Source organism: Hibiscus syriacus, unplaced genomic scaffold, assembly GCF_006381635.1.
Source record: "Hibiscus syriacus cultivar Baekdansim isolate YM2019G1 unplaced genomic scaffold, ASM638163v2 tig00110429_pilon, whole genome shotgun sequence".
Taxonomy (NCBI): domain Eukaryota; kingdom Viridiplantae; phylum Streptophyta; class Magnoliopsida; order Malvales; family Malvaceae; genus Hibiscus; species Hibiscus syriacus.
The window spans coordinates 9044056-9116144 of NW_024062733.1; the positions used below are offsets into that span (position 1 = coordinate 9044056).

At 35.3% G+C, this 72089-nt stretch overlaps 2 protein-coding genes and 1 pseudogene across 3 annotated transcripts in view; 1 reads left to right on the forward strand and 2 right to left on the reverse strand.

The window, feature by feature from the left end:
* LOC120124956 (probable beta-1,3-galactosyltransferase 2) overlaps positions 1-4091 on the reverse strand; it is a 4096-nt gene extending 5 nt beyond the window's left edge. The window contains exons 1-11 of one of the 2 annotated variants that reach the window (XM_039143498.1): positions 3503-4091; positions 2541-2637; positions 2396-2460; positions 2103-2314; positions 1905-1968; positions 1647-1719; positions 1385-1508; positions 1033-1120; positions 826-951; positions 596-705; positions 1-472 (exon numbers count right to left, since the gene is read on the reverse strand). The exon at positions 1-472 is cut by the window's left edge and continues 5 nt beyond it. In XM_039143498.1, the coding sequence (XP_038999429.1) occupies positions 324-472; positions 596-705; positions 826-951; positions 1033-1120; positions 1385-1508; positions 1647-1719; positions 1905-1968; positions 2103-2314; positions 2396-2460; positions 2541-2637; positions 3503-3612 (1218 nt within the window). In that variant the 5' untranslated portion in view covers positions 3613-4091 and the 3' untranslated portion in view covers positions 1-323. The remainder of the gene's footprint in view (positions 473-595; positions 706-825; positions 952-1032; positions 1121-1384; positions 1509-1646; positions 1720-1904; positions 1969-2102; positions 2315-2395; positions 2461-2540; positions 2638-3502) is intronic. The other variant, XM_039143499.1, reaches the window with a different exon arrangement.
* Positions 4092-18898: 14807 nt separating this feature from the next.
* LOC120125030 (probable serine/threonine-protein kinase clkA) lies at positions 18899-20979 on the forward strand. The gene is made up of 4 exons (XM_039143545.1): positions 18899-19009; positions 19353-19698; positions 19746-20622; positions 20706-20979. Exons 1-4 carry the CDS (start codon positions 18899-18901, stop codon positions 20977-20979), a joined length of 1608 nt encoding a protein of 535 aa, XP_038999476.1.
* A 3095-nt stretch (positions 20980-24074) lies between these two features.
* On the reverse strand, positions 24075-29472 carry LOC120124864 (annotated as a pseudogene).
* Between the last annotated feature and the right edge of the window lie 42617 nt (positions 29473-72089).

Genomic DNA, 72089 nt, shown 5'->3' on the forward strand with positions numbered 1-72089 from the left:
AAGGAACCAAAAATATTTTGTATTTATGACGGGATTTATGGAACTGTAACTTACAAATTGGCCTTCAAGCCTTAAAGATTGGGTGGATGGGTGGTGGCACCCGGCAGCCGTTCCTTGTAGGGCTGCTATAGTGGCACTTTATTGTAAAGGTTACCCCCATTATCAAAGGTGTTTCACTATCTCTAGTCTCATATAATGTTTTATATACTTATTAGACTACAGGAAAAAAAGGATTTAGTATTTCAGATTGATCACCATGTATGCTCATCATCATTGCTTTACCATCCTCCTGAGTTAGAAAGAAAGCAGGATGTTCGCATGCATTAGAAACTAGCACTCCACAAAGCATTCTCCCCTTCTCCACACCGCCGATGAACCTCTTTCATCCGATCGGCGGACTTGCAAATTCCGCTGCAGCTCCAATCAAAGGAAGCAACACATGCATTGCCAGCTTGAGCCTTCCACTCGCAATCTGCATTCAGGGTCCATTTGTTAGACCGACAAGTAACTATGGTTTCGTGTTTCATTTTCCATCGTCTTCTCCTATGAAAAAAATCGAAATTCGAAAAGATTTAGGAGAATATAAGATATTTACCAGGTGGCGTGCCACAACATAATCTCCGATCATCAATATGCTTAACATCAAGTCCAATAAACCATGAACCGAGTGAAACATCCTCATTAGCATACTTGTGTAAAACATGCCTGGCGTAATCATGCATGTAATATAATCATCATTAGCACAATAAACAATGGAAATACTCGAGAGGCAGGCCTGCATATTCATACAGAAGCTTCATTTTAAACAAGGATCCTAGATCTTACTGATTTATAGATATATACGAGGCCAAATCATTCGAAATCGCATACAATTGTCCAGTAGCATGCCGGAAATATTTATTTCCCGACTCACCAAATTTCCAGTGTTCAGGTTCATGGTATCTCACTCCCCTGTTCCATAACATAACAATTAAGAAACCAGTATGCTTTCTCAAGAAAAAAAACAACACCACATCGATAAATTCGGCTCACTTTTGAGAGAGGACGGGGCCAGATTTCATGCACCCTATGTATACACGTCGTTTCTTTCGATGTCTAACTAGTGTTTCACCGAGTGTCGCTGCATAAATTTAACAGGAAATGAGGACTTAAAGAGCAAAGAAGTAATAAAATTTAAGCAAACACTTGATTACTGTTAACTGCAATAAGTATCATCATTCATACTGAAAACATATAAGCATTGATCTTCAAGCACAAAGGTTTTATGTAACTAATCCTTGTAACGACAACTAATCCTTTATGTAAACGATTATTATAACGACAACTAATCCTTTTGCTGTCTGATTGCAAACGTCACTTTTAGTAGACAAATCTCAAAACTTACCTATATTTACATGGACATCATCATCAACTTTGACATAAAAATCAGCATCCCATAGAGCGGCAGCAGTGGCAAAGTACATCTTAGTTTTTGCAGACAACTCGAGATACCCTTCGACATGGTCCTTCTGACATGTAAATCATGTTATTTGGTTTCCTTATTTAATCTTTCCACAAAGTAAATTGTTATAGAGTGTTCTTAAAGAGCACAGTTAAGAGCAGATTAGCCTATATACAACAGAACATTAATGACCAAAACAGCCTACCAGTCTCAAGAAGTCTCCATGCTTCTGATTCTCAGCTTCGATTGCTCGGTCCAAAATACCACCCGTCGTGGCACTGGAAAATAAGAAAAAATGATTATCTAAAAGCATACAAGAATCTATACAAGTAAAATTTTTATGCTTATAGCAGAATTCTTTAGGATCTGTGGAAGTGAAATCCACCTACTATATGGTTTCGATACATATACGGAGAAATACATGTCAAAGTTCAGCAACAAAGAAAGTGAATTAAACCCTCACCTATGACCAATAACAAAGCGAACAATAATGCCCTTTTCATCCTCCAATTTCTTCTGCTTTTCACCTATTTTCCATTAGTTTTAGGAACAAAAACCACAACAGATTTAACTTGGCAATTCCAATGGCATAACTAGGGAAAGGAACTAATGAGTGTTAAGGGAATAAAGGAAGAGAAGGGTACAAAAAGGCCAATCCAACCTTGTGGTATCCATGTAGCACGAATCGAGTCTCTTCTTTTCCGGCTGCTAAAAGCGGTATTAATTCCTATAACCATCAGATACCTTCTTTTCCTAGATGATTCGGCTCTATTAACATCCATGGATAACGGTGAACCACCAAGTAAGGACTCTTGTGATGCCCTTGCAGCTGCTAATTCCATCTCTAAGCTCGAAATAGTCTTATCCAATGTGCTACGTCAGAAACATGATGAGTTTGTTGATCAGCTACTTTAGAATCAAATCAAATCAACCCAAGGCAGAAGCAATACTTACTGTATAGCATGGTGAGTCTTAAAAACCTCCCCAATGATGTCCTTGGATACATGCTTTTCTTCTTGCTGATACAAAAGAAACCAATCAACCACAAGCCGCACAATTTTGGATGCAAGGTTCAACATGATGCAATTACGGTACTCACCGCTTTTAGGGTACAACCCTCTGAAATTAGTTTAAGGTTTTCAGCTTCCACTGCAGTTGCCCTCATGATACCTTTAGATTGAGGAACAGTCCCCACCCTGTTACAGATTGTACACATTAACAAGCCATCATTTAAGCCTCAATAGGATCAACAATCATGCCACCTTTATAACCAAAATGAACCCATATTTTTAACTATAACACAAATATTGAACTGTCAAACAAAATCTATAGATGTGCCAAGAGAGGGTCAAATTTTTTAATGAAGTCAAAGGTCCCATGTTGGAATTGTTTAGTTCTTCATATCAATGATCTTCAAAGTTGTAACTTCCATTGTTTTTGAGGGTGGGGGTGGGGGAACATAAATGCCAAACAATTAGGTATAAGCATTAAAAACACTTGAGGGTGTTTATATGCCTTAAAAATCTCATTCAAAGAGTTCAAATTACAACTGCTAGACATTATTAAAGCAATGTTAAAATTATTCACAGCACGTGTCAGAGTTCTTGCCAGGGATATGGTTAAAAATGACATGAATGGTATAATTATGGAAGCAGATTACATTAGTCATTGAATAATAAGACAGCAAGTTTTTCCCCCTTCAAAATTTATATAAAAATGGCAACCCTAAAAGGATGAACTTTTGCATCAGCATAATATTGGATTGCAATTGAAACCCCTTCACCAAAAACAAGAAAAAATTGAATACAAACACAAGCTTGAATACAACTGATAACAACAACAATCAAAATAACCCATCTTTAGAAAATAAGCAAACTCTATTATCAAAACAAATTTCACCGTTGAAATAAAGAAAATTTTAACTAAGCAAAGATTTTAAGGAAAGGTTAAAAAGAATCAAAAATTTTTGTATTGAAGAAATGAAAAGCCAAAAGCTTTGAACTTCGAGAATTCAATGAAAAAGGAAACACCAAACAAGAAGGATAATGGCAAAATGGATACCTATTGGTGAAGAGCATTCCAGCACAGAAGCAACCCAAGCAAAGAAGAAAACTCCATTTCTTGGATATAAAACTTGCAGAAGACTGATCTCCTTTGCTTTTAAAAGGCATATTTTGAAAACCTTCAATCTAAATCCCCGCGTACTTTTCAAAAGAGAGAACAAAGCTCCCAGTAGTAGAAAATGACTCCCAAGAGCCTCAAATTTGAGAGGACAAAGCTCAGTTTTTCAACTTGAAAGTTTGTTCCTTTCTTCCTTTACTTCTTTCTGTATATATATTTTTTATTGGTTTGCTTGGGGGGGTTCTCTCTATAGATTCTCTAAAATTCACAACTCTGCAGGTAAGGGGCGTTGAATGAATACAAGTGAGAACTTGGATACACGTGAGAAGACGGAGACGTGGCAGACAGCAAATGGATGAAGAGTTTCACTAGATCTTATGTGTTGTGTAGTAATCATGCGAGGAACGCCATTTTAGGTCACGTGGATGCTGCAAAGGAAAGACATATCCCACCTCACGAGGAAGCCTGAACAAAGGAGAAAGGGAACATATACCTTCCAGTAGAACGGAGAGTCCGTCAAAGATGTGAGAAAAAGTGGATTCTCCAAAGGCAGTCTCGTCATAAAATCCACCGTTTTAGTATTGAGAGTCTATTTTAGAACGTTCACGGTAGATTGATTAACGATTTTCAACGAAATAATCTTTTTATCTTAAAAAATATTAAAGAAAATAAAATTCAAAGAAATTATTTAATGAAATATTAAAATATTTTCTTTATCATTATATCAAATTAAAGTGTAAAAAGTATTTTCTATTTATTCATTAATTAAGAATGCAGTTATCTATATTAATTAAGTAGTTAGGACAATTAATATTTATCCATATGATCAAATACATGTGCGTTCCTAATTATTGGGACGTTGGGCTCTTTCAGATTGAGATAGCTTTGTTGCTATATTGCTATGTACTTTGTCGAAAACGATGGATTTCGAATCTCCCTAATCATGGAAATAAATAAATAAATTTTCAGTAAATAAAATAAAAATATTTGTTGGCCGCTAATCGATAAATTTTAGGCTAAAATATATAAATATCACTTAATAATGTTTAAATGATCCTTTATGCCATCAGAATTTCAAAAATTATAAAATTATCATTAAAATTATTATTAATATACTAAATTGAGGATCAAATTTTAATGAAGATTATTTTATAACTGTTTAAAAAATTTAATAATTATTTTATTTTAATTTCATAATTTTAATCTTTCTTAAATATATATAGTATATTTCATAATTATTAAGTACATTTCTTTGCAGCCCACACAATCCTAACACAGCACACCGAACTTTCTTAGAGAAAGAACATCCAAAAAAAGATATAGTTTCGGGATTCAGTCCCCCTTCCACAGAGCACACAGCCAGGATCCACCTACAACCCAAAACCAATTATCCTATCCTTGGAAGAGAGCCTGATTAAAATGGTCATCTAAGCAATCAGTGAATGTCTGGGAATGTGGAAGGTGTGTCAAACCAGTCTCTGCCAGTGCATCGACCGGATAGCATCCCAAACTTCTCTCGAAGTTAACCTAGGATCCATAATCCAATTTACGAAAAACAGTGGATCTCAACTTGAGCAACTTCCTCCATAAGTGACTATAGATGGAACGAACTTGTATCTTCCTAAAATCCATTCCCTACAACACATGCCTAATCTCAAGCAACCCAGGTGGATCCCTCCACCTACAAAACATCTTTGATGAGTAAGGTTAACGTTATTCCAGGTCCTCAAATCCTTTAGGCCCAGCCTCCTTCAAACTTAGGACGGCAAATGACCTTCCATCCAACACGAGCTCTCGTTGCTGTAATATCACCATTCTTCCAAAAGAACCTGAAGCATAATTGCTCAATGCGAAGAAGAACAGTTTTGGTATGACCATTGACCAACTGCCTGCTTCAATAATTTTGGATACTAAAAATGACAGATTGGATAAGTTGAACCTTTCCAAAGATTCCTAGCAGTCCAATTCTGAAGCTTAGCCTCCACCCTGTCCAACAATGGCTTGCAATCAGCAACCGTTAGCTTCCTAGTAACCAGGAAAATCAAGAGAGATTTGGTCACAACACAAAGAGAAAAAAATAAATAAAAGAGATAAAAGAAGACAACATCAAAATTAGTTTGTAACATTTTTCAAATGACGACTTTAATCCTTTTTAGAACATTTTAATTCAAATGTTTTAATTTTTGATCAAAATGGACCATATTGGATGGAAACTATTAATTGACTAATGATTTTCATCCAACATGAAATATTTTGATCAAAAATTAAAATATTAAAAATATATTCTAAAATGTAAAGATTAAAGTGATTATTTAGATACTATTAGGAACTCATTTTGATATAACGACATAAAAGAAAGAATAATTGATATATAGTAGTACTAGTCGTCGTCAATAGTGGTAAGAGAACAAAATAAAATTAAAGAGTAAGATATTACTCTAAATCCATCAGCTGGTGAAAAAAAACCCGAAACCCATGATATGATAGCACTGTAGATATAAAAATGGACCATACTAGTCTCAACCATACCCAATATTTGTATAATCTCTTACAAGTTCATAATGGACCCTTTTAAAGCAACTTAGCGGTTCACAATTAAGATCAAAGGGTACGGTGTGAAGTTGAAAGTGATTTAATTGAATTAAAATACATATACTAAGATCAAAACCTTATATATATATATATATATATTATTGAAAAAACAATAGAAACAATCATCTTCTTCTCCATGCAGAATGATGAAGCTTTCAATCTAGATTCAAAATTTTCATTGAAAATGTTAAGGTAGACCCATGGGAAAAACCATTATGTAAGATGATGGTTCCACATAGTGGATCTCCATGAACAGCAATGCATTGGCATTGCCCATCCCGTTTATGATTAGGATTAGGATCATGAATTTTTAGAAAAGTATGAACAATGATTTTTGAAAAATCATTTCAATTCTCAGACTGTGCAGCTGCTATAATTCTGAAAATTTGTTTAAAACAAATTGATAAAAGAATTTTTAGAAAAGTATAAAAAATGATTTTTGAAAAATCATGCCACAATATTTTCAAATATTTTTCTAAAATTATTGAGACTCTAATGCCATTCTGAAATATTACTACCTTTCTGTAATGATAGTTTAGTACTTAATATATAGCCGTGAGTCTGATTTGGATGTCTGCTATCGTTTTGACACCTTAGTTGGCTATTTCGGGTATAAGGTCTGAACTCTTGCAATTAAGTCAAATAGCGATCATTATTCACTGTTAGGAGGAGTCAACATATGTTTGAACTTAAACGGTTGAGTCAACTCCTAAAGTAGAAAAAGTAGATATATATGTTCTTGATGTACTTTTAATACTCTCTCGTCCTCCTCGGCTAAACTGCATTACTAATTCTGAATTTATTCTCAATTTTCTCCTGAAATTAAGATGTACTAATATATGATTTTCAGCATTATGTTCAATTTTAAATGGGAAACTCTGACCGAAATCTCTGGACTCTTTATAAAATCTTTCCCGAGAAGTAACTTGTAGGAATTTTATATACCTTATAAGTAAATGTTCTTCCAAGTTCATATCGATTGTGAGGTTTGATAAAATTACAGTTCTGTGCGATAATATAAAAATATAAATGGATTCATGTAATAACGTTAACCTGTTCGAGTTCTTATTATGTCACATCGTGGTTTCCCATAAAAAAAGATTTTTGACCAAAATTATATTGAAAACGCATGAGCTATCAAAGATTTGTGTAAAGTTTTGCATTTCATAATGGAATATTATTTTGGTATGAATTATTTTGAATTCTTTCAAATTCTCTGTAGATTAATTTCAGTATCTACTAATAACTTCCTCCTTCGGTTAATAAATATAATATTTGTATCGTTCTAATTCAATTTGACTTGGGAAAAGTGTTTCAACACTATCATTCTTCTTCTCTGTGAATTATTAACTCTGTATTTGATATTCATTATTATGAAACATGAGTATAAGTTTTGAAGTATTTTGAATGGGATCGAATATAAGACTTCCCTCTGTATTGTCTATATTCTGAAAATCGAAAGGATTTAACATCTATATTACTTTGATTCAGGCTGCCTCGAGGGGAGATAGTCAATTTCGGGTATTACTCTGAAAGTATGAAAGCTAGAACTCTATTTTTGTCTAGTTTATTTCAACCCATACAGACTTCATAATGGATTTGTGAGTGAGTAATTGTAAACTTTTTCAGTAGATTGCCTTTGACTCTATCAAAGTAAGATTTAGTATGTGTTTTATTGATCATCTAGACAAGTTTGTTTAATTTATTCTGATTCGTGCTTGTTACATTCTTGATAACTAACTAGGTTGCTTACTTATGAGATTGTTTACTTTGGGGAGTTTCCCTTATTTATAAAGATTGACTGAGATATGGGATTTATGTCACGATTCTATAAAAAAAAAAAAATCTTCTTGAGGCTCTGTTACACGATTAAAACTTCGGATTCTGAAATATAAGTTAAAATGTCCTATTATATATGAGATGATTGGAATGATCATTTACTGTTGATTGATGTCTACTCCTTGACGGGTTCTGTGATGAGTAGGACTAATTGCATAATATCAAGTTCTGAGAATCATATTAATATCAATGGTTAAAGTATTGTGGGGTAATCATAGTTTTTAAGGTCTTTCAGCGACTCAAGTTTCCGTGAGGATGTTGTTTCCTCATCTTTTTCTGTAAGGGAAAATTTCGAAGTCGAAATTTTCTTAAGGAGAGAGAGTTGTCATATCCCAAATTGGGACTAAATTGAAAAGTTTGTGAGTTTTTGGAAGTTTAGGGACTTAGGAAATAATTTACCCAAAAGTTTAAGTTGGTTTAAAAACCAACACCTTTCTTCTCCACTCTTTTCCCCGTTCGTGAAAACCAGAAACGCTTTTCTCTCTATCTATTAATTTTAGTTTTTCTTCGATTCACCGGTACCATTGTGTTCATCTCGTCGACCCTGTTCGTCCGGTATTCTTGGATTTCTGTTCACCATCGTAGTTTGTTACCGGTGAAAATTCAATAGTCAGTTTTTGTAAAAAAAAAACGTTTTTCCATCAATCTTTTCGGGAAACCCCAAATCATTTATTATTAGAGACATATACAAAATTTTATATCGAATAAAAAAATTAAGGAAGGATTGGCCTGATCGTCCCTCTCGATCCGTCCCTATTCACTTGTCCCTTTCTTTCGCAACTTCGGAATGGAACCATCAACATAGATGGTGTTACATTGATGGCAGCTTTTCAAGGTTCCAGGCTTTTCACATGTGAAAGCCATGTTAGGTGTAAAAGGGGACCAAGGTGCCACGCTTAGTATAATATCTACATCAACATGCTCTTCATTTACACAATGTCTCACGCATTTCGTTTTCCATGTGTCAAGTACCAAGGCATTATTACGGCCCTAAAATAAGCAAATTGAAGATTCTTCTATAAGATCGCATGTGATGCTTCTATAAGATGTAACTGTTAAAGCAAACGGACTTGTCATCTTAAAGTAACTAAATGTGAGTAGGTTAAAACTACCTGGTCTATATAGATTCTTTATAGTTACACATTTAACCAATGTTAATGTAATTAATTGCAAAAAAATTCTACGATTCAGCTATAAAATAAATTGTTCCCCACCATAGGCATAGACCTGGTAACTTTGGATATTTCTCTACAGGTTAACCACCCACCAAAATGAACCAAATGCAGCTCTTTCTCCACGGATGGACCGATAGGGCGGGTGCCCTCTGAAAATTTAAAATTATCATATATTTTTTTTTAAATTATGTATTTCATATTGAAAATCTGTTTTGTCCACTAGAATTTTAGTTCATCTCCTTAAGTTTAAGTTCTTCCCCAAACATAAAATCTTGCATTTATCCTGTCTCTCTCCCAATTTAGCTATTGATTTGTAGTACACCCACAAATTTATCGAAAAAATATTTGTCATCTTAACTTTAGATTTATTACCATTTTAGTCCCAAAGTAGTGCACTAGTTTTGGCAAGATATGTCAGTGGATTGGACCCGAACCTCGACCACTTCATTTTTATTTTGCCCCAGCCCAAACATGCTCGAATTATATAGACATAATACTAAAAATACCCCTTACATTCACTATGAGCCTTACTTTTGAGAATATTTTAACCTTCAATTTTCATTTTGGGATAAAATATCTCTGATTGAATGAAAATAGTTAATTGACTAACGATCGATGCTTATCACTAACATGGCAAGTCCTATGTATTCAAAGAAATGACGTAACTAATGCCGCATTTCATAGTTATGTTGTGACATTACCACTTATATATTCAAGGTGGTAATATGAAACATGACATATCATCATTTTAGACAGATAAAATCTATCATCTTAGGGACAAGCATGGACTATTAATTAACTAACAATTACTGTCCAACCGGGATATTTTGTCCCAAAATGAAACGTTGAGGTTAAAGTATTCAAAAAAGTAAAAGAATAAAGATCAAATTGACCATTAAATGTGAATTTTAATATTGGTAAATTACACAAATGGTTACTAATATTTGAGTAAGTTTTCGTTTTCCCTATTAAAGTTTCAAAAGTAACAAATTGATCAATAAAGTTATCGATTTGTAACAAAATGTTCCCTAACATTATCGATTTATAAAAAATGGTCACTCCGTTGCCATCCCATTAAATTGATGAAATGCGTTATCTTAGTCAATCTATCCACATTTACCCAAATCAATACCTTTTTACTTGGTGTCAGTGGTAATCCTGATACAAAAACCATTATATTTTTTCACACTTTCAACGAGGAAAGGAAATCAATTGTAACAATCCTAAAGGCACCTGATGTTTTGCTTTCACCTAGTGGCAAGTTAAACACTTAAAAACAAATTTAGTTATAATTCTTTTCATGCCAATCTACCAATATCATATATTTAAGTCTTGATACATTTGATTTCCTCCTGGATGCATAGTCAAAGGACTACAATGTGCTTTGTATGAAGCTCTCGCTTCAATTCATCGTCATCTAGTATACAACTCCCTTTTGACAAAATAAGCATATGTCAATCTTAACTTTAAAGCCTTTAGTTTTCTTTTTCTCAACTTGTTTTACTCTTGACAAACACATTTCAACTTTTGACTGAAGATATTTGATTCGATATAACAAGGTAGGTTTTAATTTAATTCGACAACCAATGCACCATCCTTTCTCTTAGACAATTGTGTAATCAATGCTCTTAAAGGAGATAGTGTCTTTCGACTTAGTGCATCAACTCGAACATTAGCTTTCCTTGAATGGTAATCGGTAATAACATCATAATCTTTAAGAAGTTCTACACATTTTCTTTGCGTCACGTTAAGCTTCTTTTGAGTTAACAAATATTTTTAAACTTTTATGATTAGTATAAATATAGCATCATTTATAAATACTAACACCATATTTTTAAAGCAAATACAACTGTAGCCAATTCGAGATCATGAGTAGAATAATTTCTCTCATGAGTTTTGAGTTGCCTTGAAACATACACCATAATTTTTTCCTTCTTGCATTAATATATATCTCAAACCATTATGGGACACATCACTATAGATTGTATAATCTTTTCCCAATTCGGGTTGTACTAGCATAAGATCTTCTATCAACATCTTCTTTAATCTTTCGAATCTTTTTTGATATTTTTTCGTCTAAATAAATGGTACATCATTCTTTTACATAAATAATATTGGGGTTGCGCAAGATTATAAACTTGGTCATATGAAATCTCGATCTAACAATTTTTATAATTGTGTTTTTAACTCCCTGAGTTCATTAGGATCCATTCTATACAAAACCATAGATATTGATGCATTACCTGATAAAACTTTGATTCCAAAATTTTATTTCTCTATTTTTTTACTAAACTAAGCTGTTCATATAGAAACATGTCTGAATACTCATAAACAGTTGGGATACTTTTACACTTTACCCTTTGAGGCCTAAATATCCACTACACAAGCTAGATAAGTTTACCATCCTTGTATCAATAATTTCTTAGTAGTTACTACCGAGATCACACTAAATAAAAGATTTGATCTCTCACCAACTATTATAATCTTTGAACCTCCCGGTTCTTTCAAAGTTAGTCGCTTTAAGTGACAAACCATAATAGAATGGTAAGTAAATAATCATACTTAAAATCACTTCAAACATTTCAAAAGGTAATCACATTAAGCTTACTAGAAAATTGATCCATTGGATCTTTAATAGGAACTATCTACAAACCTGATTTTCTCTCATACTCAAATCTAATACAAATAAAACCAATTTAAAATAGTACGTAGGAACATCTAATCATACAAGCACCGTATCAGTAATCATGACATCCTAGTGGCATGTATACATTTACTGCCTCAAAACTAACTTATTTTCGACCAAGAACTGGCTAAACCTATAGGTTTGATACCAATAAATGTACCCCTTCTTATATCCATCACCAAACATGATTCAGATATGTCACGTGAAACTTATGAAACTTTCATTATTGAAAATTGGTAAAAAAAAATTGTTTCTTTAAAACTATTATTGCTAAACGATAAACCATAATTCATTTAATCGCATAAAACAAATTTCTAAGTAAATTATACCAAGTACTACTATATACATTACTGATACTATAGGCATGCTTCTCGATAGATAAGATGCCCAACAATCCTTACTCTAATCTTTACTCTTTACCTATGCGTGAAAATCATTACACGCTAAGTATATACTTAGTGAGGCATAATCAATGATATAAAGTAAAAAATATCGATGATATAAAATAAATCATATAATGAAACTACAAACCATATCATATGATACTATATAACATAATATGAACTTATGCCAAAGTCATTTCCAATTCAAAGATACATGAAATCATTAAGTCATATATAAAGCATTTTATGTTAAGTCGCTTCTAATTAATGAAAATTTTAACTTTCTCACTTATCTGTCATAATATGTACTTTTCAAATTTTCTTTATATCATAGCCCAAGGTATATAAATGAGAATGAAATGTATGCGAGTCATTGAGAATGTACCAGTGTCAGTCACTTGTACATATACCATTAACATTGTATCGATGTACCAATAATCAGGAATATCATAGTCCCATTATCACTCTACTATGTCTTGTATTCCTAAAAGTATTGTAGTACCATAAGCACTCTACTATGTACTCAATGCAATTGTTAATTCTCCATCTTTATAGCATGCCAACTATACCAAGGACTCTCAATATACATACAATGGGCATTTCCATTAATTATCACATGTTCTTCAATTATCAAAGATAACAATATATTGAACATTTCATATAATAGCAAATGGGCAGTTCATACCCTAAATATTTTATTTTCACATAACAAAAATATTTCATGAAAATATCTTTGATCACTTACCTTATTGACACAACTAACATGTCCATCATATGATAAATATCATAATTATTATGCCAATATAATATAGTTGGCTACTTTTAAGCCTTTACAATGACATATAACATAAAGGTAACATAAAATGCATGATTCACCACCCATTTTTCTATTGTGGCAGCTTGTGCTATCCTTAAAGATTTATTTTTCTGTATTAATCTAAAAACAAATATTCTATGTTTTGTTTATTCCAATAAAAACATATGGAGCCACCTGAATGCTCGACTGAAAATTGTTGTTGTAGGTAAATTCCACTAACAGTAAATGGTCATCCCAACTACCCTCTAGATCTATAATGGTACAGTTGAGCATGTCCTCGAGAATTTGGATGACTCGCTCTGACTGGCCATCTGTCTGAGTATGGAAAGTTGTGATGAAGTGTAGTTTGGTGCCTATTGACTCTTGAAGGGTTTTCCAAAAGCGATGAGTGAATTGAGGGTCTGTCTGATATGATAGAGGGGTGCGCAAACTACCCGACCCGCCAACCCGAACCTAAAAAACACGGGTAATTTTCTAAAAAAAATTACTTGGTCGGGTCGGGTACCCGGCCTGCCATTTCCCGGGTCGGGTCTGGGTCACAAAATCTAGTTTTTCTGGGTACCCAGTTACCCAAGTACCCAATTAGTTTTTATTTTATTTATTTATTTATATATATATATATATAATGAATTATTTATATTATGGATTATTAGATTTTGTATTTCGAACTTTTAAATTTTATGTTCGGATATTAGAGTATGTAATTCGAAGTTTCGAACATTTAAATTTGTGTATATGTTTTTTTAAATTACTAATTTGAAAATGAAAAAAAATTGGGTACCCGGTAATATCTGGGTTGGGACACGGGCTGAGAAATTACCGACCCGGAAGTTCCGGCTACCTGGATTTGCACACCCCTAGATAGAAGTTGGTACATCGTGTAACCTCACTACTTCGCAAATGTACAACTGAGCTAACCTCTCTAGAGTATAATCCATCCTAACTGGAATAAAGTGACCTAATTTGGTTAAACGTTCTACTATGACCTAAGCTGCGTTGTGTCTCTGTCTGGTCATCGGTAAATTGGCACAAAGTTCATGGTTACCCTGTCCCATTTCCACTGAGGAATCTAAGTGGGTTGAAACAAACTTGAGGGAACCTGGTGTTTTACTTTCACTTGTTGGCACACTAAACAGCTAGTGATAAACTCTTATACTTCTCTTTTCATACCAGGACAATAAAACAATCTGCGAAGCTCCTGATACATCTTATTACTACCCATGTACACTGAGAGTGGATTGCAATATGCCTTGTAGAGAATCTTACTACACAACTAAGTGCATGTGGGTACGCACAACTGACCCCTAAAGTACAATACATCTCTATCTCGAAGTACGAAGGGTCTCACCATGATAAATCTGCTTAACCCAAGTTCTCAATCGACCATTTGAACTCTACAGACTCTTGACTTTGCTTTCCATATATGGCTCGACTTGCAACTCAGCTAACAACTCAAATATGCTATGAAGGCTTGTAACTCTATCATCGACTATCAGCTCAAGGTGTGTGTAACATCCTCAATACTGGGTTAGTGACCAAATTGTAAAGTTTCAAAAATTGGTGATTAAAGTAGGATAATTGAATAGTTCAATGATTTATTGGAAATATGATGAAGGTTATTTAGTAATAATTGAATGAATTAAAGGGTAAAAGGGTAAATTAACATGTAAGATTTTTATATTTCTTTTATAAGAAAATGAACCACGTGAGAAAAGAGAGAATTATCCAGAGTTTTCTTTCTTATTCTTCTTCCTCCTCCCGTATCTCAAAGCTCAAAGGTGAGTTTCTTTGTTTATGGATTAATTGTTGATTTTAAGGTTGGGTTTTGATTATTAGATGATAACTAAGCTTAAGGAAAGCTTAAGTTATCTTAAAATCAAAGTATGATGGAGTTAGGAGGGATTGAAGATTTGAGGTTCTTGGGTGAAATCTTAAAATAGAGTTCATAACTAGATTTGGAAGTTAAATTTGACTTGTCAATATTCTAATTAAGAAGTTAGAAGCCATAGAATTGAATTAAAACATATTGCAAAGTTGGTTTAATTCTTGAGTTACATATGAGGAATAGAATTTTGAAGTTAAAGATGGTTTATATGGATATAAATTGGTTTAAGCATGTGTATATGAGTTGAGAACATGAAAGGGGTTGAAAGATGAAGCATTTGAGTTGATTTGAGTAGATTTTCAGGCTTAAAAATGAATTTTGGGCTATGTGCATCGGTGCACATTCAATGTGCACCGATGCATCAAGGGTAAATTTCCAGAAATTGTTCAGTGTGTATCGATGCACAGGAAGTGCATCGATGCACCCATTAAAAATGGAAACATCGAATGCAATTAGTGCATCGATGCACCCCCTTAAAATGAAAACATCAAAGGTGATTGGTGTATCGATGCATGGGTAGTGCATCGATGCACTTCAAGCGAAATAGAATTATACCTCTCTTTTGGTCTAAGAAATGATAGATTAGTGTATATCAATTGGATACTAATATGTATCAATGTATGATTATATAGATATCGAGCACGAACAAGTCCCGAAACGATTATCAAGTTATGATTCGATCGCAAGAGAGGAAATTATAAAAATGGATTGGAACTTAGTGAGGCCAAGGTGAGTGCGCATTATTTTATATATGATGTTTAATGGGAAATAAGACTTGCGACAAGTCTATTTTCTATAGTATTGTGCATGAAGCATGAACATGAACATGTGTTTATTATGAGTGTCTGAGTTATATGTTATGGTATGTGTTGACATGTTATTGTATATGTATTTCATGGTTGATGTGAATATATGATATGTTATGATGATATAAACTATATGATATGATAAGAAATTATATGAATATAAAAGAGAAGTTATGTGATAAGATCTTTGAGATATATAGAAATGGAATATAAGATTACGCGAATACATGATATAGGATAAATTAGGTAATAATATGGGAATATGGTAAAAAGCGAGTTTAGAAGAAATGATAGGAATGAAGTAATCAAGTGTAAAGGTTATATAAACAATAAGAATGTGAGTTGGGTAAGTGAATAGTGGTATGAACATTTATGTGAAATAGTAAAATAAAATTATATCATTGAATGAGAATTGAAACAAGATAGATAATATTGACCTATATGATGATATGAGACATGAACATAAGTGATAATAGGAACATATAAAATGAGTTAGATGGGAAAGATACATATGCTTAAATAAAATTATGATATATGGGTTGTATGATGGAAATCTACGTAGTCATATTAGAAAGTTATAGAATGAATTGAATTAGGCAAATAGATTAGATTAGTATATAAATTAAATAATAGAAGTGACATATGTTTATGAGTATGACAGAGGTGATATAATCTAGGTGAATATCATAGAATGAGGTATAAGCTATATGATATGAGATAAGTTATTTTATACATATATGATATAAGCTATTAATCAGGACATGTGAGATTATGAGAAGGAGAATATAAATAATGTGAATACAAGTATAGGAAAAAAGATATATATAAATATATATATATATATATATATATATATATATATATATATATATATATATATATATATGAAGATGAATTATATGAATGCACATTTAGATGATGAAATGATGGATTATATGAACATGTGAATATATATATATATATATATATATATATATAGGATAAGACATAAAAATAAGATATAAGCAATATGACAAGAAATGTGAAATAGTATGAAAAGTGGATATGAGCTACAAGATATGTGAAAGTGATTTAAGTGTTTATACATATATGTGATTCAACTTATGTGACATAATCTACGTGCTATGTGAAAGTGAACTATGTGTTTATGTGAAAATGTGAAATGACATAAATGATGATGCCCATGTTATGTGTCATGAGAGCTAGGGTATAGTTGGCATGCCAAGAGTCGAGGGTCTACGCGGTCCTTCGGAACATATATGTATTCTTTAAAACATGTGTGAGGTCTTTTGAGATAAATACTTGATCCTTGGTATATGTATATGATTCTTAAGGAATTTTCTATGTGGTCCTTCGAGACAACCTTATATGGCACTTCGGTGTATTTATACGAGCTGTGGTGACAGCATTAGTGCACAACCACTATAGACTCACATATCTATAGTTCTCACATGTGTACATGGGCTAATAAGGAAAAACAACAAATATATTACATGTGATTTGTATGTTTTTGTGCTATGAATGGTATTATATGATTTATATGATGATATGTGTGAGGCAAATGTTGGTTAAAATGCTAGGTATAAGAGGATATGTATTAAGTGATATAAACGATAATAATATTGATAATGAAATAAGGCTAATGATGGAAATGATGAGTGATGAATATATGTGTGTATATGTTCTTATATGTAATGATATATTGCATATGTGTTATAGGGATTTGTTACATGAATAAGGGTATGAGTGATAGTAGTAATTGTTCATGCATGATTACAAGCTATAGTTTATATTTTATGTTTATTGCCTCACTAAGTCATAGACTTAGCGTGTGATTGTTTCACACGTAGGTTACCAAAGTGAGAAGAGTAAAGAGGAATGTGGAGCAAGACATGTCAGTTCTCCTTACCAAAGGTCAGATCAGAAGAAAGGTGAATAATATGTATTTTAATACATAAAGTTCTAGTTGGCATGTATTCAAAATAATATATTGTATAACCTCTGAATAGTTCAATAAAGGTTTTGAATAAGTTATATGTAATAATAAATTTTAAATTACTCACTATTTTATACAAGTAAAGGTTTTGAAAAGTCAATGTGACACTTCGGACTTGGATCCGGGTCGGATACGGGTTGGGGGTGTTATAGTGTGTGCCACTACATTTGCCTTCCCTGGGTGGTAGTCTATCACACAGTCATAATCTCTAAGTAACTCAACCCATATGTGATATCTGAGGTTCAATGAAGCATCACTGAAAACTGTAAAGTCCTTACCCGACTCTAGTTGGGTTAACACTGGGGCTTGGATCAAAATGACCTTCAAAAGTATAAGCTCTCTTGTCGTTTCTCATTCCAGACAAAGGAGACTACTTTCTGAAGCATTTTGGTCAACGGGGAGACTATCATCGAGAACCTTGAATGAAACGACAATAGTACATAGTTAATCCAAGGAAACTACGCACCTCAGACGCATTCTTAGGTGGCTCCACTCAACTATGGCTTAAATTGTTTTGGGGTTAACTCTGATGCCATATGTTGACATGACGTATCCCAAAAAGGATACCTTTGATAGCCAAAACTCACATTTTTTGAATTTGGCATACAATTGTCTTTCTTTGAGGGTTTAAAGAATAATACAGAGATTCTGATCATACTCATCCTCTGATCGGGAGTATTTCAGAATGTCATCTATAAACACCACCACAAACTAGTCTAAGTGTGGATGAAAAATTCGGTTCATTAGGTCCATGAACGTCGTTGGAGCGTTGGTAAGTCCAAATGACATTACTAAGAACTCATAATGGCCATACCTAGTCTTGAAAGTTGTCTTTGCCATATTTTGGTAAAATCACTATTTTGGTCCCTAAACATTTCCCAAATTTATAGTTTGGTTACCAAACTATCAATTTATTCATTTTGATCACTAACAAATTTTTTTGGTATTACATTATCCCTTTTAATTTTATAATTTCAATTTGTTAAAGGTCTAACAATAGTTAATCCTTAGTGACTACATATTAAACTAAAAACAAGAGAAAAACCTTTAATTTAAATTCACTCGTACTTATCAAAAGAGAGAAGATCCCATATGTAAAAGAAGAAGCTTGAGGAAGATCAAAAAATATAAGTAACTAGGTCGATATACTAGCGAAAATGGCTTGGAATCTTCCGTTTGGTCAGCATACCTATCGAACAACACCAGAAAATGTCAAAGATGCTTTATTGGGCAATGCTCGTCACCTTTCTGCGGTAGCTGATGTCAGTGTGAGCTAATATTTCTCTAATGGTTGTCTATCTCTTTTATTCAAAAAAATATGATTAGCTTACGTTATCGATTCATTTGGATTTAGTCTCTCAATCGTTAATCCATTTATAAAATATGAGTTGACAATTCTAATTTTTTTTTAAAAATCTACGTATCATTCTTCTTCTTTTTCTTCTTATATGGCGTCATTGTTGTTTATTGTTATTATCTCTATATTTATTGTTGTTAAAATGACGATGAAAACAACAATAATGACATTGATAACGATGAAAGTAATGAAAATGATAATGATGACAACAACAACGACAATGATGACATAAAAATAGTGGTGACAATGACGAGAGTAATAACATCAACAATAACAATGACAATAGCGACATATGTGACAATGAAAGCAACGATTGTAGTGACATCGATGACAATGATAATGGTGACAAAAATAACAATGATAATGATGGGAGCAGTGACAGTGATAGTGGCCACAATAGCGACAATGATGATGACGACAATAATGACAAAATAATAACAGAGCCAGTGGTGACAATGATGGTAATATGCAGTGACTATAGTAGTGGTAAATGTGACAAAAACAGTAGTGATAGTGATAAAAGCAGCGATAATGATGATGACAATAGCAATAATGAAGATAAAAGTGGTTATAATAATGACAACAACTACGATGTCACTGGTAGCCATAGCGATGACAACTATGATGGTGATGGCAATAAAGACAAGATGGTAGCAGTAGCAACAATAATAGCGACAACAATGACATCATTAATAGCAATTATAATGGTATTGACAGTGATAATAGTAATAGTAATGACAAAAATAGCTACGATAATAGTAACATCAATAATAGTGGCAACAGCGACAAAGAGAATAATGACAGTAACGACGACGGTGGCAATGATGACGACGATAACAATGGCAACGATGGTGGTCGTAACAACTATAACGACAATAGCAACAACAGTGGCGACAACGTTGATAGTAACAATAGCAGTTGCAAAAATGACAACAATGATAATAGTGACAATAGCAATAATGATAGCATCTACAATAATGATAGTGGAGATGGAAACGATAGGGATAACAATAATAGTAGTAGCAGTGATAGTAGTGACATCAGTGATAGCGGTAACAGTGGTAGCAACAATGGTGATGGCAACAACGATGATGATAAAAGAGGCAGCGATGATGGCAATGACAGTGATGACCTCGAAAGAAATGATAACAATAATAACAATGATAACATAAGTGACAACAACTATAATGGTGATGACTGTAATAACGACATCGATGATAGCAACGAAATTGATAATGGTGGTAGCAAAGATAACAACAACAATAATGATAGCAAAGATAGTGACATCGAAGGTAGTAGTGTCAATGACAGTGACGAAAATAGCAATGGTGGCAATTATGATAGCGGTGATAGCAGCGATAACGATAGTTATAGTAACAGTAGTGAAAATGATAGCAACAACAACAATAATGATAGTAACGATAATAACACCAATAGTGACAGAGATGGCAATAATAAAAGTAACGGTGGCAGCGATAGTGGTAATAACAGCGATAGTGATGGTAGTAGTAAACAGGGACTATAGCTACAAGACAATAATAATGGCAGTAACAACGATAATGGCGACAATAACACATCACTAGTAGCAGTTATAATGGTAATAACAGTGACAATAACAGCGATAATGGTGATAGTAGCGACAACAGTGGCAACAACGATAGTGACGATAATAGTGACAATAGTGGCAACAGTAACAACAGCGGCAGTATCAACAACAATGGCGATAATGATAGCAATAATGAGATCAAAAAAGGCGATAGTGACAATAATTGTTGTAACGACTATGATGGTGATGATAACACAATAACGGTGGTAACTACGACAGCATTAGCAGTAGTGGTAACAACGATAATGGCTACGGGGAAAGCTATTATAGCATAGGCAATAGTAGTAGTGATTGTGGTGCAGCGACATCAGCGATTACGATGGCAACAACGGTAGTTACTGCTATGGCAATAACGATAGCGTTAGTGATGACAGTGGATTTTATTATTATTTTTAATAATCAACTCAGGCTTTCATGGATTTTATAGTTATTTTTTAATTGTCAACTCAGACTTCTGTTAATGGATTAGCGGAAGTTAACGATAGAGGGAACAAAACTAAATGAACCAAAACGTAAGTGACGAATACCACTTTTTTAATGTTAGTTTGTTGTATTTGTGGATTGTTACTTTGGAGTTTAGACTTTGAAATTACTCCATACACTCTTTTGATAATGTTTTTGTTAAATTTGTTAATTTATGTTTATATTAAGTTCTACATAGTATTAGTAGATTTTACCTATAGTTTAAAAATAAGATAAAATTTTTAGTGAGCTTAACGAGCAATGAGCAATAAGTTTTCTTTTAACTAGCACGTGTCGAGCAAAATTTAACGAACAATGAATCGAATCGAACAATAAAATTTTCAACAAGTATAAATGTAGCACTACCCAACTCATGATCGACTCGCTCAATAAGCAGGGGCATCGCTGACCATGGGCAGGAGGGGCACCTTCCCAGGGCCCCAGTTAAAAATTGGGTAAACTACATGGTTAGTACCTCAAGTATAACTTTTGTTCCATTTTGGTCACTCAATTATTTTTTTCAAAACCATACCTAACGTTTAGTTTTTGCTTCATTTTGGTCACCCACCACTAAAAAAATTAATGGTGGTGTTGATATGTCACCATAAGATAATGTCATGTCTTCATTAAAAAAATTAAAATGCATCGTCAAAAGTTTTATTAGTTTTTAACGATGTGTGATCAAAATGAAATCAAAATATAATGTTAAGTATTATTTTAAAAAATAATTAGATGATCAAAAACAAAATAAAGGTCCAACTTTTTAATTTGTACTAAGGCCACATAAATCTCATAAACGGGTCTGTCAATAAGCATCCCTAGTATGCACAGTGATGCATGTCGCATTGGTGGTAGCTTTTCAGGTTCCAGGCTTTTCACATGTGAAAGTCAAGTTAGCTGTGAAAGCGACCGAGGTGCCACGCTTATTATATCTTCATCAACATCCATTTCATTTACACAATGGTTCACCTCAAACAGGCATTTAGTTTTCCATGTGTCAAGTACCATTGCATTATTACAGCCCTAAAATCAGCAAATGGGAAATTCTCATAAACTTGAGTAATAAGGCCGCATGTGATGCTTCTATTAGATGTAAAGCAAATGGACTTCTCTTAAAGTAATAAATGCCAGTAAGTTAAACCTACCAGATCTATAAAGATTCGTTATAGTTACACATGTAACCAACGTTATCATAGTTAATTGCAGTAAATTTCTTTGATTCAACAATAAAATAAACTGTTCCCTGCCATAGCCATAGACCTGGTAACTTGGGATATTTCTCCACAGCCCCTATCAAAATGAACCAAAAGCAGTTTCAACGTACAGTTTCTCTCTCTCCCAATTTGGCTAGTGATTTGTAATACTTCATCCACATTCTAGTCGCAGCCTAAATTCATATAATATATTTGCTCATCCTAACTAAGAGGGAACGTGAACAAAATATCCAATGAATTGATCGTAAAGCATTACTATAATGTTTATTTATACCTTAATACTTTATTAAGATAAATAAACGAATACAAACAAAAAACTCATTAATAAGCTCGTTTATCTGGTTATATCCTTTTCCATTAATTTTTTTTTACATTTTAAATATTAGTGAACGTAGAGACTAAATTGAACACAAAAACTTAAATACTAATGACGTAATTTCACCATTTTTCTTTGACTTGCAAATAAAATGTAAAAATAGAATTAGTTGTAGAGGGGACTCAAACCATATAAACAAATATATTTTTAAACATTAAGCGAACATGTTCACAAATACTAGGGGTGTGCAAAAATATCTGACCCAGTTGACCCGACCTGACGACCCGCCAACCCAAACCTAAAAAAAGTGGTTATTTTCTATAAAAAAAATTACCCGACTGGGTCGGGTACCTGGCCCGACATTTCCCGAGTTGGGCCCGGATCACAAAATTAAATTTTTCCAAGTACCCGATTACCCAATTACTTAGTTTATATATATATATATATATATATATATATATATATATATATATATATATATATATATATATATATATATATATAATCCAATTACTAAACCATTAACCTGATAATTTGTATAAATATTGATATTATTTGTAATTGGATTATAATTGGATTAAGTTTTGATAGTTTAGTAATTGGATGTTAATAACTATCATTCATATTTACCCTAGTTAGCTATGAATTTTTATGTTTTACTTATATTATAGATTATTAAATTTTGTATTTCGAACTTTTAAATTTTATGTTTGGATGTTGGAATATATAATTCGAAGTTTTGAACATTTAAATTTATGTATATATTTTTTAAAATTAATAATTTGAAAATGAAAAAACCAGGTATCGGATACCCGAATTACGGGTACCCGCAACATCTGAGTCGGGACACGAGCCAACAAATCAACTACTTGAAGACCCAGGTACCCGACACTTCGAGTACCCAGAAAACCGGGTACCCGGATTTTAACACCCTTAACAAACACTAAACAAATCGATCATGAACACTTTAAAAAATAAACAAACAGACGCTATTAAAAATTTAAACAAACAAAAACCGAACATACATACCTTCAAAAATAAATAAGCAAACACAACCTTCATTCAAGTCTGGTTAATTTACACCTTAATCTTAACTACAGATTGGTTATGTCCCTCAAAGTTGTGCGCCAGTCTTGGATTGGAACCGGACCTGGAGCACTTCAATTTTACTTTGCCCAAGCCCAGATCTGCTCGAATTATATGATACATACAAAACTTGATCCAGGCTCGACCCATAGCCGGATCAGCATGCTGAATCCTACCGTTTCAACTTTCAAGCAGGGCAGGATTCCTTACCTATCCATATTTTTGTCTTATAAATAAATGGGCAAATCAGAGGTTTGGATAAGAGAACAAGGACTGCCAACACATTTAGCATTGCTGCACCTTTGTTCTATAAGCTAAATAAAAAGTAGCTGTCTTTTTGTTAAGATACAAAATACTGCCTCAATCCCAAAATTCTTTTACATAAGGAGAGGCAAACCTATACCTGCAAATAATTTACCATCCCATCTCTCGACTGAATCAGCCAACAAATCCAGAAGTCGGAACATTTCTTCGTTTGAAATCAACATTGCACAAAGTAGCTTGCATCAAATAAGAGGAATACAAACCATTTCCTTCCAAAAATTGCTTTGCTTGAAGTTCTAGTACAGAGTCGACAACTGAGATCTGTGATCAATCGCATTGAATACAAATGTGCCAGACGGTGCTTATCAAGTCATGTAAACCATGTAAAACCATTTTTCAGTAATTTTCTCTACAGGACAATCGAAATATGAATTTGAAACACAGCCGACGAGAGACTAAAATGCTTACCTTGATCACTTCTTGGGATGCAATTCCTCCAATGATGGCAGCAACAGCATGGAGCTCCGCGGCACCAAATCGGCACATTTCTTTAATAAGGTTTTCTGTCAATGTTAAGCCAGTACAACCCAGATCATTAAGTAGGCTAACAGCGGTTGTTTTTAGCCGAGATATATCCTCATCCAGTCCACTGCAAAACAATGATCACATAGATAGAATGCAAACCTCAGATTTTGATAACAGAAGCAAGAGAAACTACGAAGTGCTAGGCTTACCCATCAAACTACCCAGGAAAATGGTTAAAATTTGCAGCATAGCGGCCAAAAGATCTTAGAAGAATATAGAATCCCACGGCAATGCTGAAACAGATAAATAGAAGAATATGTTTTGTAACAAAGATTTATCATCGTGATTTGAATTGCAGATCAACAATAAAGAAACAGTCATAACATATCAACACAATACTAAAGTGGGACCTATATTGTTGCTATAAAGATTATCAAACAAATTAACTTGGGTTCCATTTTGTCGATGTTTTGCCTTTCTCAATAGAAAGTGAAAAGGAAAAGATTAGCAAAATGAACTGAAAACAAGGGAAAAATTGCAAAAAGAACAAGCATCAATCAGCAGAGCATTAGTAAAGCATTTTATACAACAGAATCATGTAGTATTAACCTATTGTCATATAAAAGAAAGCTTTTATATATGCATAAAGCAATGCCTTTGGTCCAAAAAGAGATTAAAGAATATTCGGTGAAAGGGAGAAAATGAGGATGGGATGATGCACATAATTTTGACATTTGGAAGCATCAAAATTTAAGTCACTGGACCTGTAATCTTCGTCAGTTAAATACTTCTGCAGCTCAGCAAGGGATGGATTATTATACTCATCCTCGATAGGACAATACCTACAAAGAAAAAGATTAGACGAGGGACTAACCCAAAAGAGGCACAACTAACTGTGATCTCTTTGGAATCATCAATCAGTACATATTGTACACCATTCTATTAATTATAACATAAACATTCATGCAGATCAGCAGGCAGGATGCTGATTAAAAAAAAAACTTGTGGCAGGAAGATACAGAAAATTAATGAAAATAAGACTGGAACAACTAACGGTCTTTATGTTAGATGGAATAACACCAGAGTAATTGATAAAACACATTCAACAAAGTGCAATAGAGATCAACTGAGGTCCTCCCAAAGTAATACTTGGAGGCATATTATAGGCCCACAATAGTTTACTTGCCTCTTCTGCAATTGTTATGAATGATTCAAGTGCTTCCCGTGTCAATGCAGATACATGCAATAGATTGAACCATTAAATAGAAAAACATATAAAAAACTGTAACACACTTACTTTGAGTTTTCTAGCATTTTTACAAAAGCTTTTTATTGTAGCTTTAGGAATACTATGGGGATCTCTACCAATTTTCTTGAAAATTTAGAACTCATTCTTCAACGACAAGATAATCAGCTTCAGACAGCCTGATAGATCTTCTGCAAGTTTACATAATGCCTGAACAATATAATTGATAGAGTGGTTATTCTCGATTTTAGAGAAAAGGAATGCTAGAAATTTTGTACGGATCAATCACACACTCAGTTGAAGATGTCATATCTGGTATCAAACCCTCAAGTGGTACCTCCCCACCACCTTCATTCGCAATAAAATCCTGTATAAATTTCACAATTGCAGATACTAATTTCAATCTGGAGAAACTTGTAGGAGCTTGAGTAGAATTCAATTAAAAATTAATGAGAAAAAATTGTAGCAGGATGGATGGTGATTAAGTATTCAATAATCTTTAACAATAGTTTATAGTGAAAGTAATATTACCATGAATGTCACATGGAAAAAACTATATGACCAGTACCTTATTTAGTTGCAGAGCATAAATAAAGCAAGTACCATGCCACCAAAACTCAAGCCAAAATCCCACAACTCTCTTACACCCCGCTAATGATCATGCATGAGACACTTCCCATAGATGGTGTCACTTAAATGAAGATATCAGACAATAAAAAGTTGAAAACTAATTCAAATTATTGAGACAACCTTGCAACTCAAACTTCATCTGAAATTTTCCCAGAAATATTTGAAAGAAAGAGGGAAATGGTTCTGAGAAACAAATCAGCTGGGCGTATAAGTTTCTTTGGTCATAAAATGAGAAAAGGTCACATTACCCACCATCCATCATGGTTTTCAGAAAGTCCATAGGTTTTACAACCATTCTATACATGTATTAACAGACAAGGGTCCATTAAAGAACAAAGCTATTGGGTGCCATTGTGCAGAAGACCACTTCAGCAACAGTATGTACTGGAGTAAATCATTATTGAGGTTATAGAAAGCGTGGAATAACTTTTAAATCACCAACCTTCAAAGCTGCTACAATCACCCAAAATTCAGAAGAACCAGTGCCAAAATCAGCACAGCTATCAATAATTATCTGCTGCAAATCTGGACCTGGGAATTTTTTTAAGAAAAAGGGGGTCGGGTGGTTAAGCACCAGCCAACATAGTATTTAATTCTCAAAGCCGATACTAACACAACACAGAAAACATCTAAACCAATGTAAACCTTACTGCATTGCAATTACAGAAAGAAGCTTCAATCTAGTGTCTACCAAATCATACAAAGGGTACTTTCCACACTCAATTTGTTTCACATCAATAAATTCTTTGAAAACTATATAGGAAGAAATGTATTATCTCTAAACCGAATAAGTTTTTCTTTTCATTTCTCATAAAAGAAAAAAATATTTCTACGGAAATCCTTTAGCCATCCAAAGAGTTTAACTCGTGACACTGCTCAGACAAACTTACTGATTCCTTGAGGAGCAAACACTTTAATGGAGGCATCAATAGCTTCTGTGTAGTTCTCTTCATCCATTGCAGCCATCCTGGATTTGAGAAGTTCCTAAAATGTCCAAGGATTAAACCTAAATCTCAGACATAGATCAGAAGAAATAAAATCTAGCAGATAAATATACAGAAATGTGAACCTTGAACTCTCTTTTCGCTTCCTTGGTAGATGGTAGAGTACCTCCATGGCTAGTTTTCCACTCATCGCTCATCTTCACAAGGATGACAACATATGGTATGTGTTTATGAGCAACAGGATCTTGCACATTTAGGTCAATAGATTCAGCAAAACTATTGAGGAAAACAAAGGATATGAGCTTACTGCTTAGAGTTCAGAGAATACTGAAACATTTTGCAAGAGCACAATATAATAAAAAACATTAAGAAACATCATTGCATGAATTCTAAAAATCCTTGGACACACCAACGGTGTGGTTTCATCCCAACATTATGAAAAATATCTACTTACCTCCCCCACCCAGTACAAAAATTTTGTCCACTTACCATAAGAGGGGAAATTACATGATTTTCGGGAGATGAGTTTTGGCATCCAAAATACAAAAATGCAATGAACATTCTATCTAAGCGCAAAAAGGTTTTAAAAGTTAATTCGACATTAGAAATACATAATAGTGCAAGCTTATAGCAAATAGAGAAATCAAACCATGCACTGAGAAAGAAAAGAAATAAAAGATCGATATCCTCTCAACTCAGGCCATGGGTTATTTAACCGAAGGTCATATAGAAAATGGTCAGGCTTTGACTCAATTACAGTGTGTTCCTGCCACAAGCAAAACATGAACATCATTTTAAGACATTTTACATTTTTTTGTCTATATATTAAACTCTTGAAAATTATCGAATAACCATTCATTTTTTATTGTTCAATAGAAATTCAAGATTTGTTCCTGCTAATATCAAGCTATATCAGTGAGTTATCTTTGCCATAACAACTGATACATAGGATGAAAATGCAAAAAACATAAACCTTAACATGTTACCTTCACACTGATTTGAATTAAACCTGTTAGGCCATAGGAGCGAGCAAAAATCAACATCACATTTTCTTGTCTACAGATCCTATCAAGCTTCACCATAGATTCTTCCACCAACTGAAACAACAACATAGTTAAAAGGAAGATTCATAAGATAAGGAAACATAAAACCAGATGATTCTTTTAAGAAACAAAGCAACACAAAGTTACAAACAAATTCACAGAATTCCAAATTGTCTTTGCGTACACAGATAACAATTAAACCAGACTTGAACTATAAACAAAAAACATTTTAAGTAACCATTAGTGGCTTAAAAATGGAACCAAACAGTTAAGTTAATCGGTGAAAGTTAATGAATGGGAAGATTCCTTAGCTGAGTGGCTACAACCAAGGTAAACTGAGGAAAGAAAGATGGATTGGTGACTATTAAAGCCTCGGGATATTCTTCAATAAACTTAGCTTTAACAGCATCGTTTAGCTCTTGGAAGAATTAGCAAACACATTTGGCCTTTGACTGACCAAGGCTAGAATCATCCACTTATACAGAACAATTCCCAAAATTAGAAGATAAGATTCTTCAGAAGAAAAAAAAAGGAACATTAAAGAACGAGGAAATGAAAAGGGGAACTATATTGAAAACTTACCCATAAAATTGTTTCCAAGGTCACCAAGTTCAACCTTAGATCCATCGACTATAGTAATGCTCCCAACACCACGAAGAACAAGATTCTTCAAAGTCTCAGAACTAGTCGGCCCACAATTTAATAAACATGTGCTCGCTTTCTCGAGAGCTGCTTGCCCTTGTTCACCCCAGATTCTGCCATTTATTTAAATAAAATAAAATTATTCGGGAGTAGAAATCTATTAAGAAGTGAATTCTTCTAACACTTTCTAACTTCTTTAGAGGTAAAAAACTCAAAATAATAAAAAAAGAAATAAAATTGAGAGCTTACCTGAGCTGGCGATCATATTTGGTTTTAGGTTCCGCCATTGTTAATATTCAGTACGGTTCTTCGCTTGTACGCTACGCAGTACGCATAGACCACGCGCCGCCCCCGCCTATGTTTTAAGGAAAACGACGATGTTATTGAAACGCGTCGTTTAGACGGGCAGGGCAACAATATGCTAATTGCTTTTTTTTAAACTACATTCAACAATAGTCATTAAAGCTAGAATAAAACAAATGGGTAAAATATTCTTTAGTCACTCACATAATCCCTTGATTCCGTTTTCATCACCAAAATATTTTTTTCATAGTCATATCTAATGTTTTGGTCACCCTTAAGACACATAGAACTGCCAATATGATATTTTTATTTTATTTTTCAAAGATGATATGGTATTATTTTATAGCAAAACGAACTAAAACTTAACATTAAATATGATTTTAAAAAAAAGAAATATTGGGTGATCAAAAAACCGCAAAAATAATTTGTGACTAAATACGTAGTTTACTAAAAAAATCACCACTTAAATTTAAAAATTATATTGATTTGTAATAAAATAATTATTAATAATAGAATGATTATCTTATTATAGACAAATAATATGAATAACGAAAACTTAATCTTTTAAACTTCAAATAAGAAAATAAAATTCTCCTAAATTTTAATGACGGTCGATGTAATTTATCCCTTGTTGTCGAGGTAATTACTTTTTTTGAAATGGAATCGGCTAATTTTATTAAGAAATTAAAAAAATATTTGAAATTTACAATAAAAATTTATGACAAAAATCGTAAAACACGTAATTGAAATATTTTTCTAAAATTATTAAGAAATTAGGCACTCAAGATCAAGACTATATAAGAAAAATATGAAAACTTCATTCAGAAAAATTCGAACAATAAGTAAATACAAACAAATCTTATTGCTACGGCAAACCATAACAGGGGATTTAAACTACTAAAAGACAACCGAAAAAATATATATAAATCAGAGTCAAGCATTCTGAGATAATTATCTACAATTGTAGGTTGCGTATACAAATTCAATTTGAGGGTCCAAAATAGGGAAGATTAATTGGATAACAAATAAATATCATCTTGATCAGTTGTGACGACGTTAAATCCAACCCTAAATACATTAAATAAAAATTCAAAATCATTCTTTGAATACATGCTTCATTTTCCAAAAATATTTAGCAACTATAAATAATCACATTATCTCTATTCATAAATAGACACAATATTATTGTAGGGGTTGAGATTGAGAACTAGTCTAACATACTGTTCAGCGAATGATTCTGAATATATTGATAAACTATCACAAAAGAAAATATAACTATGAAAGACCATCGACATGTATTGATTAGTAGTTGTACCGTGAAGAATGTAACATAAAAAGTCAAACTAATATATTATAAGGAAAATTATGTCATAAAAATAAATAAATAAAAATGTATTAAGAATATACGGGAAACATTTAAAAAAAATGTTGTATAATTAAATTTGTATGCATGTTTTTTTATTTTTGAGTGTTTTTATTTTATAAATTTTCTAAAACTTACGAAATTTTTATATTTAACAGATATATATATGTTCGTGAATTATTTAATTAATTATGATTTATATAATAAGAATCCAATCTATTACTTTTTCATCCATTATAGGCCTGTAAATGAACTGAACGTTCAGCGAACCGTTCATGAACCGTACGGCGGGAAGTTCGTTTATATTCGTTTATTTATTAAATGAACGAACATGAATAAAATTTGCGTTAATTTAATTAAATGAACGAACACGAACAAATGGTTTGTTCGTTCATTTACGTTCGTGAATGTTCGATTATATGTTTGTTTAGGTTTGTTCATTTATGTTCATTTATGTTCGTTCATTTATGTTCGAACAGAGGACAAATTGAATATGTTACGAAGATTATTGAAGTTGTTTGGATTTCAAGAAGATTGTTTTATTGAACAAATTAACTTTAAGACTTTATTATGTTCATATAGCTTATTTATGATTTATGTATGATTTTGTCGTATTCGAACAAATTAACTCTAAAGTTGCAGGTTATATTAATTAATTTTAAGTTGTTATTCTTGTTGTTTACTTTTTTTACATTCATTTGTTGTGTTCGAATAAGTTTGTTGTTTGTTTATTGTGTTCTTCTTTTATTGTGTTCGTTAATGTTCGTTTATGTTTATTTATTATGTTCGTTCATTTGTGTTCGTTTACATTCGTTTGTGTTCGTTTACGTTCGTTTATGTTCATTTATCATTTAAATGAACGAACATAAACAAGGTATATTCCTTAATGAACGAACATTAACAAAAAAAAAATTGTTCGTTTATGTTCGTGTTCGTTTATGTAAATAAATGAACGAACATGAACATACTTTCGTTCGTGTGCGTTCGATTTATTTACAGGCCTAATCCACTAGTATCCACCACATTAATCGTCACCATTTGAATGTAAAGGAGGCATATATAAGTATAATAGTAACCAATCTATTGAAGGAAAACTGTTGTATTTTCGTCTAACGTCTTTCGTGTATATATGATTAATTTGAAAAAATATAAGGTAATATCTATTTAAAATTAACTTTCAATTATTTAACATTAAATATTGTAATTAGAAATCCGAGAGAGAAAAAATAATCAAAGTGATATCAACATAAAATAATATGTGCACAAAATATTTAGAGAAAATAACCTCAGTGACCAAAAATGCCTTATAATATACGATTTTAACCTTTGCCAAAATGACCAACTAAATCGAAACGCGATCGATAATTCGCAACGCGATCTCTGGGTATTGCATTTGTTTCTTAAGAATTTTCTCTTAAAAGAAAGTATTCGCGCGGACGTATCGAAGACACGTATTACCACGACCACGACCACGACACGACACGACACGACACGACACGAGACGAGACGAGATGGACGGTGGCGGCGCGCGAGAGTCTCCCTTGTTCTCTATCACTCAATAAGGAAGTGGGAAAGCCAAGCCTTAAATACCATTCCCAATAGTGTTTCCAATACTATGTGAGATTGAGCATTACCAACACTTGTTTCCAATACTATGCGATTATTCAGGAAACAATTAACAATCATGCACCTTAAAACAACTGAATCAGCAACCAATTGCATTAGTATTATACGATTAAATATGTCATAATTAAAAGTCAATCTACAATCAATCGCGATTATTGCAATTTTAAGCAAAACATTAAAAAAATTGCATCACTCCCGAGAATAACAAAAATTGTTATCGTGCAATTACAATCAATTGAAAATAAATTAGAATTGCATAAAAAATAAACGAACCACAAATACTTTTCATACAAATACTAAAGTCATTAACTATAATTCACAAATAATATCACTATTTAAGGCTCAATCCCACATAGTATTGGGAACAAGTGTTGGTAATGCTCAATCCTGTCGTGACCGTCTTTCGGTTGAGCCCCGGAATCGGGCTTCGACTTAAAAAATGTGGATTGGGAGTCGCCACCGACCATTTATTTAAAAACAGGTTGATCGGATACCTTATTTTTTACCTGATCTGCGTCTTACCAAAGATGTGTCGGATTCGGGAGTCGGTTACAACCAAGGAAGGGTTAGCACCCTTGAATTGCCCTTTCGGTACTGTGTAATTTCCAGTTGTCTTTATCGCGAAAATTAAAATGTAAATTAAAACTTAAAGATTCAATTCAAATTAATTACCTTTGATCGATTGAAACTATCCCTAAAACAATGTTAGATAAAAATAGATAAATAAATAAATTAATGTTAAATAAATGAAAGGAAAAAAAGGGAAAAAATAAGAAAAATAAAGATAAAGAAAATAAAAAAGATATAAATCAGAAATACAAAATAACAATAGTAAAGAAAATGAAAAGAAAACATATTGAAATTACAAGTAAACAAAAAAAATGTTTAAAGGATCATATTAAAATAAATAAAAATTTATGGACCAGAGGGATGCTAAAAAAACTGCAAAAACAAAAAAATAAAAGGTTAGGGGAATAATTAAACCATATATAAAAAATGACCAAAATAAAATATTTACAAATATAGTAATGAAAATCAAATATTAGTAATAATATATTATATATGAAATCAGTGACTGAAATGAAAAAGAATAAAAATCGATGGCCGAATTAAAGCAAAATGAAATAGAACATCCATATCAGAATAAACAAATAACATGACCCTGGTGATTATAATGAACTGAAAATATATTAAGTAGCTTGAAATAAAAGGAATCAAATTTGCAAACACAGTTGGAATATAAGGCTTACAAAAAGAGAGGACAAAACATGCAATTGTCCCCAGCTGAACCAAATCACATCTTACGCCACTTACTTGAAAAATAGAGAGAGGGATGCACTAAATTCCAAATGGTACTGCCTGTGGCAATAAAGCATTATTATGTTTTTTTAAAAAAAGAAAGAAGAGCACAAGTGTTGTAGGCCCGCTGGAAATCAATGATGCCTCATTAGAAAGGAACTCAAACCGATCCTTTGCCTCATCGATGATGACAAATCAGAAGGCGGATCAATATTTCACTGCCTCGAAAAGCATATCCAAATCATCGCCCTTGATGTTCTGAATTCTTTTGGCTCTGGTGAATCAAGGGTCTTTGGGTTTAGAGGTAAGATTCCCGTCCTTTTTGGTATGTTTTTTGTCTGTGTTCTCTTTTTCTTTTTCTCTCTGCTCCCTCCCTTTGTTCGATTTTTCCTCAAAAAGTAACTCTATGCCTTTGTTCTTTTTTCTTTTCGAATGATCTCCTCTCGTTTTCCCCTTTGGTTATGTGTTGCTTTCCAAACCCCCCCCCCTTTGCTGGGTTTACAAGCTTATTATTTATAATACAAATAAACTCTATTTTAGCCTTGTTTGAGTCCTAATCGAACTCTACTTGTGTTGGTTGTTGGTGACGAGCGTCGGACGCTTCGGAGCTGTTGGAGGCGAGAGACGTGTGCCGTGAAACTCGGAGATGAGGACCCGTGAGGCTTGGAGATGCGGTGGTGGCTTGGATGAGATGAGATTAGGGTCTTTGGAAACCCTAATCTGATGTGGGTCGTGGGTTACTGGGCCTTATTTGGGCCACCGGTTCTTGACCTGAAACGTGTAACAAAATAATAAATAATATATAATATATGTTTAATATAATGTATTGTAAAGGCACGACATATGGGACGAAATAGTGTGTCTACAGCTGCCCCTCTTTGCCCATAGTCGTGTAACGGGGATAGGGCAAAGATTAAAAGACACACTTTTCGTTTACCACAAGTGTATCCAAATTTAAAATCATCCATATAAGGGTCGAGTCTCATCGAATATCCTCTGTTGTAGAGTTGAAATCCGATAATTGGACTAAATCATAGAATTACTCCCTCGCCGTGAGGTTGAGTTCAAACTGAGCCCGAAAATCCTTCATTGTGAAGTTGAAATTGAACTCGGAGCTTTTGGTAAGTGGCCTCTGAATCATCTTCTGGTTCAAGGTACTTCGTCGTGAAGGTGACCCTTGATCTGAAGACTGTGGTGTTGTGGTGTTACAGATGACTCCTTCGTCGCGAAGTTGGGTCAATCCGTTTGTGAAGTTGGAATTGTATATGGCTCCTTCGTCGTGAAGTTGAGCCTGAGAATTGGATATTGCAAGTTGCGTTGTTTCGAGGCCAATATCATTCGCTGTGAAGTTGAAATTGACTCTGAAACTGGGAAGTTGTTTGTTGACAGCCAGCGGCCCCTTCGTTGTGAAGTTGAACTTGTGCTGTCTTAAACTGGGGAATTTTTGTTGACAACCAGCGGCCCCTTCGTTGTGAAGTTGAACTTGTGTTGTCTTGAGTCCAATATCCTTCACTGTGAAGTTGAAATTGGCTCTGAAATTGGGAAGTTGTTTGTTGACAGCCAGCGGCCCTTTCGTTGTGAAGTTGAACTTGTGCTGTCTTAAACTGGGAAATTTTGTTGACAACCAGCGGCCCCTTCGTTGTGAAGTTGAACTTGTGTTGTCTGATACTGGGAAATTTTTGTTAACAACCAGCGGCCCCTTCGTTGTGAAGTTGAACTTGTGTTGTCTTGAATTCCAATATCCTTCGCTATGAAGTTGAAATTGGATTGGGAAATTGTTTGTTGACAGTCAGCGGCCCCTTCGTTGTGAAGTTGAACTTGAGCTGTCTCGAGTGGAACGATATCCTCCGTCGTGGAGTTGAAATTATGGATGGCCCCTTCGTCGTGAAGTTGAGCCTTGACTTGAATATCCTTCGTCGTGAAGTTGAAATCCAAGTATTGTATGTTGCGGGTGGACACGATTCCCTTCGCCGTGAAGTTGAAACCGTGGAGACCCCTTTGTTGTGAAGTTTGGCTTCGAGTTAGATATCCTCCGTCGTGAAGTTGAAATCTACTCTCGAGCACAATGTGTTGTTTCGAGCGAAACTGCCCCATGGGAGACAAAATTTGTTTCAAAAGAAACTGTCTCAAGGGAGACAAAATTTGTTTTAAGGAAAACATATTTCAAATATTTTGTTCAAGGGAAACCATTTTCAAAGTAGATGTTTCAAGAGAAACTGTCTCAAGGGAGACAAAGTTTGTTTCAAGAAAAACTATCTCAAGCGAGATAAAATCTTCTAGTGAAAACGGTCTCAAGCGAGACAAATCTTGTTTTAAGAAAAACAATCTCAAGTGAGATAATCATCTGCGTTAAATGAGACTGTCTCAAGCGAGACAAAATTTATATTGAAAATGTCGAGTCCGAAGATGAATGTCAACATTTTCAATCTGTCGAGTTGGTGGAAATGTAGCTTCTTGCTGCTGAGTTAAACAACCAACATCAATCTCTAAAGGTGCTTTTGAATCGAGTATCCTTCGTCTTAAAGTTGAAACTTGACTCTAAAAGCTGTAAAAATTATGTATGTGGAAAAAATGATAGATATGATGCTCTAAAATGTATGCATAAGATGCATGTAACATGAATTGGTTCTGTTTTATCTCCTGAAAAAGGTCTGATAATTTGCATTGGGTTGTTGAATCCCCAACGATGCCCCAATATCCAAAAATGCCCTAATATTTGATGTTGAATCCTCAAAGATGCCCCAAATGTTCCTCATTTCTTGCTTCAACATTGATTCCAAGCATGAGTTTTATGTCTAAGAGTCACATGTCATTTACCAAGATCCACTCTAGAGAGACTGTCTTGTTTAAAAAAAATGTTTTTCTTTCTCTTTTACTTTCAAAGTCCTGAAAATATCAAAAAGAGTTTCAAAAAAATGTTTAATCAAGAGTTTTGAAAATATTGTCCCTTTCACGGTTTTACAATTGAGACGAATGATAAAACTAGAGTTCATTGGATATCAAAGAATTAATTATAATGTTAATCCTTCAATAAATTATAGCTATTTGACAAGTGCCAAGATCAAAGCTATCTTTGGGAAATGGTTAAGTAAGGAAAGGATAAAAAAGTCTCAGGTTATTGTGTTTGGTCAAATGTTTGGCATTTTTGTTCATTTGATGCTCAAAGGTTTGGCATTGGATGCTCAAAGGTTTGCTGGGGTAGCTTTTATGCTCTTCTACTGGAAGTGTTCTCCGATGCGATGCCTTATCAAGGAATTTGTGTGATCGCCTTAATTGCACAATTTTTATATTCGAGCAGCCTTTTCAGGTTTTCAACTCGAACCCTCCTTTGGTTTCAAGACGTCATTCGGAATTTACGTCTTGAACCCCCTTGTTATTTTTCTCTATCATGCATTAAATACATTGTTTTTCGCAAATAAAGATTAATCCTGATGGGCGGGATGAAATCTGAAGATAGTCTCTCTTGTTTAGAAATCCATGTATGATTAGAAAGGATTTTTAAGGCACGTAATGTAGGCCAGTGTTCATGGTTATGAAAGAAAAGGATAAATAGGCCCAAACAAGTGTTTCAGGGTGTTAAACCAAGGATCAATTCATTTTGATGCCTTCAATCTTGTCTTGCTCAAAATGTCTCTTTCTCTTGATGCTCTATGATCTTCGAGTGAAGTGATTCGGGAATGATTGTGCTTGATCAATTTTGAAGCTTGATGTGTCATTTGTCTTTAGGGAATCTTTGCATGTGATTTTTGTCCCTTTTTCTTTTTTCTTTTTGTTCTTTTTTTTTGCTTTTGTTTTTTGCTTCTTTTTTTTTGCCCTTTTTATTCTGATTGAATCTTTGCACTTGACATCTGGTTCACCTTTTGGTAACTCCTTTGGATTGATGTCTTCACTAATGTGAGCAGATTTCTTCTACATTGCCCGCCAGTGTGGAGGGTGATCCTTGGTTAGGGTTGAATCAGAAGAAAATACTATAGGCTCAAAAGGGGACACAAGGGATATATATTTTTTTGTTGTGAAGGGATAAAGAAAGAAAGCCGTTCATCATTTCATACATGTAAATTTTCACAGAAGAGGTATCCCCAGGGGGATAGATTTTCAGGATTAACTTTATTCACATGAAAACAGTGTAATTAATGCATGATAGAATTATTTCGAATGAATTGTTCTTCTTTTTCCCCCAGATGTCTTAATGTTCAAGCTCCCTGCGAGATGCCCCAAGTTATGTCTTAGAAGAATGCTCATGTTCAAACGAACAACTCGATGTTGTGGGCTTTAATGGTGTAAAAATGTCAATTTTGAGTCTAAAAAGACAATGGTGTGATCTTATTGACTCAAAGAAAGGTGTGGGTGTATCAAAAAGATAAAGATAATGTTCAAGAATTTCAAAGGGAGGTAATGTCAAAATTTGGTCTTTTTGGCAATGACCATGAGTTATTTTGGGTAAAGAATCAAGGTATTTTATTTTGGGGTTTGAGATGGGATAAGAAAGGTCTAATCTTGTCATATGTCAAAAATCTATAATTCTTGAAGAATTAAAAGAATCCTTAATTCATTTAATATTCGAAGAACTAAAGATTAAAATTTGTTCAATTGCTCCACCTTAGAAAGTAGCATAAATTCAATCATTTAACAGATTAAGCGAAAGATCAAAGACATGTTCAAACAAAACAATCCTCTAAGTGCAAATGGTATATGTCATGCCCCCTTCTTCAGCAAGCGCCTTACAAGTTTCAGAGGAATGTTTGGGGCTTCTTACGTGGTAACAGCTAGCAGCTTTAACATCGTAGCCCTTAGGATATGGGGATTCTTTTTTATATCATCCTGGCAAGCTTTGTGCTACAATCAGCTGATCCAGCTCCCCTTGTACTGATTTCAGTTTTTCTTTAATTGTTAAAATCTTGCTTTCATGTGGTGTAATGTGGTTAAGACCACTTTATCGAATCCTCCGTGACTTAATTTCATGTTTATGAAAATGCTTAAAAATGTAGATGAAGATGCAAAAATGCAAGAATGCATGAAATGTTCGAGGTATTGATCCAAGAAATGTGCCTGTTATTATGAATAATCCTTATTGGGGACAAAAATGTTTTATCTTTTAAGAGACAAAAATATCCTGACAGCTTCTGACATGTTGACTAGTCTTCTGCTTTCGTCTTTCACCGGTTGAATAACTTGTCGAACCGCTCTCGCCTCTCTGGATGAACCGTGAAAATGTTGAGTTATTTTTCGTACTGGTCCAAGAAGTCTCGAATGATCGCATCTCGAGCATTTACTTTTGTTGAGCATATTCCCAACAAATTCATCATTGGAGCCATTAATTGATAGGAACTATGTGAATTTCATTAATTTGTTTCTTGAATTCGCCAGCAATGGTCTCCAATTTCAGCTATCATTTTGCCATTGTCGTGTTCAAAGGGACTTCCAAGATACATAACCTTCATCCTGCCCCTGCAACCTCTGCCAGTCAGTTCTTCAAAGATAAGCTTTCATTGTGCTTGATATAAACCCGGTTCATTCTGAGTCCTTTATAATGCAGCAGAGTGATATACTCTTCAATTGTGGGCACCACGTCTTCTGGATTGAATGTGACACATAGTCGCCTTGTAGACTATCCTCTGTATTTTTATCTCTTGTATTACAACACCTTTGTCCATGGATTTAGATTATTCGAGTTTTAACAAACGCGTTTTGGTGGATCAATGACCTCTTTTGAATGATGCAAGTGATGAAAATAAAATAAAATAAAATAAAATAAAAGAAAGATGAAAAGAGTTAGTGAGGTGAAAAATAATAAAAAATGATCATAAAAATGAAAGTCCTACCCCACATGGTATCTACCTCACATGCTTATTATTCCTACCCAGACATGATCTTTATCCCGCAAGTTGATTTTGAACAAGTCCTAACCGCATAAATTTCTAGTTCACATGCTTTGAACAGAAAGTAAAGCAGGAAATAATTCTGGCATCCTAGGGTTTGAAATGAGGTTTTGAGGTGGGCTCTAACTCCTTGTAGTCTCCCGAGTTAGGTTCTAAAAAAACGGTACCCGAGTTCTCCTTGCTGGTGCCTCCTTAGGCTTACCAGACCCTTAGTCCTAAACCCATCACATGCTTGTGTGGACTAAGTTAAACTCGAGAGGAAACATTCCCTTATGCCCATACGGAGAATAAATTCACACGAAGACATAAGGTATATGAATCCCGAAGTCTACTTGCTAGGCCCGCACGGTGAATAAATTCACACGAAGGCGTCGCTTTCACCCCCACTTAAATAGGGTTCGAAGCTCGGGTATAGAGCTAGAGATGACAATTTTGAAAATTCTGAGATCATTAAAAAAACGTCAGTACAACTATTTACTTGAAAAATAATCAAAGGTAACTAATTAGAATCGAATAAATAAATTAAAATTAAAATTTATAACTTTCGCTAAAAAAGACAACTGAAAATTAATTTCGGCCTGACTCACTTACCTGTCCCCAGCGGAGACGCCAAGCTGTCGTGTTTGGAGTCCAATATGCTTCGTTGTGAAGTTGAAATTGGCTCTGAAATTGAGAAGTTGTTTATTGACAACCAGCGGTCCCTTCGTCGTGAAGTTGAACTTACGTTGTCTGGAGTCAAATATCCTTCGTTGTGAAGTTGAAATTGGCTCTAAAATTGAGAAGTTGTTTATTGACAACCAGCGGTCCCTTCGTCGTGAAGTTGAACTTGCGTTGTCTGGAGTCCAATATCCTTCGTTGTGAAGTTGAAATTGGCTCTGAAATTGGGAAGTTGTTTGTTGACAACCAGCGGTCCCTTCGTCGTGAAGTTGAACTTGCGTTGTCTAGAGTCCAATATCCTTCGTTGTGAAGTTGAAATTGACTCTGAAATCGAGAAATGTTCGTTGACAACCAGCGGTCCCTTCGTCGTGAAGTTGAACTTGCGTTGTCTGGAGTCCAATATCATTCGTTATGAAGTTGAAATTGGCTCTGAAATTGAGAAGTTGTTTGTTGACAACCAGCGGTCCCCTCCTCGTGAAGTTGAACTTACGTTGTCTGGAGTCCAATATCCTTCGCTGTGAAGTTGAAATTGGCTCTGAAATTGAGAAGTTGTTTGTTGACAACCAGCGGTCCCTTCGTCGTGAAGTTGAACTTACGTTGTCTGGAGTCCAATATCCTTCGCTGTGAAGTTGAAATTGGATCTGAAATTGGGAAGTTGTTTGTTGACAACCAGCGGTCCCTTCGTCGTGAAGTTGAACTTGCGTTGTCTAGAGTCCAATATCCTTCGTTGTGAAGTTGAAATTGACTCTAAAATCGAGAAATGTTCGTTGACAACCAGCGGTCCCTTCGTCGTGAAGTTGAACTTGCGTTGTCTGGAGTTCAATATCCTTCGTTGTGAAGTTGAAATTGGCTCTGAAATTGAGAGATGTTTGTTGACAACCAGCAGTCCCTTCGTCGTGAAGTTGAACTTGCGTTGTCTGGAGTCCAATATCCTTCGTTGTGAAGTTGAGATTGGCTCTGAGTAAAACCTGCAAAGATATGCATATATGTGATGCTATGGATGTCATGCTCTTAGGTATGCCTAAAATGCATATGCAACATATGTTATTCTGAGCTCTGGAGGGAAATCTCGATCTCGGGTGGCCTGTCGTTATTGACTCTTGACTTTGAAGGCTTGAAGTTACGATCTCTGATCTTGAATTCTTCAAATGTTTAAATCTGATGTGCACATTCTATTTTTTTCTTGATTTGGGAGATACTCCTCAATTATCTCAAGTATGTGCATGAGCCTTGATCGGCTTTTGAGTACCTGTACTTTTCAATGAATCTTTGTACAGTAATACGCGATTATCTTTCATAAAAATAAATAAAACATTAGGTTTAAATCTAATTCAAGATGCTCAGAAGGAATTAGAGGAAAGATTGTCTTTATTCATAAGGGAGGAGCAAAACAAATAATACATGGCAAACATTCTAGAAAACGAATACACGATGATGTGTAAATGAATGTCTTAGATCTCGATAATGTGTGCACTTCTGAGCTGAAAAGCCGTTTGGTGACCTTGAATACAGCCTTTGCCAAAAGGTGAACCAGATGTCAAGTGCAAAGATTCAATCAGAATAAAAAGGGCAAAAAAAAAGAAGCAAAAAACAAAAGCAAAAAAAAAAAGAACAAAAAGAAAAAAGAAAAAGGGACAAAAAGCACATGCAAAGATTCCCTAAAGACAAATGACACATCAAGCTTCAAAATTGATCAAGCACAATCATTCCCGAATCACTTCACTCGAAGATCATAGAGCATCAAGAGAAAGAGACATTTTGAGCAAGACAAGATTGAAGGCATCAAAATGAATTGATCCTTGGTTTAACACCCTGAAACACTTGTTTGGGCCTATTTATCCTTTTCTTTCATAACCATGAACACTGGCCTACATTACGTGCCTTAAAAATCCTTTCTAATCATACATGGATTTCTAAACAAGAGAGACTATCTTCAGATTTCATCCCGCCCGTCAGGATTAATCTTTATTTGCGAAAAACAATGTCTTTAATGCATGATAGAGAAAAATAACAAGGGGGGTTCAAGACGTAAATTCCGAATGACGTCTTGAAACCAAAGGAGGGTTCGAGTTGAAAACCTGAAAAGGCGGCTCGAATATAAAAATTGTGCAATTGAGGCGATCACACAAATTCCTTGATAAGGCATCGCATCGGAGAACACTTCCAGTAGAAGAGCATAAAAGCTACCCCAACAAACCTTTGAGCATCCAATGCCAAACCTTTGAGCATCAAATGAACAAAAATGCCAAACATTTGACCAAACACAATAACCTGAGACTTTTTTATCCTTTCCTTACTTAACCATTTCCCAAAGATAGCTTTGATCTTGGCACTTGTCAAATAGCTATAATTTATTGAAGGATTAACATTATAATTAATTCTTTGATATCCAATGAACTCTAGTTTTATCATTCGTCTCAATTGTAAAACCGTGAAAGGGACAACATTTTCAAAACTCTTGATTAAACATTTTTTTGAAACTCTTTTTGATATTTTCAGGACTTTGAAAGTAAAAGAGAAAGAAAAACATTTTTTTTAAACAAGACAGTCTCTCTAGAGTGGATCTTGGTAAATGACATGTGACTCTTAGACATAAAACTCATGCTTGGAATCAATGTTGAAGCAAGAAATGAGGAACATTTGGGGCATCTTTGAGGATTCAACATCAAATATTAGGGCATTTTTGAATATTGGGGCATCGTTGGGGATTCAACAACCCAATGCAAATTATCAGACCTTTTTCAGGAGATAAAACAGAACCAATTCATGTTACATGCATCTTATGCATACATTTTAGAGCATCATATCTATCATTTTTTCCACATACATAATTTTTACAGCTTTTAGAGTCAAGTTTCGACTTTAAGACGAAGGATACTCGATTCAAAAGCACCTTTAGAGATTGATGTTGGTTGTTTAACTCAGCAGCAAGAAGCTACATTTCCACCAACTCGACAGATTGAAAATGTTGACATTCATCTTCGGACTCAACATTTTCAATATAAATTTTGTCTCGCTTGAGACAGTCTCATTTAACGCAGATGATTATCTCACTTGAGATTGTTTTTCTTAAAACAAGATTTGTCTCGCTTGAGACCGTTTTCACTAGAAGATTTTATCTCGCTTGAGATAGTTTTTCTTGAAACAAACTTTGTCTCCCTTGAGACAGTTTCTCTTGAAACATCTACTTTGAAAATGGTTTCCCTTGAACAAAATATTTGAAATATGTTTTCCTTAAAACAAATTTTGTCTCCCTTGAGACAGTTTCTGTTGAAACAAATTTTGTCTCCCATGGGGCAGTTTCGCTCGAAACAACACATTGTGCTCGAGAGTAGATTTCAACTTCACGACAGAGGATATCTAACTCGAAGCCAAACTTCACAACAAAGGGGTCTCCACGGTTTCAACTTCACGGCGAAGGGAATCGTGTCCACCCGCAACATACAATACTTGGATTTCAACTTCACGACGAAGGATATTCAAGTCAAGGCTCAACTTCACGACGAAGGGGCCATCCGTAATTTCAACTCCACGACGGAGGATATCGTTCCACTCGAGACAGCTCAAGTTCAACTTCACAACGAAGGGGCCGCTGACTGTCAACAAACAATTTCCCAATCCAATTTCAACTTCATAGCGAAGGATATTGGAATTCAAGACAACACAAGTTCAACTTCACAACGAAGGGGCCGCTGGTTGTTAACAAAAATTTCCCAGTATCAGACAACACAAGTTCAACTTCACAACGAAGGGGCCGCTGGTTGTCAACAAAATTTCCCAGTTTAAGACAGCACAAGTTCAACTTCACAACGAAGGGGCCGCTGGCTGTCAACAAACAACTTCCCAATTTCAGAGCCAATTTCAACTTCACAGCGAAGGATATTGGACTCAAGACAACACAAGTTCAACTTCACAACGAAGGGGCCGCTGGTTGTCAACAAAAATTCCCCAGTTTAAGACAGCACAAGTTCAACTTCACAACGAAGGGGCCGCTGGCTATCAACAAACAACTTCCCAGTTTCAGAGTCAATTTCAACTTCACAGCGAAGGATATTGGCCTCGAAACAACGCAACTTGCAATATCCAATTCTCAGGATCAACTTCACGACGAAGGAGCCATATACAATTCCAACTTCACAAACAGATTGACCCAACTTCGCGACGAAGGAGTCATCTGTAACACCACAACACCACAGTCTTCAGATCAAGGGTCACCTTCACGACGAAGTACCTTGAACCAGAAGATGATTCAGAGGCCACTTACCAAAAGCTCCGAGTTCAATTTCAACTTCACAATGAAGGATTTTCGGGCTCAGTTTGAACTCAACCTCACGGCGAGGGAGTAATTCTATGATTTAGTCCAATTATCGGATTTCAACTCTACAACAGAGGATATTCGATGAGACTCGACCCTTATATAGATGATTTTAAATTTGGATACACTTGTGGTAAACGAAAAGTGTGTCTTTTAATCTTTGCCCTATCCCCGTTACACGACTATGGGCAAAGAGGGGCAGCTGTAGACACATTATTTCGTCCCATATGTCGTGCCTTTACAATACATTATATTAAACATATATTATATATTATTTATTATTTTGTTACACGTTTCAGGTCAAGAACCGGTGGCCCAAACAAGGCCCAGCAACCCACGACCCACATCAGATTAGGGTTTCCAGAGACCCTAATCTCATCTCATCCAAGCCACCGCCACATCTCCAAGCCTCACGGGTCCTCATCTCCGAGTTTCACGGCGCACGTCTCTCGCCTCCAACAGCTCCGAAGCGTCCGACGCTCGTCACCAACAACCAACACAAGTAGAGTTCGATTAGGACTCAAACAAGGCTAAAATAGAGTTTATTTGTATTATAAATAATAAGCTTGTAAACCAAGCAAAGGGGGCGGGTTTTGGAAAGCAACACATAACCAAAGGGGAAAACGAGAGGAGATCATTCGAAAAGAAAAAAGAACAAAGGCATAGAGTTACTTTTTGAGGAAAAATCGAACAAAGGGAGGGAGCAGAGAGAAAAAGAAAAAGAGAACACAGACCAAAAACATACCAAAAAGGACGGGAATCTTACCTCTAAACCCAAAGACCCTTGATTCACCGGAGCCAAAAGAATTCAGAACATCAAGGGCGATGATTTGGATATGCTTTTCGAGGCAGTGAAATATTGATCCGCCTTCTGATTTGTCATCATCGATGAGGCAAAGGATCGGTTTGAGTTCCTTTCTAATGAGGCATCATTGATTTCCAGCGGGCCTACAACACTTGTGCTCTTCTTTCTTTTTTTTAAAAAGCATAATAATGCTTTATTGCCACAGGCAGTACCATTTGGAATTTAGTGCATCCCTCTCTCTATTTTTCAAGTAAGTGGCGTAAGATGTGATTTGGTTCAGCTGGGGACAATTGCATGTTTTGTCCTCTCTCTTTGTAAGCCTTATATTCCAACTGTGTTTGCAAATTTGATTCCTTTTATTTCAAGCTACTTAATATACTTTCAGTTCATTATAATCGCCAGGGTCATGTTATTTGTTTATTCTGATATGGATGTTCTATTTCATTTTGCTTTAATTCGGCCATCGATTTTTATTCTTTTTCATTTCAGTCACTGATTTCATATATAATATATTATTACTAATATTTGATTTTCATTACTATATTTGTAAATATTTTATTTTGGTCATTTTTTATATATGGTTTAATTATTCCCCTAACCTTTTATTCTTTTGTTTTTGCAATTTTTTTAGCATCCCTCTGGTCCATAAATTTTTATTTATTTTAATATGATCCTTTAAACATTTTTTTTGTTTACTTGTAATTTCAATATGTTTTCTTTTCATTTTCTTTACTATTGTTATTTTGTATTTCTGATTTATATCTTTTTTATTTTCTTTATCTTTATTTTTCTTATTTTTTCCCTTTTTTTCCTTTCATTTATTTAACATTAATTTATTTATTTATCTATTTTTATCTAACATTGTTTTAGGGATAGTTTCAATCGATCAAAGGTAATTAATTTGAATTGAATCTTTAAGTTTTAATTTACATTTTAATTTTCGCGATAAAGACAACTGGAAATTACACAGTACCGAAAGGGCAATTCAAGGGTGCTAACCCTTCCTTGGTTGTAACCGACTCCCGAATCCGACACATCTTTGGTAAGACGCAGATCAAGTAAAAAATAAGGTATCCGATCAACCTGTTTTTAAATAAATGGTCGGTGGCGACTCCCAATCCACATTTTTTAAGTCGAAGCCCGATTCCGGGGCTCAACCGAAAGACGGTCACGACAAATCCCACATAGTATTGGAAACACTATTGGGAATGGTATTTAAGGCTTGGCTTTCCCACTTCCTTGTTGAGTGATAGAGAACAAGGGGGACTCTTGCGCGCCGACGCCGCCGTCTGTCTCGTCTCGGGTCGTGGTCGTGGTAATATGTGTCCTCGACACGTCCACGCGAATGCTATCTTTTTAGAGAAAATTCTTAAGAAACAAATGCAATACCACCAGTCGTTGCGATTTTGGACTATCGTAACGAATTTGGAATAAATCGCAACGCGAACTTCAACTATCGCAACGAACTTGGAATAAATCACAACGCGAACTTCGACTATCGCAACGAATTTGGAATAAATCGCAACACGAACTTCGACTATCGCAACGAACTTGGACTATCGCAACGAATTTGGAATAAATCGCAACGCGAACTTGGACTATCACAACGAATTTGGAAAATCGCATTGCGATAGTTGAAGTTCGCGTTGCGATAGTCGATGTTCGCGTTGCGAATCTGGAAACTGATTTGCGATACCGGAGATCGCGTTGCGAATTATCGATCGCATTACAATTTAGTTGGTCATTTTGGCAAATCCAAAAAAGGTTGGTTAAATCGTATATTATAAGGCATTTTTGGTCAGTGAGGTTATTTTATCAAATATTTAACGTGGTTCAACCTTGCATACTTTCACTATAAACATAGATAACATGAAGAGTATAAATACATGATATCACATGTATCACAAAATCCGGTGTAGATCCCGAAACTCGGTGTATCCCAAAACATTATTTCAACATCATACAAAAACTATCTTAGCAACATAAACCCCCAAAAGTTGTAGAGATTCCAAAAAAAGATTACATACATCTCTCCAAAATAATTATCTCTCACATAACCCTAAAGGTTAAGACATAATCTCTATTTACATAGTCAAATATTTGGTCCCAAAAATTCTTATTCCATAAGAATTCTTGCCTAAAATAAATATTTATTTTATTAAATAAAGTTAGTTACCAAGAAAACGCTAATCACTAGAATTATAATAAAATTTAACTTATTTATCAATTATATTCTGAGGCAAAATATAATAAATCTCTCCTTTGACCCAAATGTCATCAAAAATTGGTCTTCAAGTCTTCAACAACTTCAATCTTTATGTAAACCGCATATCAATTGAAGCATCACTGCCAAATCTTTAACATTTTCAATTCTTATACAATATTCACCGAAGTATCATTGGATCAATCGAGAATTACTCATCTGCAACTGAAAACTTATTGCACCAAATTCATCTTGCATGTCTCTAAAATCACTAATAAAATCCACAGCAACAAATTCATTCAAAATTATACAGCCAAATCATAGCTTTGATACCACTTACTAGAAATTTGAGAGCGAAGAAATAATCAAAGTGATATCAACATAAAATAAGACATGCGCTAGAGAAGATATTTGATGTGATTCGACCTTACCTATCTCAACATGTGTATATCTGAAAACCTTGTATCCCAAAACCCTGTATATATCTTAAAACCCGATATATCCCAAAACACCCTTCCAACATCCCAAAACCATAAAATTACAATAAAATATAACTTAATTACTAGTTATAATTTGGGTTAAAATATAATAAATACTTATACTTTTCACATTCATGGTGTTCGAACCCAAAATCTCAGTGAAAACAATAACTTCTTTACCACTAAAATCACTTTATTCGTGCTTTATATATTATTTTTATATATATATTTATAAGTTTCACAATTTTTTTATAGTTTGAACTTTGAAAGAATTATTTTAAAGAAAGAATTTTGAGTGTTTAATATTTTTAAGAAGTTACGATTTTTGACAAGTTTGTATAACTTATCAGAATTAAATTCACTATCACTATATATACTTAATCTATCAATCTATAAATAATTATAGGGTAAACAATATATGATCACCTAATTATTGTCCCTTTTCACATTGACCACTGATTTTAAGATTTTGTCAATCAGATCACCTAACTATTTAAATGATCATGCCACTTGTTGTTAATATTTTAACAAAAGTGTTGATGAGACAGTTAATAAAATCAATATAATTACACATTTGGTCCTTAACAATTATATATATTATATCAATTTGATCATAATTTTAATTTAATTTGACAAATTAATCATTCAATCAAAAGGTGACACATGTCAACACATGGTCATAACACATGTTGAACTTTAATAGGTCTTTTTTAATTGATTTTAATTTATTAAATTAAATAAATTTTTACCTGATTAGATGGTGATGATCAATAGATCAAATATCACTTGTTATAAAAAAAATGGTGATGACACCATCTGTTTGTAAAAATGAAATGAAGAGAAAAGAAGATTGAACACTCACGTCTAGGGATGGCAATGGGTCAGGTCGGGTCGGGTTTTTGGGCCACCCGACCCGACCCGAGAAGAAAGGGTTCTCCACCCGTGACCCGACCCGACCCGACCCGATAAAATTAATGTTTCACCCGATCCGACCCGACCCGACCCGAAATAAAAAAAAATTAATTCAATGAAAACAGTGACTTAATTGAAAAAAATTATATATGGAGGGATATTATTGTAATTATCCCTAAATATATAAGATAAAATTATATATATTTTTCGGGTCGGGTCGGATTTTTTTTACCCTAAACCCGACCCGACCCGAACAGTGCATTTAAAAAAAACCCGACCCGACCCGAACCCGAATTTTTTTTAAAAAAATCCGATCCGATCGGGTCGGGTCGGGTCGGAACCCGTCGGATTCGGGTTGAGTTGCCATCCCTACTCACGTCACAGTAGAGAAAGGGTGAGCACCCTAACCAATGGACCAAAAATCTTCATTTGATAAAATGTTATAACATATTTAATTTAATTTAAAGTATTGTTAAATGTTAAAAGAAAAGAAGAAATAAAAGTATATAAACAAGGATTTTAATATAGGAGAACTATAAAATAAAAGAGCACCTAAATCATTTAATTAAATCTAATATTTTATTTATAATTAAATATAGTTTATATATATTATATAAAATATTGAAATTTTATAAATGAATAATAATATTATAAAGCATTAAAAATTTATAAATGAATAATAGTATTATAAAACATTAAAAATTTAATAATAAATATTTTATTTTAAAAATAAAAATTATAGTGGTGCACCGAGAAAATAGGATCTTTGTTAGGGTTTTGTCGTGCATGTTCAATACTGCTGAACTAGCCATGTTCATAGCTGGTGTTTGCTCGCCACTGGGTGCTGTTCCTTTGAAGAGTCAGCTTGAAGGGGTAGAACCGGAGGCTGACCTGACTGGTGGAAGTGCTGGCCTGAGCCAAGGAACTGATGCAGAAGGTGGATCTCGTGATCCTAGTCCCGCGGTAGCGATAGTTGAGGGTAGTGATATGGTGATGGGGGAAGCAGGTGCTGGGAATTTTGGAGCGAAAACTGTGGTGACCCCGATTTTTTAAGTCGTATGCTGCAACTCTCATTGGTGATGGGCAGGAAGCAATGAATAATTCCGTATTTGACGCAGATGATGTCCAACTCAGAGATGGCGATGTTGTGATAGATAAAAGTGGACCTTATCCTAAGTTCAAATTCTTTGATAGGGTACATGCGTCCATTGATCTGAATATGCGCTAAATTGTTATTGTTCGAATGTTGGGGAAGATAGTGGGTTATCGAGCACTGTGGAATAAAATCCAAACGCTGTGGAAGCCCCAAGGAAGAATCCAATTGATTGATTTAGAGAATGAATATTATCTCGTCAAACTAGAACTTGAAAGTGATTACACTAAAGCTCTTACGGAAGGCCCTTGGGTAGTTTTCGACCACTACCTTACAATCCAACCGTGGAGTCGTGACTTCAATACAATTGAAAATTACCCAGCGCAGACTGTGGTTTGGATCCGTTTACGGGGTTTACCCTACAGATACTATACTAAATCGCTCTTTCAGGTGATTGCGGTAATAATTGGAAGAGTAGTGAAGGTGGATTACAATAAAAAGATTGGGGGAAAGGGGAAATTTGCTCGGCTAGCAGTAGCGGTTGATCTTCACAAGCCGTTATTACCTTGCATTGATATTGATGGACATATTCAAAAATTGGAGTATGAAGGTTTGACTCAGATTTGCTTTAAATGCGGGGTATATGGACATGGGCAAGAAACATGTGGACAGCATCTTACCGAACCAAAGGAGCAGGCATCGGTGCTTCCTAATCAACAAGCTGGGCAGCGAGCTGAAACGTTGAGAGGTGATGACCTATATGGGCCATGGATGGTAGCAACAAGCCGTAAAAGGCGTCCACGTATCGTTGGAGCGAGAAAAGTCACTAGAGGGAAAGAAAATGCTATTCTCACTCACGATAGGTTTGGGTTACTGCAGGAGAATATTATGGAGGATGAACGAGCTGCAAACTCCCATATAAATAAAGGTTCAAAATCGACAAACAGTTGTAAGGAGGTTCTAGGGATAGAATATGGCAAGGGTGTCTCAAGGATTAGTAAAAGCATGGGGAAGAGAGTTTTAATGGAGTTCACAAAGGTGAACATCCAGGAAATAGGTACGTCGCAAAAATCAGAGAAGACTGGTGGTTCAAAACCGGCGAGGAATGAACAGAATAAAGATAATATGGCAGCACAGGTGCAGGCGAATATGCAAGTTGGACAAAGTCTGTGGAGTTTAGTTTGAACCTATGATAAATAGCCAGGAGACGTCTTTGGGATTACATTATTCAAATTTAAAGGAAGGTAACCATATGGCGATCACCATCCATGAGGATGCTCCTTTTATGCAACCCTCTCAACAAAAAAAGAGTGGTACAGTCAAGGATGACAGACTTGATAAAACGACTGGATTAAAATTCAAGAAACAACATTCTTATAAACCACCAAATAAGCACTGCTTATGTGTGAGATCAGCCTCGGATGTGTTGAATATTATTGTGAAGGCAAAAGATAAGCAGAATGTCGTGTCTATAAATCAGGAAAGTTCTACGACTAGGACTGAGGAGGTTGACCTAGCACAGAGAGATGTTGAGGGTTCCAACTAAGGCGAATTATATGCTCCTTCCCTCTAATGTTATTTATGTTTAGTGTTATGCTATAGAATAATCAAGGAGCAGCAAGCTCCAACTATCGACATCATTTTCAGAATTTTATTAACTCTTATAATCCCTCGTTTGTCACGTTGCTCGGAACAAGGGTAAGTGGCATTCGAGCAGATATGATTATCAGAAAATTAGGATTTCCAAACTCATTCAGAGTTGAAGCGAGGGGATTTAGTGGTGGCATTTGGATCTTATGGAGAGATGAATTGCAGATTGAGATTCTCAAGGTCTCAAATCAATATGTGCATGTTAAAGTAAGGAATGAGGAGCTGCCAAGAGAGATATTCGTGACTATTGCTTATGCGAGTCCAGCGATATCGATTCGAAAACACCTTTGGGAATGGCTTGGTAAGCTTAATAATCCAGGGGATGAGAATCCTTGGCTCCTTGGAGGCGATTTTAACGCGACCCTTATGGCTGAAGATCGAAGAGGAGGGCAAACTCTAATGTTGGTCCGAGTAGGAGTTTTGTTAATTTTGTTTTCGATAATGCCTTAAAGGATTTGGGTTACCAAGGTAATGCATTTACGTGGGCTCGTGGTATGCTGCGACAGAGATCGGATCGCTTTATTGCCAATGATGGGTGGTTTTCTATTTTTTTGGAGTCTGTTGTTATACACATGGATAGAATTGGTTCGAACCATTGCCCCATTTTATTAAATTGGAAGGTTAGTGCTCGAAAAGCTGACTCCTGACAATTCAAGTTTGTTTTCGCTTGGCAGGAGCACCAAAATTTCAAAGAACTGTTGTAGACTTTTTGGACAAGAAACAAAGGTGTGGTAGAAAATTTGAAAATGATAGGTAATAATCTTACGACTTGGAACAAAAACTTTTGGCGACATTGGCAGGAAGAAATGACAAAGCATGGCCAGGTTGATAGGTATAGACAAGGTGCTTGCTCAGCTTGATTCGAATTTCTTGTCGAATCTTGAAATTAGTTTGATAGAAGAACATGATTTAGTAACAGCCCAAGAAGAAAGCTTATGGAAGCAAAAGTCCAAGTGCAATTGGATAAATTTTAAGGATCAAAACACTAAATACTTCCACGCTTGTGCTATGAGCAGGAAACGTACAAACACAATTAGATTCCTGAAACTCTACGAGGGGGCATGGTGCTCGGATAGCTCTCGGCTCCGGAGTTTAGCGATGGATTTCTATTCAAAATTATTTCAGAGTGGGAGATCTAATAGGTATGGGTATGCTGTTCGAGGTATGTTTATGAGGAATTCTAATCTTCAGCTTTCTTGGTTGGTTTCTCCTGTTCAGGATGTGGAAATTAAACTAGCCATGGCCCCATCGAAAGCTCCTGGTGTTGACAGGTTCCATGCACTTTTCTACAAGAGGAATTGGGATATAGTGGGTTTGGATATTTTTGAATTTATTTGAAAATACTTTGCCACTAAAAGGATACCTATGGAGATAAATCGTATTTCCTTAGTGTTAATTCTGAAAGTCCAAAGCCCGGAAATTTTACTCAATTTCGGCCGATCAGTTTGTGTACAACTATTTACAAGATGATAACGAAAGTGATTGTTAATAGATTGAAGCCGTTTCTACCCACATGGATTTTAGAGGGGCAGTCAAGCTTTGTTTTGGGTAGGCAAATCACGGGTAATGTTATTATTCTACAAGAAGTTATTCACTCCATGAAAAAAAATCTGACAAGAACGATTGGATGGCAATAAAGATAGATCTGGAAAAGGCATATGATAGGCTCAAGTGGTCTTTTATTGAAGACACTTGATATGCATCCCGGATGAGCTCCGGATCTTGATTATGGAGTGTGTTTCCTCGGCTACAACACAAGTTGTTTGGAATGGTGAATTAACGAAATCTTTTAAGCCTTCAAGAGGCATCCGATAGGGGATCCTCTCTCCCCTTACCTTTTTACGATGTGCATGGAACGTTTCGCTCAAACAATTCTAACGGAAGTCGAAGCCAAGCGATGGAAGCCTATTTTCTTATTAAGATGATGTTTGGCTTTATCCCACTTATTGTTTGCAGATGACATTGTTCTGTTTGTAGGGGTGAGCCTTCATCGGCTTGAGGTTACTTAGAAGGTAATTGGTGACTTTTGTGATGTTTCTGGGCATAAAGTAAGTCTTTCCAAGACTAACATTTACTTCTCCAAGAATGTCAATGATCTTTCCAAAGTTGATATCAATGTTGGATTTCAATATACTCTTGTTGATGATCTTGGGAAATATATGCGCGTGCCACTTCTACATAAAAAAGTTTCCCATGAGACGTATCAGTTATTAGTTCAGAAGATAAGAGACAAGCTTACAGGGTGGAAAGCATGGCACCTATCGTTGGCAGGGTGTGTTACGCTCGCAAAATCAGTACTATTGGTCATCCCATCATATGCGATACAATCATGTCATCTTTCGCGAGGAGCTTGTGATGAGATTGAGAAGTTAATCCGAGCCTTTATTTGGGGAAGCTCCGATCAACAAAGGAAGACTCACCTTGTAAATTGGGAGGAGGTTTGCACCAATGTCAAGAAAGGAGGTCTTGGAGTAAGACATTTACGTTCACAAAATGAAGCACTTATTATGAAGCTGGGGTTCCGTCGTAACCGTTTTTCGGTTGGGCCCCGGAATTAAGTTTCGACTTGAAAAATGCGGATTAGAGTCACCACCGACAATTTTAAAACGAATTTATGTGGGTCGGACACCATCTTACCTGATCTACGTTTTTATCAGAAATGTGTCGGGTTCGGGAATCGGTTACGGTCAAGGAAGGATTAGCACCCTTGAACCGCCCTTTCGGTATCAATTAATTTGTCGGTTGTCTTAGTTGCGAAAATTCGAAATTTAAATTAAAATTTAACAGACTCGATTCAAATTACTTACAATTGATTGATTTGAATAACCTTAAAAGATAAAAATGTTAGATTCGTAGCGGAGTATAAAATCGAATTAGGATAGCAAGTGTACAAACGTGAGAATAATAAATAAAACAAGAAAATGGAAAATAACAAAACACGTAAAAAAATAATAAAAATAAACAAAATGAATAAAATGTTAAAAAACAAAGACACAGATAAAGGAAAAAATTAATGGAATAAAAAAATAAAAAAAAAGGTAAAAGAAATTAAAAATGAATAAAAATAATGTGTACATATAAAGTAATATTTACTAAAACAAATAAAAAATAATAAATATATAATACTAAGTAAAACAAATAAAAAATAAAGATATACATGATATTAAGAAAAAAATAATAGAAAAAATAAAATAAAGTAAAAATATAATATATATAAATAAATAAAAACAATAGAATATTAAGAAAATATATATAAAACGTAAAAAATATAATATTAAGAAAAATATATACATAGTAAATGGAGAAAAATTAATACGTCTATATATATATATATATATATAATGATATAAGATATACATAATAAAAATAATATAATATATAACAAAAAGAGGAATATAGTAAATAAATAAAAAAATATAATTAAAAATATATATATATAGTGGACGAAATTAATATAAAAGTAAAATTAAATGGTAAATTTCAAGGTAAATTAAAGATTAAGATTGACTTAGGGGGAATATTAAATACTTTAAAAAAATGAACATACCTCGGGAGTAGATCTAGGTTCGAAACTTCAAAATCCACCCCTTTTTGGTCATCGGCGCAACCTATGTTTTGGGTTATTCAAACGAAATCTCAAGAAAAATAACATGCACATGCGAGAAATGAACGAATCAATGAAAAAAAAGATGCTACCTTTTATTTTCTTTTCGAATCGTTTACAATAGCTTTGTCTTTGTATTTTTTCGTATTTTCCTCTGTATCTTGTATGTAAATCGTGGGTTACAAATGGGGAGGATTACATGTATTTATAGTGAAAAAATTAATTATTTTTAGAATCCTATTAACAATAGAATCCTAATGCAACTAGACTCATTGCTCGGTTGTTGCACGTTTGTTGGTGTGGTTGTTGCTTTAAAATATATGACGGTGGAAGAGTCCTCCTAGGAGAAGAACTCTTGCTAGCTCTATCTTTTAAGAAAATTGGTGTCTACAGCTGCCCCTCTTTGTCCTTTTTCGTGGAACGAAAAATATGACAAAGATAAAAAGACACAAATTTTCGTTCAAAGGAGTTGAAGAATAATTCCCTGTCGAATTGAGTTGCGGATGGCTCCTCCATCGCGAAGTCGAGTCAATCTTGAAATGATTTGAATCAGAATGTGGCTTCTCGTTGTAATTCACTTTGGTCTTCTTCTCGGTTTAAAGACATTGGCTAAAAATTCGACTGGAAAGTAATCTCTTGACTCCACAATGTGGTTGATATACCCTCGAGGTGAATGAAACCGAACTCGAAAAGTCTTCGTTGACAGATAGCTTTTCTCGACTTAAGCTATGTTGACGAAAAAAAGGCTTCTTGCTACTAAGGCATGGCTAACCCAGATCTTCTTCTTGGCTTGAAAACCTCGATTGCAGCCGGACAATAGTGTGATTGAGGTGTTATCGAGCTGAATGGAATCGAACTCGATAATTTTATTGACAGATAGCCCTTCTTGCCTTGAGTTATGCTGTAAATGATGTGCCTTGGAGCTGAGCATAGTCGAACTCGAAGGTCTTTGTTGACAGATAACCCTTCTTTGAGTTGGATATCCTTCGTCATGAAGTTGAAATCCAATCTAGAGATAGATGCTGCTTGTGTGCACGATTCCCTTTGTCGTGAAGTTGAAACCGCGAGTGGCATCTTCGTCGTGAAGTTAAGCCTGGTAATTGGATATCCTTCATCGTGAAGTTGAAATCCAAGTAGGTAGTATTGTTCCAAGTCCAATATCCTCCGTCATGAAGTTGAAATTGGCTCTGGAAATTGTTTGTTGACAGTCAGCCGCCCCTTCACTGTGAAGTTGAGCTTGTGTTGTCTCGAGTTCAATATCCTTCGCTGTGAAGTTGAAATTGACTCTGAATGAAACTGAAAAGTTGTTTGTTGACAATCAGTCGTCCCTTCGTTGTGAAGTTGAGCTTGTGTTGTCTTGAGTCCAATATCACTCGCTGTGAAGTTGAAATTGACTCTGAAACTGGGAAGCCTCTTCGTCGTAAAGTTGAGCCTCAAATGGCACGATATCCTCCTTCGTGGAGTTGAAATCATGGATGTGCGGGTACGATATCCTCCGTCGTGGAGATGAAATCGCGGATGACCCCTTCGTCATGAAGTTGAGCCTTGACTTGGATATCCTTCGTCATGAAGTTGAAATCCAAGTATTGCATGTTCCGGGTGGACACGATTCCCTTCGCTGTGAGGTTGAAACCGTGGATGTCCCTTTTATTGTGAAGTTTGGCTTCGAGCTAGATATTGACTCTAGCTAAGACTTGTCTGGAATTTTGATTCTGGAATCTTGAAGTTTTGATCCCTGACCTTGAATTCTTCAAATGTTCAAATCTGATGTTTGTTTTTTATCCTTGATCTGGGAAATGCTTCTCGACCATCTCAAGTATATGCATGAGCCTTGATCGGCTTCCGAGTATATGTACTTTTCAATGAATCTTTGTACAGTAATATACAAATATCTTTTGCATAAGTAAATAAATCATTAAGCTTAAGCTCAATCCAAGATGCTCAAAAGGAATTGGTTTGGAGAAAAAAAGATTGTCTTTTATTCATGAGGAAAGAAAAAGAACAAATAACACATGGAAAATATTCTGGAAGATGAAGACATGATGATGTGTAAATGAATGTCTTAGATTTCAATAATGTGGGCACTTCTGAGCTGAAAAGTCGTTAGGTGACCTTGAATACAGCCTTTGCCAAAGGATCTTTGAGAGTGCGACAACATTAAAGAGAGTGCAACCTTTCTCCGACTCGTTGAGTCTGTGGAAAATTCAGATGCCGGGGAGTTTCAACTGTTTGGATTTCTTGAATTATCCAAATCGCCCTTTCGGGTTTTCAACTTAGACCCATCCTTGGTTGCAAGATGCCCTTTGCTGGTTTTCATCTTGAACCCACCTTATTTTTTTTCTTTCTCTTTTTTGTTCTTTTTTTCATTTTTTTCAATTTAGAGTGCCCTTTCGGGTTTTTACACTAAACGTTTTTCATTTTTGTTTTTTTTTATTTTTTGTTTTTTGTTTTTATTTTTTTGACTTAGGACGCCCTTTTGGGTTTTCATCCTAAGCAAAGTATTTCTTGATTGCGTCCGAATTGATGGGATGTGACATTTCGAGTCCGTCCATTTCAGCCATGACAAGGGCTCTTCCGGAGAAGGCCTTTTTCACGACATAAAGTCCTTCCTAATTTGGTGTCCATTTTCCTCGGAAATCTTTCTGGACTAGCAAAATTCTCTTTAGCACCAGATCTCCTTCACGGAATATTCTCGGGCGTACTTTCTTATCATGTGCTCGAATCATTCGTTTCTGATAGATTTGGCCATAGTTAATGGCTTTTAGTCTCTTTTCAACTCTCAGATTAAGCTGGTCATATCTGGATTGCACCCATTCTGCGTCATCCAATTTAACTTCTGTCAAGACCCGTAATGACGGAATTTCTACTTCAATGGGCAGCACTGCTTCCATTCCATAAGCTAATGAAAATGGAGTTGCCCCAGTCGAGGTTCGTACTGAGGTTCGGTAAGCGAACAAAGCGAAAGACAACTTCTCATACCAGTCTTTGTAGGTCTCGGTTGTTTTCTCTACTATCTTTTTATATTTTTGTTTACTGCTTTTACTGCGCCGTTCATCTTTGGTCTGTAGGTAGTAGAATTGTGATGATTTATGTTAAATTGCTCACAAGCAGCTTTCATCATTTTATTGTTCAAGTTTGTAGTGTTATCGGTAATGATCCTTTCAGGTAAACCATACCGACATATGATCTCTTTTTTCAAAAACTTGCAAATAACGGATTGAGTGATATTGACATAGGAAGCAGCCTCTACCCACTTGGTGAAATAATCGATGGCTACAAGGATGAAACGATGACCATTTGAAGCCTTCGGATGGATTTACCCAATAATATCCATGCCCCACATAGAGAAAGGCCATGGTGACGTCATGACATGAAGTGGATGAGGTGGAACATTTATTTTATCTCCGTAAACCTGACATTTAAGATATCTTCTAGCATAGTTGATGCAATCACTTTCCAGTGTGGACCAGAAATATCTGCATCTCATTATTTGTCTCGACATCATATGTCCATTTGCATGTGCTCCACAAACTCTGTCATATACTTCTTCCATTATCATTTTTGCCTCTTCAATATCGGTGCACCTTAACAGAACTTGATTATGGCTTTTCTTGTACAAGACCTCTTCAGTATCCTTCTAATGGTTCTTTTATCAGTTTCAGTGGCTTCTTCTGGATAACTTCGATGCTTGATATACTGCAAAATATCGTAGTACCAAGGCTTAGTGTCTTTTACTTCTTCAATCTGGTAGCAATGAGCCGTGTACTCATACGACTGCATGTCAATTGACATCATTTCAGACTCCCCGCCAACTTTGAATGCGGTTGCTAAGGTAACCAAAGCGTCAGCCATTTGATTCTATTCTTTTGGCACATAGTGGAAAGTGACTTCATCGAACTCTTCGAGCAGATCCAGTATTAGCTTCCGGTATTCCATCAGTTTTATATATTTGGTTTCCGATTCTCTATGGAGCTGATAGATTACTAACGCTGAATCTCCGTATATCCGCAAGGTCTTTGCATTTTGCCCCAGTGTAGCTCGAATTCCCAAGACACAGGCCTCATATTCTGACATGTTATTGGTACAATCAAAGTTCAGTCTGCTGGTAAATGGGTAGTGACTCCCTTTTAGAGAGATCAGTATTGCCCCGATACCATGTCCTAATTCATTTGACGCCCCATCGAAATACATTCTCCAGGAACTGTCTGTTGAAGTACTTGTTTCTTCTAAGGATAAAGCCATCAAGTCTTCGTCTGGGAAATCAAAGTCTAACGGCTCATAATTCTTATCGGTTCTGCTTACCAAGAAATCTGATATGGCACTTCCTTTTATGGCCTTCTGGCTCACGTATTCGATGTCGAATTCAGACAATAACATTTGCCATCGGGCTAACCTTCCAGATAGAGCAGGCACACCCATCATGTATTTTAGTGGATCCAACTTGGAAATCAGCCAAGTGGTATGATACAACATATATTGTCGGAGTATTTTTGTAGCCCAAACTAAAGCACATCAAACCTTCTTAATAGGAGGATACCTGACCTCGCAATCAATGAACTTTTTGCTTAAATAGTATATGGCTCTTTCATTTCTTCCAGATTCTTCATGTTGACCTAGGACACATCCCATTGAGTTCTCAAATATGGATAGATACAAGAACAGAGGTTTGCCTGGGATGGGGTACATTAAGATGGGAGTATGAGACAAGTACTCTTTTACCTTCTCGAATGCAATCTGACAGTTTTCATCCCATGCTCCAGGGCTGTTCTTTCGGAGAAAATGAAAGATTGGATCATACTTATCGGTTAACTGAGATATGAACTGAGCTATGTAATTCAATCTGCCTAGAAAACCTCAGACCTCTTTTTGTGTTTGAGGTGGAGGTAGATTCTGGATAGCCTTAACTTTGTCGGGATCAACCTCGATGCCTTTTCTGGTGACCACAAAGCCTAACAGTTTTTTGAACGTCATCCCGAAAGTACACTTGCTAGGGTTTAGTCGTAGCTGGAACTTCCTCAATCTCTGGAAGAGCTTTCTCAAATGCTCGACATGTTCATTTTCGGTCTGTACTTTGACAATCATGTCGTCGGCATAAACTTCAATTTCTTTGTGCATCATATCATGGAACAGGGTCACCATGGCTCTCTGGTATATTGCCCCAGCGTTCTTTAATCCGAAAGGCATCACTTTTTAACAGAAAGTTCCCCATATTGTGATGAAAGTGGTCTTTTCCATGTCTTCAAGATGCATCTTGATTTGATTGTACTCCGAGAATCCATCCATGAATGAAAAGTAGTTGTTCTCGGCTGTATTGTCCACCAGAGTGTCTATGTGTGGCAGAGGAAAGTTTTCCTTGGGACTTGCCTTGTTAAGGTCCTGGTAATCGACACACATACGTACTTTCCCGTCCTTCTTTGGTACAGGCACTATGTTGGCCACCCACTCCGGATATTTGGCCACTTGAAGAAAACCGACATCAAATTGTTTCTTGACTTCTTCCTTGATCTTAAGGAGCATTTCTGGTCGCATCCTTCTCAGTTTCTGCTGCACTGGTTTACATTCTGGTTTGATAAGCAATTTGTGGACTACCATATTTGTGTCTAATCCCGGCATGTCTTGATATGATTAGGCGAACACCTCTCTGTACTCCTGAAGTAAGACTATTAGGTTGTGTCTTGCTTCTGTCGAAAGAGTTGTGCCGATTTTAACCTTCTTTTGGTCTTCTTCAGTGTCCAGATTCAAGATTTCGATTGTCTCTTTATGGGGCAGTATTTGTTTATCTTCTCTTTCTATTATTCTCAACAATTCGGTAGGTAAGTTACATTCATCTTCAGTGTCGCATTCATCAAATTCTCCGAGAAAAATAGCTGATTCAAAATCCACATCCGGATCATGATCATTAGTGCCTAAATTATTGTTATCTGGGGATCTGAAGAAGGGAAAATGTGCATGTGTGAGAGGAAAATATCCCACACGAAATAATCAAGAATTGAATTCGAGAGAAAGGAAATGAAGTACCTAAATGAAGAAGATAGACAATGAATTCAAAAGAAATAAAGGAAAATTTGTTTGCAATGGGAAGAGAAAAATGCATCTTTTATTGAACTTAAACCAAATGTTTATTCGCCCTTACAAAAGATTACCTATTGCCCCGAGTATAGGCAAATCGGGATAGTTTGAATATTACTTTGAAAAACACTTGTAAACCACAGGTAGTTCTTCGACCGACCAACTGCTAGGCACGAACCTAGGTGGCAGAGGGCATAACCCAGATTCATCTTCGCTGTCAGCATTTCCAGTTGTCACGGCATTGATGCTCAGATCTTCCAAATCCGCTTCTAAGTCTGATAAGGTGGTCTCAAATACATAATCACCTGACTTGAATGTGTGGCAAGGAGGCGGGAATGTTATGGGTTCCCATTGAAGTTCACTTCCAATCAACCTGACTAGTATTCTCTCTCGGTTCTTCTGAACTTATTTTCTCTTCTCATGGTAACTGGGTTGAAAGCCGATCCCAAACCGGTCTGGTTTTGAAATAGGAAGGACTGGATCAATCCTTCCTTGCAGAAACTTCCCAAACCCTTTTCCAGTCTTGGCACCTCATCCCAATGTTTGCATGATCTCTATCCTGATACACTTGGAAAGCCGGGGTCTAGGAATCGTTCTTCCTTCTGCCAAAAAGGTGCATTCACAAATTCCAAGGAATGGAATGAGCATTCCACCGCTTCTTCATCTACTCCGATGTATGGGGCCTCCGTGGTCACACTTGCCATAATATCTTCCTCAGCATTGATAATTACTAAGGCCTCGTCAATAATAAATTTAACCTTTTGGTGCAGTGTGGATGGTACTGCACCAGCTTGATGAATCCATGGCCTTCCCACAAGACAGTTGTAAGAAGGCATAATATCCATCACCAGAAACTCAATGTTGTAGGTGGCTGGTCTGATCGTTAGCGGTACCTCAATCTTACCAATTACCTCTCTCTTGGTCCCGTCAAATGCTCAGACCACGTTCTGGTAGGCTCTCATATGATAAGTATCTATTGGCAGCCTCTTCAATGTCACCAAAGGCATCACGTTCAAGGCTGAGCCGTTATCGATCAACACACTCGGTAAGGCATGCCCCTTACAATAGGTAGTGATGTGTAATGCCTTAGTTCGGCCTCTTTCTCCGAGATGGAATCTCATCATCTGAGAATGAGATGAGATTATCAGCTTGAATATTACTTACCAGTCGATCCATCTTGCTGACTGGTATGTCTTGTGGCATAAACGTTTGATTCAGGACTTTCAACAGTGCATCCCAATGTGCTTCAGAGTTTAATAAAAGTGCCAACATTGAAGTGCGCATTGGCAAGTTGTGGATCTATTCTACAATACTGTACTCGATATGCTTCAAGAATTTGAGGAATTCTTTAGCTTCATTCTCCTTTATAGGTTCATTGATAGCCAGCACATCTTCCTTGAAGGGCTCTAGTGGTCTTTGCCCCACCTTGATATCACATTCTTTGGAAGCGCTTACCTGGCATTCGTACTTCCAAGGAACTTGGCGACTATCCTTGTATTGAAAAGGTCGAGGTGCCGTGATCACCACCTTTGCTTGCGGAGTTGCTGTTATCATCTTTGGTTTAGGAGTAATAACCAAAGGATTACCCCTACCGAGTGTTTTGTCTGATGATTCTCCGGTAGTGTAAACATCTGTCTCCAGCGAATCCTAAACTTCTTCGTAAAACTCCAATTCTTTCTGGTCCATCATGAACTGGACTAATGTCCTGAATTCAGAGCATTCTTGCACTTTATGTCCCTCTTCGTTATGATAACAACAATAGTTACCACCTTCACCCTTTGCTGCACATGACTGTGGTGTAAGAAGCTCTGTCTTTACCAGTTGTCTCCATACCCAAGCCAGAGGAGCTTTGACTTCTGAATCACTGGTTTTAATTCTCCTACCATTTTTGGTGGTGATTGTTTTAATTCCAGTCTCCGAATAATTAGGCAAGGGATTCTGGGCAACGTTTGGTGTTTCAGAGTCGAAAGTGATCCAATTCTTGTTCCACATTCGTTGTACAAGCCTCTTAAATGCGAGACAACCTTCAATTGAATGTCCCTACACACTGCCATGATATTCGCAGTGAGCGTTTTCATCATACCATCTCGGGTACGAGGGCTTCATCGGATCCATTGGGTAAGGCGACACTACATGAGTGTCAAAGAGTTGTTGATATAGCTCTTTATATATCAGGGGAATGTGACCGATCTGCTCCCTTTCCCTTTCTTTCCTTGGTTCTCTCTGAGCTTGGTTTGAAGTACCATATGGTACAGCTGCAGTGTTTTTTAAGCTTGAGATCGTAACACCCTTGTTGACGTTGTAAGTGTTGACATTGTTGATCTCTCGATCTTTATTCTTCGTGGGAGGCTTTTTATTGGAGTCTCCTCCCTCGATTTTTACTTGTTTAATGGCCAACTCGATCATTTCACCGGCCATGACTAGGTCTGAAAAACCTCCCGACGTAATTGCCACCAGGTGCCTGAAGTAAGATGTCTTTAGGGTTTGTACAAACAACTTTCTAGTCTCCTTTTCATCCAATGGTGGATGAACCTGCACAGATAAATCCCTCCAACGCTGTGCGTATTGTCGGAAACTCTCGTTGTGATTCTTTTCCAGGCCTTGTAGCATAACTCGATCTGGTCTCATATCATTAATATGTTTGTATTGCTCCAGGAAAGACTTGGCTAGGTCTTTCCATGTCTTGATATGAGTTCGGCTGAGTTGGTTGTACCACCGGATAGCTGAACCGTACAGGCTCTCCTGAAAACAGTGGATCAAGAGTTGGTCATTCTCTCCATATCCTGTCATCGTTTGATAGAACATAGTGATATGGGCTGATGGGTAGTTGTTCCCATCGAACTTCTCAAACTCAGGAACTTTAAACTTTGGTGGAAGCACCAAATCTGGAACTAGGCTCAGCTCCCTTGCGTTCACTCTATAATAATCATGGTCCCCTTGGACCATCTTCATTCGATCTTCTAACATCTTGATCTTCTCTTCCATCTTTCTTGCTTTGTCATCTTCATTGAAATCAGGGATATTATAATCATTCGAATGATTATCAGGATTAGCTGTGGAAGTTTGCACCTTTATAGTAGATGATGCTTTTCCTTTGATAGAAGAGGAGTTTTCTTGTGGTTTGGGTAAGATCCCGGGTGAAATAACCATTTGTGGGGTTGGTGATATGGTTACCCCCTCGGAGGGACTTCCCCCTACTGCACTAGCTTATTGTAATTCTGATAACTAAGCTACAATTTGGTCGACCAAGGACTCCTGGTTTTTCTTGATGGACTCCAGGGTGCTCTGATTATTTTGAGCCATCTTATCTTCTAGTTCTTTTTGCAGTCTTGCCATGTTCTCCTCGAGTTTTTCCATTCTGGCCTCCATTTGTCTCTTCTTTGCTCGAGTATTATGTGGATGATACGTATTTAATGCTTGCGGTGGTAAATTTGGTGTTTTCTCTTTCCCTTTCAAAGACATGTTCTGTTAGTTAATATTAATGTAAAAACATGGAAAATATAAAAATAAACATGAAATATAAAATGCAAAGTATGCAATGCACAATGTATGCAATTTAGAGGCATTGATCCAGAAAAGTGTCTATTATTATAAATAATCCTTATTTAGACATAAATGTTTTATCTTGTAAGAGACATAAAAAACAATCAAAGGTACGTTTGGACTAAATCCTCTAGACCCCGAACAGCTTCTAGTAGGTTGACGAGTCTTCTGCCTTCATCTGCCATTGGTTGAATGCCTTGTCGAACAACTCCAGCTTCCCTTGCCAGGCCGTGAAGATGACGGGCTGCTTTTTGCACTTGATCCAGGAAATATCGGATGACTGCGTCTCTAGCTTTCACCCTTTGTTGTGTTTGCTCCCAACGGAAACGCCACTGTAGACCTCCGTCGAAGGGTACTATCTGAAGCTCGGCTGCTTTCTTCTTGAATCCATCCACAATAACTTCTAACTCAGATATTGTTTTTCCATCTCTCTCATGTTGTTTTTCTAGGTCAGCCATCTGGATTCTTAAGCATTGATTTTGATGCTGACTGTCTGCTAAGCGCCTCTAAGCAGTTTTCAACTGTTCTTCCCAAGCTCTTTCATCAGACCCCTCGAACTTTCTTTTTAAGCTATGAACTTCGTCTTTCCAGTATTCAGAGGTTACTTTCAACTTGGAATTATCCTTGACTTTATCTTGATACCCTTTTCTCAAATCCTCGAGCTCAAAACGAACTCTTTTCTGTTCTCTTTCCAGTTTGTCTGCTCTATCTTTCTAAGATACGGCATCTAGCTTCCATTGATAACATTCAGCTTCCAGTTCTTTAACCTTCTGTTTCAGCTCGTTATTCACAGCTTCAAACTCCACCTTAGCTATCTCAAGTTCAGAAGGGACATGCTTGAGATGTTCTTCCATGGTCTGGGTGTCTTCACATTCTGGCACCGGGATGTTATCATTCTTTCTCAGTCTTCTCCACTCCACATAATCCGGAGTAAGCATGTCTTTGGCAGCCACAACATCCATCCGGTATACTTTCTTCCACGAATAAGCTGCTTCCTTGATCCTCTTCTTATAACTGTCACCATTATACACAAACTATGATCTAGCTAGCTCGCATGTTACCGGGACAAACTGACGTGCCCCATACTGTCTAAGTGCTAACAACGGAGTATACCCAACTGCACCCCAAAGTCCGAGTAAGGTCATAGTATCAGAATCCCCACACCGGAAAAGAACTTCACCGAGGAACAACCAGGGGGCTCTCCAGGTAATATCCCGATCCTGAAGATATGTAAAAACTTTCATCCACTTTTCCTTTGAAGCACCTTCATGCCATTTCCTAGTGATGAATTCTCCCAAAGGTGAATAGGTAGTGCTGAATCGACGATAGGCTACCCCATTAGTCTTCCAAAAGTGGCTGTGAATCCAGACTTGAAGAAGCTGAATACACCCAACGAACCTTCCTCCGCCAGTTCTTCTGCAATGGTTGAGAGATCGAAAGGTTTTGGCTAAGATTGCCGGTGCTAGGTTGACTCACCTTGGAAGTTGTTCGAATAGCTCTACCACGGCTGCGTTGATGCGGCCCAAAGTCTTCGGAAAGATAACCAGACCGTACAAACCTAGTGCAAAAAGGTCTATAGTTTTCCATTCATCAGGGTGGTTCTTCATTAGTTGCCTTATGTGAATCCACTTGATTCCTTCCCCATTACCTTTGTGTCGAAGTCGATCAGTCACCCATTTTTTCATCAACCCCTGCAATCTTAGCTAGTCCGTTCTTGAAAGGCTAACTCTTGATGTGTTTGATATATGCCCTCTCTAGTCTGATGTTTTCGCAGTGCAGTAGGGTAATATACTTTTCAATTGTGGGCACCATATCCTCCCGGTTAAAGGTGAAACAACTATATCCCGGGTTCCAGAATTGAATTAATGCTCGGAGCATGGGCTCATCAGTCTTGACATGAAGTAAGAGGGCAAAATCACCATATCGTTGGCTGAACTTCTGCTTTCTGTCATTCCTCCAGCTGTCCCAAATATTTCGCAGTTCTTGGACATCGTTTTGTTTCAGGCTGACAGATGCGTAACTAACAAGCTCTAACACATAATTTCTCTAAAAACTGTCTCCCTTCTCTTTCTGAGTCTTCTCGGACCATAGTCGTGCCTCAGCATTTTTAATATCTTGTATTACAACACCTTTGTCCATTAATTCAGATTTATTTTGTGTTTAACAAACGCTTTTTAAGGATCAATAGCCTCTTGTTATGATGCAAATGCTAGAAAACAAACACAAAGGCAAAATGATTAGTAAAATAAAAATAAATAAAAAAATGCCGAAAGAAAAAAACACAAAAAAGAAAATGGTTAGGGTAAAAATATCATAGGTTTTGGAATGTGGTTTCGGGGTAGGCTCTAATTCTCCATGGTTTCTGGGTACCCGAGTTCTCCTTGCTGGTGCCCCCTTAGGCTTGTCAGACCCTTAGTCCTAAACCCATCACAGGCTTGTATGCACTAAGTTAAACTCGAGAGGACACATTCCCTTATGCCCGCACGGTGAATAAATTCACACGAAGACATAAGGTATATGAATCCCGAAGGCTACTTGCTAGGCCCGCACAGTGAATAAATTCACACGAATGCGTCGCTTTTACCCCACTTAAGACAGGGTTTGGAGCTCGGGTATAGAGCCTTAAATGAAAAAGATTTAAAGGCTGAAATCACGAGAAAACGATTAGTACAACTATTTAGCCGAAAATATAATCAAAAGTAAGTAAAAAATGATCGAAATGTTACCTTAAAATTTAAACTTACCCTTTTCGTTAAAAAGACAACTGGAAATTACCTTAGCCTGACTCACTTACCTGTCCCCAACAGAGTCGCCAAGCTATCATAATCATTTTTTGGTTGGGCCCCGGAATTGGGCTTCGACTTGAAAAATGTGGATTGGAGTCGCCACCGACCATTTTAAAACGAATTTAGGTGGGTCGGACACCATCTTACATGATCTACATTTTTACCAGAAATGTGTCGGGTTCGGGAGTCGGTTACGATCAAGGAAGGATTAGCACCCTTGAACCACTCTTTCGGTACTAATTAATTTGTCGGTTGTCTTAGTTGCGAAAATTCTAAATTAAAATTAAAATTTAACAGACCCGATTCAAATTACTTACAATTGATTTATTTGAATACCCTTAAAAGATAAAAATGTTAGATTCGTAGCGGAATATAAAATCAAATTAGGATAACAAGTGTGCAAACGTGAGAATAATAAATAAAACAAGAAAAAATAGAAAATAATAAAACACGTAAAAAATAATAATAATATAAACAAAATGAATAAAATGTTAAAAAACAAAGACACAGATAAAGGAAAAAAATTAATGGAGTAAAAAAATTAAAAAAAAAGGTAAAAGAAATTAAAAAGGAATAAAAATAATGTGTACATATAAAGTAGTATTTACTAAAACAAATAAAAATAATAAATATATAATACTAAGTAAAACAAATAAAAAATAAAGATATACATGATATTAAGAAAAAAATAATAGAAAAAATAAAGTAAAGTAAATATATAATATATATAAATAAATAAAAACAAAAATAGAATATTAAGAATATATATATAAACGTATAAAATATAATATTAAAAAAAATATACATAATAAATGGAGAAAAATTAATACGTCTATATATATATATATATGACTTAGGGGGAATATTAAATACTTTAAAAAAATGAACATGACTCGGGAGTAGATCTAGGTTCGAAACTTGGAAACCCCGCCCCTTTTTGGTCATCGGTGCAACTCACGTTTTGGGTTATTCCAACGAAATCTCAAGAAAAATAACATGCACATGCGAAAAATGAACGAATCAATGTAAAAAAAGATGTTACTTTTTATTTCCTTTTCGAATCGTTTACAATAGCTTTGCCTTTGTATTTTTTCGTGCTTTCCTCTGTATCTTGTATGTAAATCGTGGGTTACAAATGGGGAAGATTATATGTATTTATAGTGAAAAAAACTAACTATTTTTAGAATCCTATTAACAATAGAATCATAATGCAACTAGACTCTTTGCTCGGTTGTTGCACGTTTTTTGGTGTGGTTGTTGCTTTAAAAGATATGGTGGTGGAAGAGTCCTCCTAGGAGATGAACTCTTGCTAGCTCTATCTTTTAAAAAAATTGGTGTCTACATGTTCAAATTGATAGTTGAACGGGATAGGTTATGGGTCTGTGTTTTGCGAGCTAAATATAAAATGTTGGAAGTTTGCTCCCATGTCAATAGTGAAGGCATGTTATTCTCGTATTTGGAGAATTTTGGGATTCTTTGGGAAGATATTCGTGAAGGGATTGTGTGGAGCATTGATGATGGTATGAGAGTTGATTTTTGGCGAGATAATTAGATAGAAGAGTAGGGTCCTTTAGATAAATCACTAATGTTTCGGGACAAGGCGCTCTTGCTCAATCTAGAGTTATCGATTGGGTGACTCCTATGGGAGATTGGGACTGGTCGGTATTAGAAGCGATCCTTCCACCCATGGTGTTGTCTTATATTACAGCGGTTCCACCCCCGTTTTTGAATGGTGGCCCGGATAAACCTGGTTGGAAGTAGGAATCTAATCGTAGGTTTACGATGAAAAGTTCATATCAAAGGTGTATTTCTTTGAATTCGGAGCAAGCTATGGTCCTGACAGCTCACCCGAACGACCTAGAAGTTCAGATTTTTCAGCAACCACCAAGGACGATCCTGACAGCTTATCATCAGGAGTCCATGGATGTCTGATTGTTTGTGATTTTTAATTTGTTTCATCTTCTCATTCCAAAAAATAAAATTAAAATTATAACATACAATAAAAGATATCCCGACCATTAATAATTCATATATCAAATTTCATTAATTATAATTTCATATATTTAATATTTAATTATAAATGATATATTAGATTTATTTAAGTGATTTAAGTGTTTTTTAATTTTATAATTGATCTAAGTTCGAATTTCCGTTTAAATATTTTATTTCTTTTCTTTCTATCATTAATAATATTTTAAGATAAATAAAATATGTCGAAGGTCTTCAATAGATAAGCACCTTTGGTCTAATGGTTGAGGTATTCCCTTCTCTTCTACGTGTTGTAAGTTTGAACCTGCACAAGTGCAAATCATTCTCTTTCTTTTTTCATTACAATTAGATGGTGTCGTTGTAAAAATTATTTAATTAAATAAATTAAAATTAATTAAAAAAGACCATACAAATGCTACAATCATATATTGACACGTGTATCAAATTTCTACAATGATCACACCAACATTTATGTTATCTATTAACAACAAGTAACTTAATTAACATCATTTAAATAGTTAGGTTGTCTGATTGACAACATTTTAAAATCGATGATCAAAGTAAAAAAGAACAATAGTTGAGTGATCATATCTATAATTTACCTATAATTATAATGATTCTACGCCTATCACCTTGGAGTCATTATAAAGTATCTCGATCAAAATCAAGAGAAGGAATGAAGCTGGTTCATTTTTTTTTCTTATTGAAATAGAATATTTTGACATTAACCAAAAGTAATTTGACCCTAGACTATAATTCTTCATCGGAATTTAAAAGAATGATCCACTTTTAATCACGGTAAGTAGGTATGGTAATGGATCAGGTTAGTCGAATTTTTACTTGCCCCGACTCTAACTCAATACAATGAAATTATAACCCGACTCTGACTTTAAAATTATTTAACCCAATTCGAACCGACTTCGAAAATAAAATATGCACCCGAACCTAATCGACTCTAACCCAATATATATTATTCAAATTAAAAAAAACTAAAAAATATATATTTAAGAAAACCCTTCAAATAACCCTCTGCTCCGGTGCTCCTGGATTTGTTAAAGGATTGGGTCCCTTTGTTTCTGGATTTGTAAAAGGATTGGGTCCCTTTGTTTCTGGATTTGTAAAAGGATTAGGGCAATCACCTTTTAGATCATGACTTGTAATCCCGGAGCATTTTCTTGACAGTCGAGCTTGCCTAAATATAGTGCACAAGAAAAAAAACTGAGATTTGGGTTTGAGCAAAAATAATTTTCTTGCAAGTGGCTATGCTTTTGGATGATAAATGGTTGTTTGGTCGAGCATCTGCACTTAGTACGGAGCCAAGGATCTTTAATTTCTATCTCCCTAAATTTATTTCAATATTAGAGATAAGATTTGAGGGAGAAAATGAAGAAATCTTAGAGAAAAAAGATCTGAACTAGAAAGGGAGGAATGAAGAAAAGAAACCCTAAGATAATCATATTTTGAATGACATTTTTATAAATAACTTCAACTATATAATAAAAAAATTTCAGGTGGAGTCGGGTAGGAGATTTTGACCCTAAACTGGACTCTGATTCGAACCCAAAAAACGTTCACACTTTTTTCAAATCCGCTCCAATTAAATCAGGTCTGATTTGACCCCTAACAATAAATCATGTTCCATAAATGAAATAAACTAGATAATACATAAATTTAAATTTTAAAATAAATTTAAACGTATAAATTTTATTGATTAATTTAATTTTTTTTCTTTAATTTTATTTAATCGAGCGTTAGTTTTGATGATGATTGTTGTTCGTCGGTTATCTTTTTTCTTTGTTTTTTTATTTTTTTAATAAGAATAATTATGTCTTTGTGACTTTTCTATGCCTTTATGATAGGTTTATCTCTGTTTTTATGAGACTTTTTCTCTGTCTTTGTGGCACTTTTTTGTCTGCCTTTTAGTAGCTTACGATTTTTTGTTGTTGTTGTTGTTTATCTTTTTTATCATGGTTGGATTTGACGTCGTCACGACTGATCAAGATGTCGTCACGACTGATTAAGATGTCGTTTATTTGTTATCATGCTCGTGGATAGTTTTTTCATGTCGCTCGACTCTGATTTGCGATTTGTCGGTACTCTTTTAGTGTTTCATCCCTTTTGTGGTTCGTTTTCTAATGCAGTCAGATTTATTCGTATCTTTATTTTATTCGAGTATTGATTAGGTTTTTTAATCTTTCATTTATAGTCATTGTGTGATCTAGATGACTAATTTTTATGTTTACGATTATACTCTTAAATCTTCATTATAATTCTGAATATTTTTCATTTTAATAAAACTAACATCTTTCTATAAAAAATAAAATAAAAAAATAAGCGCGTATTATGAGAAATTTGACAAACATGAACATTGGAGCACTTTTCTGAGATTGAACTTGAGGACACTTTTTGACTTTTATTTTGTTGCATAACAGCTCTTA

Bases quoted from the DNA above. Each gene is read 5' to 3' on its own strand.
- LOC120125030 (XM_039143545.1), top strand. From the start codon at position 18,899: ATGGCTTGGAATCTTCCGTTTGGTCAGCATACCTATCGAACAACACCA. The intron at 19,699-19,745 runs GTAGCCATAGCG...AATAAAGACAAG, and splicing joins CAACAACTACGATGTCACTG to ATGGTAGCAGTAGCAACAAT. The intron at 20,623-20,705 runs GCTACAAGACAA...TGGTAATAACAG, and splicing joins AGTAGTAAACAGGGACTATA to TGACAATAACAGCGATAATG.